The following is a 68,753-nucleotide window of genomic DNA, read 5'->3' on the forward strand; positions in this document are numbered from 1 at the left end:
GATGGGGCCAATAATGAACATGAAGTTGCTGCACCGCAGGCAGAACAAGAGATAAATGAGCTTGATGCAGAACAAATTGCCAATGAAGCTCACGATATTGGAGAGTTGGATCATGATGTTGGAATGGATGAACCAATTGTTGAACCAGTGGGTAATGAAATGGTTATGTTTGTAGGTGATGAATCAAATGTTCATAAGGCAGTTGATGAACCAGCAGCAGATGTTGAAGAACTAGTTGAAGAACCTGCAGTAGGTTCTGGTGAAATGGCAACTGTACACATAGATGATACAGTTCCCTCATCCCCTGCCACAACTGAACCAATCTATTCAAGACCTGAACCCATTCAAGACACTCCATTTCCAACACCACAAATCTCACCAATACAAGATCCAATCATATCCTCACCACCAGATCCATCTACCCAAGAAACATATGTTCCTACACCACCAGCTTCACCTTTACATGAACATCTTCAATATGAACTTGAACCCATTCTTACATCACAAGTCATTCAAGATACAACTACACCTTACACTGTGCCCTCACCTGAATCATATCTGAACCTGACCTTCAACCTACTCAAAAAACCCCACCTTCAAACCCAAATGTCTTTACCCTCATCAGCGAAAATGTTGAGTTGGAATTTGAAAATAGAATGCTGAAGGAGAAGAATGCTTTTCTGTAAAAGAAGAACATGGCCCTAGAGCATTCTCTGCAACAGGCCTTAATCAGGATTCAAACCCTGGAGTTGGCTGAGGTTGAGAAGACCTCAGATGCACCAAAACAGGGGGAGAATATTATTGAAGAAGCAGATGCTCTAAAGCGTATTAATGAATATTATGATAAGGCCAGTGAGGAAGAGGCTGGAGTGGTAACATCAAATGCCATACACATGATAAATGAAGAATATGAAGAAGAGGTAGTAGCAGGGGATGCTGGTGAAGAGGGGGAGACAGTTGATATAGAAGAGACCCCCGAGCAGATAGAGAAGAGAAAACAAAAGGGTAAAGGGGTTGCTATTTCTAAAGAAGATTTACAGCCAAGAGCTGCTCAGAGGATAATCTCTGAAGATGATATACTTGAAAGAAATGAGGTCAATGACCCTGATGTAGCTAAGGTTGAATCTGTCCAGATAGTGATAAAAATGATAAATAAAGATAGGGAGAGAATGACTATTGTTGTTGAAGAGGAAGAGTTTGATCAAGAAGTGTTAGAGACCCTGTTTCAAATGAAGAAGAAGAAGAAGAAGAAGAAGAGAGATTGAGAAATATGGCTGATGAGGCTATAGGGGCGGCCATGGAGGAGATAAAAAGAAAACAAGCTGAATAGATTCAATCTGAAGAACCAACTCCAATGGCACAGACTGAAGATGAGCCAGAATCTGCACAGCCTGAGTCTGAGAATGCACAAACAGATCATGATGAGTGTGCATTGGGTCCAACTATTCCGGTACAAAGTCAAAGACAATCTGGAGGACTATCTTTTGGAATGCTTGTAAACTTGGTTGTTTTGAAGATGTAAATGATATTTTGAAAAACCAGAAAGGCATGATCCAGAAGTTGTGGCTTCTGCCAGAAAGGCTTTGAAAGAAATGCAGTAGAGAAGCAATAAACCACAACCTGAAGTTATATCTAAACCAATTATTGAAGAAATTTTTTATGAAGAACCAGTTGTAAAAGCTGCTAATCCAATGGTAACTGAACCAGTTGAGATTGAGAGGCCAGAGCCTGAGGCTAGGGAGTCGGTGAAAAGAAAGGAAACATCAAAAATTGAGATCCCAAAAACCAAAAGGCAGAAATCTGTGAGAAAGGTGTATACAAGAAAAACAAAACTGACCAAGGTTGTAGAGGAACCTCAAACAATTCAAACAAAAGAACCTATGATAGGGGCCCTACATAACCTTGAGAATACCATTGAAATAAAGGAAGAAGCAGACGAAAAGGAGGACATTGCCTATTTGTTAAGTCTTGAATTTGAACAGAGACATATTGATTTCAGAGGCTGCACAGGGATGGAGGAGCATGGAAACAAGAAGAGCCTTCTTGCCGCCCGGACATTCTGCTTCTTATCTAAATAGACAAACCTTTGATACAATTGAAAAGATGTACAAAAATGCACTGGTTGATGATACTGCCAATTTTGTAGAGAAGGTGAGGAAGGAGAAGGCAGAAAGGGACAAAAGGGAATATGAAGAGATGAAGCGAAAACGAAAAGATGTAAGCTTCCTGCAGCTACATGGCTTTGATTTCAACTCTGTCATAGACCTACCTGTGGAGGAGATAAAAAGAAAGGTGAAAATGGTCAAGGACTCCTACAAAGATGCCAAGTGTACTGCAGACTGTATAAGGGAGAGGAAATTGAAGATGCAAATGCAAAAAGAGAGGGAAGAGGCTGAAAAAGAGAAAGGCAGAAGTGGTGGAATGTTTTAATGATCTCAGAAGAGTGTAGACATTGAAAGATATTGTAATGGGAAAAGGGATGACTAAAGCTGAGTTTTGATAGCATGCCTTATGATCAATTACTTGACATATATCATAGAGAGCAAATGCTATTTTTGGAAGCAGAAAGAGAAGTATTAGCTGCAAAGTTGAGAAAACAAGAAGAAAAAAAGGGCCGAAATGATAATCATTTTGCACAAACGAGGTGTAAACATGCTAAAATTGGTGGTACAAACTGATGAAACAATAAGAGAATGGTTTGAAGAGTCTGAGAGAGAAAATGAAAAGAAAAATCCTCCTACAAGGTCTGGTAGACTTGTAGTCAGATCAGAGATTGTGAGGCCTGTAGTTCCACCAAGAAACTTAAATTTCCCCACATGTCTCTATTTTGATAAACGATCAAAGACTCTGAGAGTTGTGAGTGAAGATGCTCAAGAGACACAAATCATATTCAGAAAAGACTTCAGAAACTTCTCCAGGGAACAACTTGAAAGAATGGCTCAACTTGATCCGTATGACAATCAACAAAGAAATATTATGGCTGGCCAACAAAGGAATGATCTCTCAAGATTCTTAAAGGAACAATCTGAAAAGGGATTTCCATTCCTGAATCAAAAACAAAGAGAGGCTCATTCTAAAGCAGAGAAGGAGAAATGAAGGAAAAGGATCAGTGAAGTAAGAATATCTGAACTTTCTCTCTGGGAATCCAAGAGGAAAGATACACAAAAGGCAAGCAGTTCCAGCACAAAAAGAAAAACTTTAAAAGAATGCTTGGCAATGAGTAGGGAAATGAATAAGCCAAACTCACAAGTTAACAAAATGGAAAAATTGCCCATCTCACCTACAACAGAAAGAATGACTCTGTATCCTTGAGAAACTCATCAGGGGGAACTATTGTTGTGGTGGAGTATGACGGAGACTTACAATTCATACACATCAAAGATCTACAAGACATTATCAATGCAGAATTTCCTCTTGATTCTGATGATGGTGTGGAGCTTGAAATGTTTAAACAAAGGGCTGCTGCAGTCAAGCTAAGAAAGTAAAAGGAGGATGAGAGGAGGCATGGAAGGAGATAGCAAAGATGGAAGCTAAAGGACTATTCATTCACATCTTACTTATCTTTTGTATTTGTTTTGTTGATTGTATTTTTGGTTTTTGACATATAATCTGAATTTGATGTGTAATGCCCAAGTGGCAGAATTCCCTTATGTAATGTAGTGACTTTTGCTTAAATTGACTACTTGTGAAATTGATACATTTGTAACTATATGCAGGTATGTTTTGATGCATCTGAGCTTGTTCCAATCTAAGGGAGATTGTTGAGTCGGATATTCGTAAAGGAAGATTGGAATCTTCTCAACCTCCTCAAGAAATCGGCTAAGTATGGACTATGAGCAAGCTTGGATCATCGAGCATGGTTTACTACCTCAAGCATGGTCTTCCAGAGCTATTTCAGTGAATTCTTCAAAGTGTTGAAGGCTTCAAGCAAGCTACAGTTCTCCGAGCAAGAGTGTTCTTCTATTGGGAGTACGGATTGCCAATCGAGCAAACGACTTGATCATTCAGGTTTTAGCCAAGTGATCTTGAGCACAGGTGATCCGAGCACATTGGTGTCGATAATGGATGCAATAAGAAGATGTCATATGTTCTAAGTATAGAATTTGAGCATGGTTCAGTCCCGAGCAAGCTTTACATCCGAGCATGCTGAAGATTGTTCAATAAGTCACAAGGCTGGATTGAAGAAATTGAGAAGAATATGCTTGCTCAATGGACAAATTCGATCAAAGCAAGGATTGGTCAAGAAGAATGAAGCGTGCTAGAATCAGAAAATATTCTAAGTAAGTGTGCTTGAAGACTCTCATCGAGCATACAGTGCATATCAAGTCTGCTCGAGCAAAATATATCATGCTCGAAGACTCTGAGACTTGTACTTATTTTGTCACTTATTATGTGATGATTAGGGGATTCTAGAAGGAATGTCAGGGCCTATAAATAGGGTCCTAGGTTACCATTTAGGGTAAGCGTGGCAAATGAGTGGATAGGCACAAAATACGAGAGCACAAACATTCCAACGAATATTCTCTTTGTCTCCTCATACCGCCGCTGCCTTCACGAAACCCTAGACATTCATTTCACTGTTACATTAAATGATATATTCAATGCGGTGAATCTTTGTCTTTGATATTGTTCTTACTGATTATCGATTGTTGTTTCGTTTATATATTTATCTCACATCTTTGCTCCCACCCGTTGAGTATCTTGATTTCGCCGGGATATTCAATAGGCCTTTGGGTTATTAGATCAGTGTGTTCTTGTAAACCTACTAAGGTTTGCACCAGATCTACGATCCAGACAAAATTCGTTTCTTAAAAGGTAAAAACCTATTAACCTGTTAGTAACATGTAAGAAAGGGAAAATTCCCAAAATAGCCCTTTTTAGATAAAGAGTCCCCAAAATAGCCCTTTTTTCTTCAAAATCATATAAAATTTGGACTGGCAAGACGCTTTGGGAAAAGATAAAAATAAAGAGGGAGCAGGCCAAATTTCGAAAGAAAGTCAGGTAGGAGACGAGATTTCGGGAAATAATGAAGGTAAAGTCCAAATTATTTTGTAATCTTTGAGGAAAAGTTCAAATTTTCCAAATCTTTTTTATTCAAAAAACCATCTTGAGAGACTGTTTTTTTATGTTTCCTACATTTCCCGTCCATATTTTCAAATTCTTGGAAAAATAGATTTTGAAATCTCGTCTTGAGAGACGCATTTAGGATGAATTTGTTCTTAACAGACGAGATTCTTTTCTTTCTTCCAACCTTCATTTACACACACACACTTATACATACATACACACACCCACACACACACACACACACATATATATATATATATATATATATATATATATATATATATGTATATAAAATCCATATATATATGTATGTATGTGTGTGTGTATATATATATATATATATAATTCCGTATATATGTGTGTGTGTCTATATATATATATATAATGTATGTATGTATGTATGTATTCATATATACACACACATACATATATATACGAAATTTATATATACATATATGTGTGTGTGTATATATATATGTTTATATATATATATATATATATATATATATATGTATGTATATGTATGTGTGAGTGTAGCTTGAAGGTTGGAAGAAAGAAAAGAATCTCGTCTCGTAAGAACAAATTCATCCGAAATGCGTCTCTCAAGACGAGATTTGAAAATCTCTTTTTCCAAGAATTTGAAAATATGACGGGAAAGGTAGGAAACATAAAAAAACAGTCTCTCAAGACGGTTTTTTGAATAAAAAAAATTTGGAAAAATTTGAACTTTTCCTCCAAGATTACAAAATAATTTGGACTTTACCTTCATTATTTCCCGAAATCTCGTCTTCTACCTGACTTTCTTTCGAAATTTGGACCGCTCCCTCTTTATTTTTATCTTTTCCCAAAGCGTCTTGCCAATCCAAATTCTAAAAGATTTTGAAGAAAAAAAGGGCTATTTTGGGGACTCTCTCTCTAAAAAGGGCTATTTTGGGAATTTTTCTTTAGATTTTTATCAAAAAACTTAATATGTACTCCTAAAGTCCTAAACCTAAAGTTCACACTTTCATACGACATTCACATGTGCCCGCAAAATCTGATATTATATTTTTATTGGGTGTTATGATTTGCTTTTATGGCTTTTTGTTTCAAATATGTTATGGATTTGTGGTTTTTTTGTTTCAAATTATATGTTACGAATTATGTAGTAATTAAGACTTTTATATGCTCGTTTTGAAACCTTTTGTTTTATTACACATGTATTAATCATTGTGTCTTTAAACATGTCCCTTAGCATGTCTTAACGTGTTAACATGTTATTAAGAAGGTTTCTGTTCGTGTTTAGTACAGCATGTCATCGTATCTTATTGTGTTGTGTCTAGCATGCTATCACAGCCCTAATGACAAGGCTTTCAACAACAAGATGGTACTCGTTTTCAAAATAATATAGAGACATGAAAGTGAATGGTTTTTGTTTAATAAAATCAGATAAAAGTTTCACAATTAAGATGGTTTAATTCGTGTAAATTTAATCTCTTCGATGCACAATTGTAACAATTTATATTGTATGTTGTCCCTTTTAAAAAAGTTGTTCAAAAAAGGGTTAATGTAACAACCAATGTTTTTAAAATCCGCACTACCAGTCGGTTGAACAGGTTATACCGGATTATTTAGAACCCGGTATTTTTTGGACGGTTTGCTAGAATATCATACATACCCGGGGTTTTTTTAAATATCGGTTTAAACCCAAGAGATTTTTTCTTTTTTTTAAGACCCCTATTTTTTTTAAATGACTTTTAATCTGGTGAATAAATTTGAAATGAGTAAACACAGTAAACAATGATTCGTTAATCAATCAATTTTGATCATGCAATTCCAAGGTTGGTTTATTTACATCTTTTGTAATTGATTAATTTCGGATGCAAAATATTAACTTTCTATTTGACTCGACTGTTGTTCATGTGTAATATTTGTATCATTTGTGACGTTTATTAATGTGTCTTTTGGGTTATTTTTTGAGTTGAAGCTGTATATATATGAAATTACAAGATAAAACTATTCAACCCAGTTGAACCATCCGGTATATCCCGGTTCAACCGGTTACCCAATTTTTAACAAATCCGATATGAGTAAAAAAGGTTTTAAACATTTATCACAACTATTGCTTGTTAGTATTCTGTTTCAACAAAACATTACATTTTCATTCTAATAAATAAGTTTGTTATTGAAAAAAAACGTGAAAGAAATATAATTAATGTGCTATCAAGTGGTCTAATAATAACAATGATAATTAGGGCTGACGTATCGTGTATACCCGTACACAATAAGACACAAACATGAAATGTGTATACCTGTACACGATCCGAAAACTTATTGTGTACATGTATCCCAAACACGAACACGAACCTGTTACTACCTGGTATACACGATAAAACACAATAATACACGATAAGATATGTTTAGAAACACATTTTTGATAACCTGTTTAGTGAAGCAAAAGTCGTCGAAAGGTCATAAAAGTCTTAAAATAAAGCATAAATCTATGATCCTTAACAAATTTAAGAAAAAAAAATCCATAGAATTCTAATCAAAACATCTATTGAAAACAATATCAAGTTCCAAGCTGTGACAACCGGAGGAAGCACCGGCGGCTACGGGGCCGGAGTTCAAAGGCGACGTTGATGGTTGGAGTACAAAGGAGGAGTTGATGGTCGGAGAAGGAATGTCGTGAGTAGTGACGACTGAGAATCTGAGAGTGAGAATGCTCTAGGAATTTAGAGTTTAGGATAACTTTTATATATATATATATAAATCAAACCAGGTACTTAACATGTACTTAACAGGTAAACATGTATTTTACCTGTTTAAACACGAAAATTAACATGTAAATTCGTGTCTACTTGTTTAGTACACGAAACATGATAAGACCTTACATGTTACCTGTTAAAGTTGTGTAAGTACGTACCGTTTATTCGTGTCTCGTGTATAAATTGACAGCCTAATGTAGGGTTGTCAGTTCGTGTCTTAACGTGTTAAGCATTTCAGGGATGACGCGATTAATACAAGTATCAAACATGAAAACGACTCTTTTAATAATTGTCTTTAGTGGTTTGAGCACGACAGTTATGCGTTTTATGTACCAAGAAAAGAGAAATAATGTAGTCGAGCGTCTTAATTTCAACTATTTTTAAAAATGTATAAAATTACATAACGCACTTTTTTGCTAAACAGGTCTTATCATTACCACGGCCCTAGCCTAATGATGATAACAATATACACATGATAAATGTTTTTTTTTTTGAGAAAATTCTCAAAATAGCCCCTTTTAGAGAGAGGATTCCCAAAATAGCCCTTTTTTTCTCAAAATTATTTAAGATTTGGACTACCAAGACGCATCGGGAAAAGATAAAAATAATGAGGGAGCAGTCCAAATTTTGAAAGAAAGTCAGGTAGGAGACGGGATTTGGCAATGAAGGTAAGTTCAAATTTTTTTGTAATCTTGGAGTAAGTTCATATTTTTTCCAAAACTTTTTTTTTCAAAAAACCGTCTTTGGAGATTATTTTTTTATGTTTCCTACCTTTCTCGTCCATATTTTCAATTTCTTGGAAAAAGAGATTTTGAAATCTCGTCTTGAGAGACGCATTTTGGATGAATTTGTTCTTAACAGACGAGATTTCTTACTTTCCTACCTTTCACGTCCAAATTATATAATTTAATATGGGTTTTCTTTCTTATCAATCATTAACATTTCTTCATCAGTCTTCTTCATCAGATATCTTGTAGCCGACCAAATGACGAGGTTTAAGAGGGGAGATCATGTGGAAGTTAAGGATTTGGGTTCCAGGTTTATTGGTTCCTACTACGACGGCAACATAATCTCAAAGTTCCGTAATGAGTATATCGTTCAGTTCCGTACCTTGCTCGAAAATTATCATCGAGAGTTTGTGAAGGCCGAAAAAGTTCGGCCAAAACCCGCATTTGTTGAGGTGAGCAGCTTTCGTTTGGGTGAGACGGTGGATGTCTATGCTAATGACGGTTCGAGGACGGGAAGGATTATTAGCAAATTTAGCGAGAGTGAATATGTTGTTCATTTTGATAGCACCAACCAAGACATCACCTACCCTTTTCCCAACATCCGGGTTCATCAGGAATGGGATGCAGCAAATGAAGTTTGGGTTTATGCCCGTAACTGACGAAATTTGGCTCTATTTCAAGTGGTTGAAATCTGTGTTTAGTTGTTTAATATGCCCTCTTGGTTGATGATGTTTTGTTTTTACAGTTTGTTGTTATCCTTCTCTGATTCGGTTGTGTTGTATTATTATGTTATTACGTTTTAGTAATGTATCTGTTTTATGTTGTGTGTTTCTGTACCAAATGATATTATTATTGTTCTAGTTAGATGTTTGTTCTTGTTTTTTCATAGTTAATCAAGTCAAAATATACAGAAAACAGAACGAACTAAAGTTCAATAAAAGGGTTTGATGAAGAAATGTTAATGATTGATAAGAAAGAAAACCCATATTAAATTATATAATTTGGATGTGAAAGGTAGGAAAGTAAGAAATCTCGTCTATTAAGAACAAATTCATCCTAAATGCGTCTCTCAAGACGAGGTTTCAAAATCTCTTTTTCCAAGAAATTGAAAATATGGACGGGAAAGGTAGGAAACATAAAAAAACGGTCTCCCAATACGATTTTTTGAAAGAAAAAAAAAAGTTTTGGAAAAATATGAACTTTTACTCCAAAATTATAAAAAAATTTGGACTTTACCTTCATTGTTTCCCCAAATCCCGTCTCCTACCTGACTTTCCTTCAAAATTTGGACTACTCCCTTATTACTTTTATCTTTTTCAAATGTTTCTTGGAAGTCCAAATCTTAAATAATTTTGAGGAAAAAAATACTATATTTTGGGAATTCTTCTATTTTAGGAATTTTCCTTTTTTTTTTTTTCAATATGGAAAAAGGCAAAAAGGAGTGATGGAGTGTGCACACAAATCACAATTATTATTGTTGTTTTCCATCTCACGTTGATCTGATTCTGAGCCCCCAAAAGTCAGCTCCTTGAGAGAGAGAGAAACATAACCTCAAACTCAAACCCGAATCATCCTTCAAATCCCCGACCAAGATGTCAACAGGTTGTGCTCTGCTGTTGGAAATCCTCTTCGCCTTTCTGTTCCCACCTCTCGGAGTCTGCCTCCGATACGGCTGCTGCACCGTAAGTCCCATTTTCCCATTATGCACACCAACTGTTTGCCAAAATGCCTGACTGACATCACATATATCTTTTTAGGTGGAATTCTTTATATGTTTGCTGTTAACTTTACTGGGTTTTCTTCCTGGAATAATCTATGCCCTGTACGCCATCGTTTTAGTCAATCCGGATCGTGACGATTACCGCGGTCGGTATTATACGCTTGCGTGATGAGAATCGGGTGTGTTTGGCCTGGATCTGTGTTTATATTATTCTGTGAGGTTCTATTATCTATTGGTTGAAGATTTATCTTTGCTTGTATACTTTGATACTTGTTGATGTGTTTAGTTTTTAATTTATTGATGTTCTGTTTGTGTTTGGATGGTGAAAATTGAAATAGTCACTGGATAGTCGAAAATAGGGTTAGTGATAGTATTAAAGTGTAGAGTTTTAACATGTTTCATTGGCTTTTGGTGATTACAAAACCTAGATGATGCCAAAGTGATCTTGGTTTTCTACTTTCTTGATCATTAGAGAAGTTGTATTGGTGATTTGTTGGCAGGGATGAGTCTTCCCGCGTCTGCTAGAACATCATATGATCCCCTAGAGCACTATAGTTTTAGTCTCCCCTTTTGTTCATCATACAAGTTCTCCTTGTGCTAATTCTTTGAAAAGGATCATTAAGGTTGGGATTTAACATGTGAATTCTATTCTGTATCTATTGTGCATTATGATGTCACTATTATGATTTTTGTGAAAACTTTGGGGCAAACTTCTGCTATGGTTTTGGGAAATGACAGACCAAACTAGTCTACTAGGCACTTTTGACGATCCGAGCGGACTTTTCCATATATTTTTCTTCAAATCATTAGTTTGTATTAAGAACATAAAAGTGATAAAGATGATTCGTGTCCCAAAATGAAAAATATGTAATAATAGAGGTTAAACAGCCGGTTTGGTTTACCCGGGGTGTTCTCAGTTCCAACCAAAACATTAAACCGACTTAACTTGAGCGTGAACTGAACCGTTTGGATCTCAAACTTACTAACTTGTTTTAGTTTGTATGGTTCAATCTGCTTTGAATAGTTTGTGAATGTCCTTATTGATAAGACAATATGTTCCACAAACACCATCTCCCCTCAGGTGAACATGTCCATATGTTTGCATCCTACTTATCTAAATTTAGTTGTAAATTCATTAACAATATTATCTTTAGATAATCACAGTTAGGTTGAGCTGAAAAAACGGAAAAATGAGACGAAATAACTAAACTAAAATCGTCATCGAAACCAACTTTTATATTTTACTTTTTATAAATAATGTATTATATGTTGGAAAAGATTTGTAATAACATTTTGCAAGTGGTACATTACTTGTTCCCTCATTCTCGTTTAGAAATTAACATGGTTTTCCATTTGGGCCCAAACTTGAAATAGGATAGAATTGATGGTTAACCGAACCACCTTTTCCAGTAACTTAAATAACTAAAATCGTTAAATTATGAAAATATAAAACTGAGACATCGAATTTACACCAGAACTGAGCCATTCTAATCAGAGTCACCAAAGAAACGTGTTAAATATTTGTGATGTGGAATCCCAATAGCAAATGCAGAAAACCAGGGTGAGTAAGGTAAGCATACCATTCCATTTGGGGACACAAAATGGGTTCCGGAGTAGGCGAGGCAGGATGGAGCGGTGGTGAGGTGGATCACTGGATTGGGATCTACCGCGGGAAAATGAGTGGGAGCGAGTAGTGGGAATCAGGGCCGGCTTAACGAATGTGGAGGCCTAAATCGAAACAATATTTTATAGCCTTTTCATCACAATTGTTAAGAAAAAGTTTTTTTGCTTATTACAAGTTTTGAACTCATAACCTATGCTTTAATAACAACCAAGCCTACCATCACACCTATACATTACTTTGAGTGTGAGCCTATGTGACGTTTGAGCCAAAACAAGGTACACCTCGGCATGTATTTACAGATTAAACAAATAAACGCCTTTTGCATAACAAACGAACGATTAACCGAACGGGTTGGGTTATGACCCAGATATCTCGGGGGGGGGGGGGCATCTATAAGTGATATACGATCTATACAAGCTAAAATATTAGAAATATGGTCTTAGTTTGATAGCAAACAAGTTAAACGAAAATATGCTCGTTTAACTACCCGCTATAGATTTAAACTCAAAAGATAGTTACAAACCAAGCATTGTATCATCCGTTAAGCCGAAAAAGACTTACCAAACACTTATTTGAAATGTTTTAAGCGATCCGTGAAAATATTTTTGATTTTTACAAACATATAGTATGCTTTTATAATTTTACACAAAACTAGCCAAAAAACACTCGTTTTCGCGCTGTTTAACGCACCCGATAAGTTTTTCGCGCCAAAAACCGAACCCGAACTAAATTTGGACCGGGCTTTTCGTATTTGGGCTGGAGAAACCAGATCATTGGGCCAAAACAGCCCAAAGGGGGCCCATAAGGAATCCCGGCCGCAGCCGCCACCCCCCCCCCCCCTTTTATTATTTCACATTTAAACTAGATCCAAGACATATCCAACATTATTTCTTGAAAACTCTGGATACAAACTCTGCTCCAGCCAGAAAACCTTCAAACCCTAAGGTAAGGGGCTTAAATAAGTAGCTTTTATGCTTGTTTAAACTTGTTTAATACCATAAAAACATGTCTTGGTTACTAAAAATCATTCCTAACCGTGTAAAAATCCTAAAAATAGTCCATAAACATTTTTTGATCATAAACACGGTAAAGAAACCTGTTTTAATAGTTTTTTTTGCCATAAACACGGATTAAAGGGTTGAAACGACGTTTTTACGGTTCAAAAGTTCGTTTTCGTGCACTAGCCGAAACCCTAACTTAAGGGATGTTATGTTGATGAAATATTGCTTGGTTTGTGATATAGGACTTGTACCTAGCTTGCGTAGAAGCACAAGAACCTAAAAACTTGATTAAAAGGTCGGAAACGAGCCAAACCCGCTAAGGTAATGCCGAAACACTCGCTTACGGGCTATTTAGGTTAAGGTTGTGATGTGCATATTTTTAGGACTTGAAATTTTTCCGGGACATCAGGGACCATGTCAATGAGTCCCTGTTCAAATTTGGTAATTTTTCGATCATCCGAGAATATTTGGCGAATTTATTACCGAATTGGGACGTTTATTTGGGAAAAATAGCTAAAATACTTCAAAAATTATGAAAATTTTCTGGGAACTCAGATTTGATGTATTTTGATCAAATATGAGTTTTGGGATCATTTGGAGAAGTATAAAGGTGTTTTGTTTATTTGCGTTCGTGTGAATTTTTACAGCCGAATTTGGGCCGAAAAGAATATTGCACGAGCTTTTTACATTCTGGAATTGATACAGGTTGTTTTGGGACATGATTTGAGTATTCGGAAATTTTTGTAGAATTTTTGGAAATTGTTTGGGGTAAACGGACGATTTTCAAGCGAAATATAGCTGATAAAATGAATTTTTATAAATTAATAAATTAGTAAATAAATTCCAAAAATATTTTTATAAAAATCTACATATTTTAATTGATAAGTGGTTAAGTTTTCATAATTTAATAATTAACGGTTAATTAATTATGCTAATCTGAATATTAAACAAATTCAGTTTTTATAAAAACCGGCAAATTCGCGACTAGTGAATCTGCGGGAATATCAAAACACCAAGAGTGATCAAAAATCATGTTTTTGGACTAATTAAGTAAAAAATGAACTTTTCTATAAGAAACCTGGACAATCCGGGTGGATTGTGCGCGTTTCTTCTTAAATCAAACTGAATAAACGGAAACGGGCCCCGTGGCTAATCCGGGACCCTAATAGGTGACTCTTCTTTATAACTTAATCATGTTATTAACCAATACATTTACCCAAGCTTATTTTCCCATAACTGCTTTCTGAACGCGTAAACGAGCAACTTGGCCCAGCTGGGAAAACGGGAGTTTGAGCCAAGTTCGGTTTTAAGTATTAGACATTGAACAACATCACAACCTAAGCCTATTGCCACTTTCTGGGCGTTCCAGCTACACCCAGATTAGTTATACAGCCCAGTTTAGTATTGAGATTATAATAATATTAAAATATTAATATTATTATAATATTGATTATAGGAACTACTGATAACGGACTGAACAAACCACGAGTTGATACAGTACTGAATATCTACTAAACCGTGAGTCTCATGACCCCACTTTTAAACTGTTTTACGAACTTTTGGGGTGAAAAGCATGTTTGATTACATATACATACCTGAAACATGTACTGATGTGAATTATCCAAGTGCTAACACACGAAAGTCCTCACGATCAAAGTGATTAACTTCGAGCCGGTGGCTTGTGAATAGTACTATTGGTTTGACAAACCCAAACGGAATCGGCCTGGTTGCCGTGTCACATAGCGCCGTTTGCACATGACCATATTTATACAAACAGGCTATGTAGTGTTAGACATAGCTACCGGGGCATGTTGTGGGCGGAAGGGGAGCCACAGTGGTTGATTGAGCGTGGGAAATGGATGCACGCAGCACATACAGTCAAGGCTTCACTGTAGCTTAGCATAATTACATCATTTACATACATACATACTTATTTCATGATTACAAGTGTTAACTTGTGAATACTCATTACTGTTTTCTTGAAACTCGTGAAATTCACCAACTCTAGTAGCTGACCCGTTTTAAACTGCTTTTCAGGTATACCTAAATTGGAGTAATTTGGTGATCTGTTACTTGCCTGAAGTGTGTGGTCGATGCTAGTGAATAGAAGCAAGGGTGTTAGTAGTAAGAACGTTTAGTTAACGAATTAGTTTTGTTTGTACCACCTAGACTGTAAAACAATGATAGAACAAAGAAATGTAATATATTGTAAATTAGTTTGTAATGTTTCTTTATAAACAATGTGTTGATACCAGAGGTGTCTGTTACATTCCCGTTTTACGCTTCCGCATTGTGCTAGTCGAGGTGTGACAGCCTAAAGCCCTAATTTGTTTTCGCTGTCCCACGAGCCACCCCTGGTGGGAAGGGAAAGACGGGAGTGGGAAAGAGCGTGGCCCCTTCAAATACCATCTTATTATTCTGGCATAAGCGTTCCTTGAAGCTCCTTCACAAAAGAATCATAACTTCGCTGCTATTCTGGTCTGGAACGTAATGATCACATTATCGAATATCTATTAACAATTTAAAAATGTACAATCAAACATTCAGATGTCAATCTTTGCAAAAAAAAAATGTTCTCTTTTCTTTTAATTTCTAAGATAAATACACCACAACCTACACCATACCGGATTTGAACGCACACACCACTTGCAAAACCACAAAGTTTTGGGACACGACCTTCTGGCCGATCAAAATTTCCATAACATGGTATTTACTGTAGTTTTTTGTCCCTTGAATGCGGACATGTAACCTATAAGCATCTAACATTCTAACCATTTTAACTATCCAATCATAATTCTCAAATTTGACTTGACTGATTTACGTTATCTATCACAAGTCTCCAAACGTTTCTTACCACAACGGAACCACAAGATTTCAAGGAACCGTGACACTCTGGTAGACCAAAATTTCCGTTAATTAATATGATATTTACCGTATTCATGTGCGATCTTCTAAATGAAAAGTTTTGGTTTCATTGCTGACAATCACTTAACCTTCTTGATCACTTTACTGGTTGAAGGGACTGTAAAATAAAAATAAACCAAACGTCCAAACCCATAATAATTTATCTACATATATATTTTCAAACATAGCCGGCCTCCTTCATTGTGAATAAAAAAGAGAAGTTAGTATTTTATTAATTAAATGAGGGAACATTTGTCAACAGAAAAAAGCTATCCAGAAGAAGCACATGGCAAGAATCGAAGATTCTTGTGACAAGTAAACATCATTCGTGTGTCAATTTCCTCTACATTTAACCATTACAAAAGTATTTATTAAAAAATATATATAAATTAAGTCTGTTCATATATGATTTCAGTGTTGGAACACATTGATCTTGGTCTTTAAAATGCTTTAAGTCCCATCATTTTTAAACAAGTCATAAGAGTAGTGAGGTAGAAAATACCATGGACTTCCCCAAAGTTGCAAGTCTTTGCCTTGTAATGTTGAGTCTTGCCATTTGTAGTAGCACTAGTGCTATGTATTCTTCTTATGGCCCAAACAAAGGAGGTTATTGGCCTTCATGGTCCATAGATTTTCCACCATCGGCTATCGACACCACTTTATTCACTCATGTTTATTATGCGTTTCTTTCTCCTAGTAACGTCACATTTAAGTTTGAAATCGATTACCCAACCGCGCTGTCACTCAAGAATTTCACCACCACTCTTCATAAAAAGAAACCATCTATCAAGACGTTGTTATCTATAGGAGGCACGGCGGAAGGGCCCAAAATATTTTCTCGAATGGCCTTAGGCTACGACTCGAGGAAAAGTTTCATCCTTTGCACTATAGAAGTGGCACGGAAGTTTGACTTTGACGGGGTTGACCTTGATTGGGAATTCCCTCAAACCCCAATTGACATGGTCAACTTTCGTCACTTGCTTCTAGAATGGCGTGTGGCAGTCAAAAAAGAAGCCAAGTCAACCGGTAAGCAACAACTTCTTCTTTCAGCCGCCACATATTATAAGCCAGAAGTAACATTGGACAATGTTTATCGAAAATACCCGGTGAAATCCATAAATAAAAACTTGGATTGGATAAATGCAATGTGCTATGATTATCACGGGGCATGGGATCTCACTGCAACTGGAGCCCAAGCTGCCTTATACGATCCGAACAGCAATGTGAGCACAAGTTACGGGTTACAAGCATGGATCAAGGCTAAGATCCAAAGAGAAAAGTTGGTGATGGGGTTGCCATTATATGGCCGAACGTGGCAACTAAAGGATCCATCCATATATGGTATCGGAGCTCCAGCTGTGGATGTCGGGCCAGGGGTTCAAGGACAATTGGGTTGTGCGGATGTTGAAAAGTTCAATGCCCAAAATAATGCCAAGGTGGTGTTTGACTTGTCAACTGTGTCTGTTTACTCTGTTGCAGGAACCACTTGGATCGGATATGACGATGCTAGGTCGGTGAAAATAAAGGTGGAATATGCAAAAACACTTAAAATAGAAGGGTATTTCTTTTGGGCAGTGAATACTGATCAAGAATGGAAAATTTCCCGAAAAGGTATTCACTGAGTTTTTTTTTAATAAAAAAACAGTTAAACAAATAATATTCATGTAATGGTTTGTATCTATGCAGCTTCGGAGACGTGGATTGTTTGAAAATCAGCCAGTGGTAAAGTTGACTTTCAAGTGAACCTGGGTAGCGACATTGTATTTGTTTGGATGAAGAATTATATTTGTAAAATTGTGTTCAATACTTCTATGAAAGAACATTAGTAATTTGTATGTCATTTAAAATATTGATTTAACACACTTCATGTTATTGGTTACATACCTAATTTTTTTCGTAGAAACAAAAATAAAAATGCCATATCAGTTTTTCTACATAGGCTTAGCAAGGTTGATCATTGTGTATCCACTGTGGTATCTTTGGATAAAATTTTTTAATTGCTTTACTCGATCTTTTGACATTCCTTAAAAACTGCTAACATCACTTTTTTAAAACAATTTATTTTGGATTTATATTTTTTTAAGGACAACAAGAAATAATATTAAAGATTTTGTAAGAAGCTAGAATGAACAAGGAAAACTACAAATAGTTTGAAGAATAGCAACACCAATCATGTTAAGAAATATGAACTTATGAAGTAACAATATTAACAAGCATGCGAGTGGAATCTCACTCGTAGCAAGTTATAGGTAGGGTTTGGGAAAGGTGGGATATAGGGCTGTAGGCACATGATAACTCTATTCTAAAGAACATAAATGTTGCGTCCAAGCAGACCCACACTCCAAAAATCATATCTGTGCCTGGATGAAAATACTAGAAACATAGTTTGCCAATAGCATAAATCAGACGCAAAAATATAAAGGAAGAGATAAACTATCATTGAAAAGCGACAACAAGCAAATAGGAACATGCAAAAAGCGACCGAAAGTAAAGGAGAAGCTAACTACTTAAGATAAAGCTAAGTCAAAAACCACACCAATCCTTAAAACTCTTATAAAGCTAAGTCAAACACAATTCTCTCCTACCAAATCAGTTTCAGCCTACATCTGCTCATCCCCCTCTCCACTGTGAGGGTTTCCACGACCTAACCAGCTTGTCGTGTCTCTCATCTTCACATGCCAAATCATCTCAAACTACTATTCCTTTTCTAATCTGACATACTAGTCACCCCTAATATTTCAAAAAGAACCCAAATTCTTATTCGGTCCAACCTTGTGTGTCCATACATCCACGTCAGCATCCTCATCTATGCTAACTCTAGCTGACGTCCATGAGTCTTCTTGATGACCCATTAATCTGTATCGTATAACATTGTTGGTCAAATTGCAATCCTATAAAATTTCCACTTTGATTTAGCTGGGAACCTTCTGTCGTACAAAACCCTTTTGGTTGCTCTTCACATACACCAGCCTACCTAAACGCAATGGGCTATGTTATTATCTATGCTCTCATCGCTCTATACAAACGTACCTAGATATTTGAACTTGGTTGACTAGGGAACCACGTGATCGTCAAAGGTGATTTGAGCATCCTCTTCATAGTTTGTCCACTAAAGTCACAATGAAGGTGCTTAGTTGAACTACTAATCCTTAAACCCTTCATATCTAACCTTATCTCCACTCCTCTAACCTCTCTCATTCAGGCTTTGTTTACTCTCTTTGACTAACATAATATCATTAGGGAGCATGCACCATGAAATTGCCTTTTGAATTGACGTTAACAATCGCCCATGACAACTGCAAACAAAAATGAGCTCAATGTGGACCCTTGGTGGAGGCCTGCCTCCACAAAAAGAAGTCAGTATCCCCCACATTCGTTCGAACGCTTGTATTAGACCTAGCATACATATCCTTAACTATATCCATATATTTTGTATGGACCCTTATATCCTCAAAACTCTCCCAAATCACATAACGTGGCACATTTGTTGCATGTTGCATGCTTTTCTTAGGGTCAATAAATAACATATGCAGATCTCGCTTCTTATCCCTATACTTTTGCATTAGTCTTCTTTGGATGTGTATCATCTCCGTAGTGGACCGCTCTTTTGAGAAACCAAATGACTCATTAGTCATTATAACTTAGTTTTCTAGTCTAATTATAGTTTCTATTACTCTCTCCCGTAATTGAATAGAGTGAATTAGTCGCTTAATTCCATATAGTTCCCAAGAGGCCATGACATTGGAAGTCTCTACTGTTCTTATAAAGGAAATTGCGACACTAGTCCACTAATCCAACATTTTTCCGATATTGAAGATAACATTGATTAGGGTAGTTAATCACTGAACTCCTCATCTCCCAGACCTCAATGGGTATAGGTGTGTTTTCTAGCCAACTACTTAACTCTTCCCATCTTGTTAACCATCACCCTCACCTCTTCGTGTGATATACTACAACAACAAAGTTTATTCCATTGTCGTTGTTGAAAAGAAACATACAGTGACTTTTTTTTTCGAATTACGAACTTTTATAAACACCAACACCCAAAAAAGAAGCACCGAAACACGCCATGCCTCCACAAGCCGGAGCGCAAAGCAACACCAAAAAACAAGTTACATGAATTTAAATTTACACTAATTCAACCACTCTATCGATCTATGTTTTGATCTATATTTAAACCAAAGAAATCCGTACGATTTAATACAACCTATTATTTCTTCCACCTTGACATCCTTGCCTTCAAACACCTTTTCATTTCTTGCATTCCAGATACTCCAACAAGTGATAATGATGATCCCATGCAACGCCTCTTTCTCTATCTCCCCAATCTCTATGGTCTTGTGAATCTCTAATAAATCTCTGATTGAAACCCCAAAAATAGGTGGCATTTTACACCATCAACTAATATGATCCCACACTTCCGCTGCCACTAAACAACCTTTAGTGAGATGATCAGCCGATTCCCGACCCATCTCACAAAAAACACAACTACTATCTGGAACCCTTATATTCCTTCTTTCAAGCGCCTCCCGAGTTGGTATTCTATTTATCTTGGCCCTCCAAACATGAATGTTGCACTTCGCGGGGACCCATTTACTCCACTTCCAAACAAAATTATTCCTTACATATATATTTTTAATCATCAGGTCTCTTACTGAGCTTACCGAAAACACTCCATTGTTGTCTCCAATCCACGTCCAAGTATCCGACCTAACCTTCCAATCTGCTCAAACCATAAGTGTCATACAATTCTCTCATTCTTTCATTTTGTGGGCTGAGTTTGGAGGCCTAATCCAGTTCCAAGCCCAACTGATTCTCCACTCCAATCTCCAGAACCGATCCTTAGCCTTGCATAACTTATTTTTTTCCAATTTAAACAGGTTGGGGCAGAATCTCTTTTAAATTTTGAATTCCCATCCATTGTCTGTCCAGAATCTCAGCTTCTAACCATCTCCAAGGTTACCTTTTTTTTTATCAAATCAACCACCTTACTACCAACCCCCCCCCCCCCCCCCAAATCTTAGCATATTAATTGTCTTATAATATTTAACCAAACACCAGTATTTCCTTTCTTACTAGGAACTACTTCTCGATCATTTATTTGATTGTGTATACAGTCAATCACTCTTTTCCAAACCCAGTTTTCTTGGGTTTTGTATCTCCAATCCCACATAACCAAAAGAGCATTATTGACGTACCTAAGTTTCGAAATTCCTTAATCACCTGTTTCTTTTGGTAGAGCCACCTTATCCCACGCCACCCAATAGACTTTGTGACTGTTACTCGACCCACCCCATAAAAATCTTTTCATAATTTTTCAAGATTTTCACTACCTTGCTCAGCACTTTGAAAATTGAAAAATAGTAACCGGGTAGGCTTTCGAGAACCCATTTTGTTAAAACAAATCCACATGTAGTGACTTAAGTACTTAACTCTAAAACAAATACAATTTAACGACATAGTCATTACTCATTAGATTTATTAACACCATTTCTTATAAGGCCAAGCCCAAGCATAATATGGGCTGGGAATGGCGAAAACCTAGCTACATAAACCACTTTTCTCTTCGGCAGTTGTAAGTTGTAACATTCACTGGACAACGCCGGCTGCTGCTCTCATTTGACGAACGCCATGGTAACTTATCTTTCTCTCATCTTTGTTAGATCTGTCATCTATTAATAAATTAATTGTGTCTAGCACATCATCTCTTTGAAGTTTTCTATTTTCTTTTTCTGGATATCGAAATGAAGTTATATCATATATGTTTAGGTTTTAGTTCAATTTATACTCGTTCCTGCATTTGGTATTTTAGGGATTTCACATATTAAGTGACTAATTTTGGTTTTAATTGATCTAGGGTTTCTAGTGGTTTTCAGATAATGATGAGATGTAGATATAGCATATGGTAACTTTATAGTTAGCTGATAATTTTAAATTACTTGTCTGATAATAAAATTTCATCCCAAAATGTTCTTGTTACAGACCTACAAACAAGTTTGCATCTTTTTTTTTCTTAACATAAATTCGGTTTTAAGATCATCTGATCATTTGTTTTGTGTTTTTAATTATTTATTTTTTTTCCAATAGTCTTCATTATGCCTGCAGTTTAGTATTCTTGCATTTCTACATAAACCACTATTTTCTCATTTTAGCTATGCTTGGGTATGTATAATCAGTGTTTTAGAAATTGTTAGGTGCTAGTCGAGTGGTGGGGGTTGGGACTAGCGGTTAATAGGGATTAACTGGATTGGAATTTATATGTAATTCTTCAATTATACATATACATATATATACACCAATTTTTATATATAAAATTTTCAATTTTAACCGATTTGGACCAAATAGCAATTGATTGCGACTATTCGGTTCGGTTATTTGGGGATTAATTGGCGTCTAGACGGGATTTTTAAAACCATGGATGCAATTGAAAACGTACGAATTTGACATTGCCGCCATAGTTGTTTTTCGGTTATTTATTGCAGCATTTTTATGTTTGTGTTTTATTTGCAGCCATCACACAAGACTTTTATGATCAAGAAGAAGCTTGCAAAGAAGCAGAGGCAGAACAGGCCTATTCCTCACTGGATTCGCATGAGGACCGACAATACCATAAGGTAAAACACCAACTTTTAAACATAGATAACTGAAGTTACATTGGTTTCACTCAATTAATTGTTTTTCATGTTTCTTGTTGGTTGATTCAGGTATAACGCCAAGCGCAGGCATTGGCGTAGAACCAAGCTTGGATTCTAAGGTGGTTTTTGCAGTTAGTCAAATCAAACCAAGAATCAGATTGTTAGTTTTGTTTGTTTTAAATTATGAGACTCTTGTTGGCCAACTATGGCTTTCCTACTAGTGATGCAATTGATGCTTGACCTTTGAAACCTGGATGATTGTTGTGTATGCTTTTGATGTACCGATTAAAAGATGATTCTGGTTTTTTTATTATCTTTTGGGAAATTTTGGTGTTGCAATTAAAAGAATCCGTTGCAACGGTTAGGAGCCATCACTTGACTACAATTATTCCATGTTTTTAATCTAGCCTAGTACTAACCCTGAAGATTTTGTGGCAACATTTGTTATTCATAAGGCAACAACAAAGCATTCTTAATCTTTGTGTTTGAAAACTGCTTTGTAAAAAACCTAATTTTTGTAATGACAAATAACAAGTTTTTACATACTTTTTCAGTTTATCCTGTGGTTATTAGATTAATTCCTTAGTATGTGTTTTCTATGATAAAAATAAGACTGAACTCTTCATGTTTGATATGGGGGCTTGTGACTGAAACAGCGAGCCATAGTGAAAGTTTTACATTTGTTGTAACAATATTTAGAACTGTGTTTATAAGTAAAGCCAAAGTAGGGCATCGGGTTAGGGGCCTTACATGGGGATTATGAAAGGTGAGAAATGGGAAGATCTTCGAAGGAAAAACTGTTAAGATTGAATTGGGGATATAAAGGTGTCTGGCTTTCTTTGGTGCAGGAATATGTCAAAAAATAGGAGCATAAATCGGTCTAAATGGTGTAACTTTATGTTCATGTAATTTCTTTTTTCAGCTGATGGGTGGCTTCTCTCCGTTCGTGGAGGTTGCTCTTTGGTCGTTGATGTTTTATTTATAAAAACTATTGTTCGGAGAAAAAAAATACTCCAATTTAAAAACTTTGATTTGGAATTTGCCATCAAACTTTTTATCTCTCTTTTACTCCGTCAATTTTAGTTTCACATTCTTACTTTTTGATTCAACTTTAATAATAAAACTTTTCCTCTAATATTTTTAGCCAATACAACTTTGACCATTAAATTTTTAGCCTTTTAACTTTGACCATAAAATATTATATTTTAAACTTTTAGAATGCTAACTTTCACCATAGAACTTTTAACATTACAAACCGGTGACTTCCCGCGTCAACAAATGTTTGATTTTAAAAATGTAATGCAAGTAATCCGCCTTATATAATCATCAATTGGGGAAAAAAGAAAAGGATAATTATATTATATATTAAAGGAAAACTAAGTGCTACAGTGATTGTTCAAGCAGCCACTAAGTTTCTTTTTTTTAATATTTCGAAATCTGTTTCACTATTTATTCCTTTGAAAGTAGTAAAGGTAACAAAAAAGTAAGTTGGTGTGGTGGTGTTGCTGGATGGCTGGAGTTTGAACCTTACCTAAGCCTTTTTTTTTTTGTGTTTTTCTTCTGTTTTTTGTTTTAAATAGATTTCATACAAAATCAAGCAACGAAAAAGTAAGGTGGTGTTATGTTTCGTTTTTAATTTGTTTTAAATACGTTATTTTGAGGAACTATTTTTTAGATTTAGTTTTAATACTATAAATAACGCAGCTGATACCAATCAAATTCACGCTAACTTACAGAAACAATGCCCGACCAACAGAACAGTCCGACTCAACGCGTAGGGTAACAACCTAGTTGAACCGAAATGAATTGAGCACACGTATTTAGACTTTTCTTTCTGTCGTTACTTTGACCGCCTTTTCTTTTCTTTTCTTTTCTTTTCTTGTCTGATCGATCTCTACTCGCTCGTAGTAGGTGCTGCTGGGGTTTATAGAACCAACCTCTCTCTCTAACTCTTTCATGGCAACCAATAATTCTTCGCAACAATCAGGTTCCATGCTTTTCTTTATTTTAATTTGCTTTTCATATAATCGATCCATACATCCTGCTAGGGTTTTCAATTGCTTGGTTTCCAATTTGGGGATTTAGAGCTTCAAACTTTTGATATCTTTCTTTGTTGATTCATTGGGTGGGTTGTAAGGCCTACCAACAATTCATATTTTTAAATTATTAATTAACAAACATAAGTATAAATGAATAATAGACTAAAGAGACAGTTGAAGTCAATAATTCTTTAGACTGTACCTTCACCCTCTGCAGTTTCGTTTTAATAACTATGGATTTCTATTTGATTAGCGTTAGAAGGCTGGTGGCGTGAGTTTACTAGTATCGGTTGCCCCTCTTCTTTCTAATCAGCCGCCACACCTAGCATATCTTTGTTTATATTCAACTATCATCGGGAGTTTACTAGTTACAGTTTGCTAAACCAAATGTTTTTCTCTTTGTATCCACCACCCCATTCTATAGCGTCCATCTGAATTCTAACCTTCGATAGGATATTTGTATAAAGATATTTACTTACCAGAATTATATACACGGGTTGAGTATTCGAGTTAGCAGAAAAACTAAACAACTACAATATTCTGTTATTATACCAGTACAGCACTACCATATCAGCTGTTGTTTCTATTCTTTTTGTAACATATGCATAAATACACATAACACAATCTTACATATTACATCATTAACATAAATATATTTTCCTTTCCAATTCAGGCAGTGGTCCACCTCCCAAACCATGGGAACGAGCTGGCGGGACATCTTCTGGTCCCGCTCCTTTTAAACCACCATCTGCAGGGAGCACAAGTGATGTTGTTGAGGCCTCGGGTACCGCAAGACCAGGTGAAATTGTTAATACAAATGATACAACTTCAGCAATTAATAGAAGTACACTTGGGAGACCTGTACCCTCTAGGCCGTGGGAACAACAACAGACTTACGGAGGTAACTACCATTTCATCTTTAACGGGCTAAGTGCCTAACTAACAAAATTACGAAAGCTTGGTCGATTTTCTATTTTTGATAATTAATTATTTAGCCCAGAAAAACCATCGAAGTTTTGATTTAATATAACGAACTTTCTAAGTTCACAAGATATATCATCTCTCCATACCTAACTTTAACTTTAAGCATTTTTTTTTTTTTTTTGAACTCTAAACAATTTCTTTGACAATTAAAAAGCAACCAAATGATTTACAATGAAGTGGCAGGTAAGCGGGCAACAAGCTGCGCCGCAACCCCCTTTTGGATAGCAAATCCAATTCTACTAAAAACAAAGTTTTGGCTCTTATGGGCCAATAAATTACTATGCTCGACTTTCTGAACTCTGTTCAGAAGGTCCACGGCATCCGGAGCTAAGAAACCAAATGTGTCAAGCATGGTTCAATCCTACCTTTACAGTTTATGCTTGACTGGACCATTTGTTTATCTTATGTATCAGGTGCGGGTTATGGTTCCACTTTGGGTTACAACTCTGGTTATGGGACTGGAGGTTATGGTTCTTATGGTGGAATGGGATCTTATAATAGTGGTTTATATGGAAACAGCATGTATAGAGGAGGTTACGGTGGCATGTATGGTGCAGGTTATGGTGGTATGTATGGTGGGGGAATGTATAATAATAGTTATGGAATGGGTGGTATGGGCATGGGCGGCCCATATGGTGATGGGGATCCCAATAATCCATTTGGCGCGCCGTCACGGCCTCCAGGATTTTGGATTTCTTTGATGCGCATGGTAAGTAAAATAACATTGTTATGGTATATTCTAGAATATTAAAGTTTGAATGAAGCTAGTATAAGTTCAGATGTGAATATTGTAGCTTATCTCTTGATGTGCTCAGATGCAAGGAGTTGTAACAGTCTTTGGGCGAGTAGCAATGCTGATTGACCAAAATGCACAGGCGTTTCACATGTTCATGTCGGCCCTTCTTCAGGTATAATCCAAATTTTGAATAAAATGATGTGTACTTTAAAATAAACCGTAACTCGATTGGCCCATTCACAATAAATACTATTTGCAGTTGTTTGATCGGTCGGGATTATTGTATGGAGAGTTAGCTAGATTTGTATTCCGAATCTTGGGTGTTAAAACAAGGCGTATCAAGCCTGGACCGAATGGACCCAATGGTCCTCAAACTCAAATCGAGGGACCAAAAGGTGCCCCTGCTGGTGGCTGGGATGGTGTATGGGGAAACAATTGATGTTGCAAACAAAAGAGGTGCAGACTAAAAGTGGTGTTGATAAGGTATTTGGAGATGATGAGATAATATTTTTTTTACCCTGCATGAGTAGTGATCCGTAATATGTAAAAGAAAGAGTTTTGATGAAATTGGAATGAAAGTATTTGATGAAATTGGAATTTGAATTCTATAACCTTTAACCACTAATTCCTTTGAAATCTTAGCTTTTTTAAAGCTTTTTATATAACTCCCTATAAAAGCAAAACTATAATGTGGACCATTTTTGAGAAACCACTTTTTTTTTTAACAAAAAAATTCTTTTAATCATTGTGGATTGTGGGAATTGAACCCAAGATCTTTCACTTCCAAACTTATGATGTTTAAAGGTTTTGTCTTTATCAATGAACCACCTGCTCATTGGAATGACCATCTTTTTTAGAGGAAAATCTGCTAAATAGATATTTGGATCTGCCAAGTTTGACAAATAAGTATTGGGAAAAATCACCAAAATAACTATGGACCATTTACCATAAACCGAAATAACTCTCCAAAACTTGGGTATGATTGGTATGATGTAAGGGAATGGATGAGAGAATGGAATGATTATGGGAATGGAATGGACAAATATATAAAATAGACCATTACTATTTTATTGTATTGTCTGGTTACCGATCATATAGGAATGGAATGGTCATCCCTTTATTATTATTATTATTATTATTATTATTATTATTATTATAAATAATATTAATAATATGAATATTTGTATTAACTTATTTTTAAGACCTGCGGGCTTGAACGAGATCACTAAAGCGAACGAAAATAATCAAAAAAATATTGAATCACACATGCGTTTTATAAAGCGTTGACTCGTCAAATAATTTTAATAATATTGATAATACGATAATAACTCTAATATAATAATTGTTATATTATAATATAAAAAATAATAATAATAATATAATAAAATTGATCACAATAATATAATAATCTGATAATATAATAATAATCATAAGGGTTAGGTTATAATAGCAAGTATAGTTTTTTAGGAATGATAAGAAGTAATATTGTCCATTGGTTTTGAACATGGAGTATTGAGATTAGTTTAGGGGGAAATCATATGTGAAAATAAGGGGAAGAGTATAAAAGGAATAACACATTTGTTGGCTTTCTCTCTCCACATGTAAGACACATGCCAAATCCCCCATCATTTTTAAACGTCAATAACTTTTTTTTATGACGTTTTTATTGAAAAGCAAATTCACCATAATAACGAGTATCATTTTATCTTTTATATGAGTACCATATTCTAATGTAAAAATTAAAAAATAATCATGGGTTTTTTACAAATTGTGTTTTACAAAATTGTGATACAATAATATTTTTCATTGTGTTTTTTCCATTGTGTCATACAATTGTTTTTTTTTATTGTGTTTTTAACATTGTGTTTTTTTTTTCATAGTGTTTTTTTCCATTGTGATTTTTACATTGTGTTTTTCATTGTGTTTTTTCGGACTTTTCCGGCAAGGTGGTGGCAGTGGATGACGGTTGTGGTGGCGGTGGGCGGTGGAGTGGTGGTGGTTGTAGGAGATGAGTGAAGATGTAATTGGGTTTTATGTAAGTGGGTTTTTGAAATTAATGTAAGTAGGTTTTGAGATTAAAATAAGTGGGTTTTGATATTAATGTGTTAAACTAAAATACCCTCCTTCCTAGCCTTCTTAGGAAAATCAAACTTCTTATTTGAACCTAACCCATAATCATAATACTTCATTATTATTATTATTGGTGGTGGTGTTGTTGATTCCATTCCTTGAAGGAATGAAAAAAGAAAAAAAAAACACATACTCCTTAAAGAATAAAAATTCTATATTTGGAAGAATTTCATTCATTATGAAATGGTTCATTCCATTACTACATAACAACCAAACATGGTTTTTTTCATTTCTTTGGAATGACTCATTCTATTTCATCTCTTATTCCCTTCTACCAAACACTACCTTGTTGTTATGCTAGTTGTAGTATTTCATATTATCGCAAGGAATTGTCATATTTATATTATATGTATTCAAAAACCGTGATTACTTGCTCAACTTTATGTTGACAAACTATGTATTTTCCCGCATGACGCAGGTCATGTGAAAAAGTAGTTGGACCTTAGGATACATGATGAGGGTTTCGTGATAATTTAGGATTTTAGTCCTCACTAGGCAGAGGTAGATTGTTTGGGCTTTAGGGGCCAACGGACCGCTTATTTTTCGTACGAGAGTGTCTAAAAATAGTATAAAGTGTCTAAAAATTGTATTGGAGTGTCTAAAAATTGTGTTGAAGTGTAAAAATCATGTGAAAGAGTCTTAAAGACGTACGTAAGAATCTATAAATCATATATATTGTTAATGTTTTCTCTGAAATATGTATGTTATCAAATAAGTGGACCGTTTGTAAGTCTGGCTATCAAATAAAGCCCTTAAAACCCAGACATGATTTTAAGAAGCAAGATCGTAACAATTCACAGTTTTTACATATATTTCTAGATTCAGGTTTGTATAGAGTCCGTTGTTGCGATTCTTCCCATTCCGCCTTTCACCCAAATAGGTTGACTTTGAGCGGCACCCACCCGCACCATTCCATAACAAAGGCCGATTGAGGACTGGAGTTAAGTTGGCACTGCAGTCGGCAAGATTTAACAGTGAATCTTCCGTCGTCTAGGCACCATCTCCATCGGTCTTCTCAGTCCTCTAGGATCATTCCAGGCAACACCTCCAAACAAGGCCAAAGTTCCTGTATACTTCAACCAAAGTGGATGGTTCATTCATCCATGTATACTTCCAACCTTCCATCAACGAGTCCCTGTCGGTTTTATCAATCCATAAGCCAATCCAAAACATCTTATGCCTTCCATTCCCAACAACACCCTTGATATGCTTTTTAAGATTACCTGCCGATAAGCCTAAAATCCATGTTCCTTAACGAACCCAAGCTGAGGCCCCTTGTTTTTCCTCCGCCATCACCCCATTTAGCCAGTAAGACTAAATTCATATTCCTTAAGAACCCAAACCAAGGCCCCCTTGTTTTTTCTCCGCCATCACCCGATTCCAACTTACCCAATGCATTTTCCTTTTTTTAAAGGAACTCCCCCCCCCCCCCCCCCCACACACACACACACAAAGGAAATTCCTTCCAGCCATTCAATAAGTTGAGTCGATGTATATATCTATAAAGGTTGGTTACCACTATATAGAGTAGGAAATGATAAACATAAGCAGATAGTAGTGCGCCTGAACAACATAGGGATGTATGCAGAGTTCGAGCTTTAACTCGATTCATTTCGAGCTCTCTGTCTAAAACTCAAACTCATTGTTTATTAAACAATTAATCATTTAACTTATATACGTATATAATTATTTTATATAAATTTATAATTATAATTTTGTATATGACAAAATATATATTATTTAGTTTGTTTTTCATAATTTCGTGTAATTGTATACTATATTTATATTTATACTAAATAAAGGTTGGTTTAGACTTGCAATACTAGTCAAGTAAATGTGTGAGGCTCAGGCTCGAGCTCTTAAAGCTTGGCTCAATTTGAGCTTTTAGTGAGTTGATCTCAAGTAATTCACGAGCGGCTCAACTCGTTTACATCCTTAGAACAACTTTATATGATAACAAAATAGTCTGTTGAAGTAACCCTGCAACAACATATTGAAAAAGTGACTGTAGCAGATAAGAAGACTGAAGATTAGAGATATGTTATCTAGTGTTTTGGCACACCAGTGGTAACAGTAAAATGTATGGTAATGGCAACTATTACTCTACCTTCTTTGCCTAAGCTGAAGAACTACCAAACTATTAAACCATTTAAAAATTCCGATCTGTTTACACAAGAACAGGTCGGGTTATGTTATGTCACTAATAAGTTGAGCTAAAAAGAAAATGAGTCAAGTGGACTGAACATCTCAGATGTACTCAAATGCATAAAACCCTCCTAACATGCTCTGGTACAAAAAAGTAAGATGAATATTCAATAACACAGGTTTTTTTAAATCATATTTAACTCATTAAATATCTGTAACTGATTTAAGAAAAATGTTTAGGGTTGTTACAAACCTACCTCACATGTTTCAACTTTCAAGCAGTACCAAAGAATCAGTTGTAACAAAGAGGCTTGTACAACAGTGTGGACGCAATCACGTAAAGTGGATTTGTTCTATCCCTTTGCTTTACATCACACATCAAACATTTAGCAGTCAAGCAAAATCTTGATACATATTTTCATAAACTCAAAAGAGTGAACTGCGATTTTTGTCCCTGTGGTTTGTTCAAATTTGCCATTTCAATTCAAAAGTTTAAAATTTGCTATTTTCGTCCCTAAGGTTTCATTTCCATTGCAATTTTCGGCCTTTTCGTTAACATATTTTGGACTGAAATAGCAGATTTTAGCAAACCACAGGGACGAAAATCACAATGAAAACGAAACCTTACGGACGACAATTGCAACGTAAATGAATCCTTAAGGACGAAAATAGCAAATTTGAACAAACCACGGGGACAGAAACCGCAGTTCTCTCAACTCAAGAAGATACCTATTTTCCTAGGATAGCAGTGCTTCTCTCTATTTGGGCACTTTCAAGCTAATGCTACTAATAACGTTGATCATTAACCATACACATATAAGAAATTATAACTCAATTTGATGTGTTTTTGTTGAGTTTATCAAGCAAATGTTGCCTATTTAAAGTCATAGATTAAAATTCTCCATATAATAAAGTACAAAAAGAAGGAACAAAAAACTAACCAATATTAAAAGGAAAAAGATGGAAGCTTTACATAAAGTATATTCATATGAACAGAAGATTAGAAAGTAGATTAAAAAAACATAGACTCATACATAATTTGGATTAACAATCCTTTAGTAGAAATCTATATATGTCTGCTATGAATCATGAACAATATCTCAATTAAGTACATATTCTTTAGAAAAAATGGTTCACTCTTAATATCAAGCATGCCCATAATTACATATTAATCTCCTAAAGAAAAAAAATATATCTACTGGTATGAGAAAGATGCCTGCAGCATTCCATATCACCTGCTTACATGTCTAAGATGTTGATGATAAGATCACTCGAATTGACAGCTGGCAATTAAGAAGAGAAGTCAAACCTTTGATGGCGTTATACGACGTGAAGGCAAGATAATCATGTGTTGCACATTAACATCGAAATAACGCAATGAAACTTCTCGACTACAACAAGATTCTAGCAAGTCATTTTAAACCTTTTTATATAATTTCACTCTCAGATTCACCACCATTAATATTAACACACCATTAACTGATTAAAATCTATATGTGACTCGAATGCACAAAGAAACGATATTCTGTTAACAAAAAATATGAATTTAAAAATCAATTAAAAAGAGATTCAAGATTTATTACCTTAATCAGAAATAAGTGATTTGAACGTTGTCCAGGTCGTTGTCGGTCGATTTACCAAGTGACCCATTTTTAGCGATTCATTCCATGCACCACTATCTTCCACCGCTAAAACCATGTCAGCATCTTCAGGCAAGCACACACCTTCTATTTAAGGCATTGCTTAAATGTATCTGAGTGTCCTCTGAAATCTTTCTGTACACTTCGCCATGAAAAACTGGTTTCTAGCAGAGCCTGAGGTGAATCGGTCAATGATTTTGCAGGGAGTTTCACAGATATGTGGCAAGACATGAGGGTTACAACGGTGATTCCTCCACTAACGGCAGCACCTTTACATATGTGTGCTGATGTCGGTAATGATGTTCATAGAACGCGTGTACATGAATGTTGTGGTCATTTTGGTGAAGATTATGGGAAAGAAGAGGTGCACATGTTTATTTTCATATCTGTTCTATGCATATATTTCATAATTAACATAATTAGAGAATTCAATGAATATCTAGAAATCCCATATAAATCACCACAAAAAGGTACTCTTATGTACAGCTAATGTTTTGTGCTTGTGAAATATACTCAGGTCTACAAACTCTCTATTGGATCTGTGGGTTCACTTGCATGGCCATTGGACCGTCTCATTGTGCAAGTTCTTAATGACTCCACCAATCAGTACCTAAGGGTAATACACCCACCCACACACACACACACACTTAAAAACTCAAAAGATAAATGATCTATTTACTAAGTAAATCAGTAATTATATGCAGAAAATGGTAGAATCAGATTGCAAAAAGTGGATAGAGAGTGGAGTGAATGTGAAATATGAAACCAGAAACAACGTAAACGGATACAAAGCTAGTGGTTTAAAAAAGGATTATGTGAATTTGTAGTCATGTATGATGCAGATTTCCAACCGGATGAAGACTTTCTTTGGAGAATCGTGCCTTATCTTCTTGAAAATCCAGAACTGGCTTTGGTACAGGCAAGATGGAAATTTGGTAAAGCTTACTCATTTCTCTCATATTTACTATTTTACCGCTACCCAGAAGTTTAGCTTTCGGATTAAACTATAACTAACACATGTTTTGTTTAGTAAATGCTAATGAATGCAACATGACTCGGTTCTAAGAGATGTCGCTCGCCTATCGTTTTGCTGTCGAGCAAGAAGTGGGATCTTCAACTTGTCAATTTTTCGGTTTCAACGGTAAGAAAAGTAGAAAGTTTATTCACATACAAGGGTGTAAATGAGCCACGCGGCTTGTGAATTACTCGAGATTGGCTAGCTAAAAGCTCAAATCAAGACGGGTTTAAACGAGCTCGAGCCTAAATTTAAGCTTGTTTAATAACAAGTCCAAGCTTCGCTTATCGGGCTCGAGCTTGCTCGCGAACCTAAACGTCTCTTTCATATAGCATATATATCGAATAGATAAAATAAATATGTACACAATAATTTATACACTAATAATAATTATATAAAATTATGATAAAATATAACTAAATAATATAGTTATAATAAATCTAAAAACACTAACTATAAATATACACGAAAATAAAAATTTATATATATTAATTACCAAATAAATACGAGCCAAGCTCGAGCTTGAAAACTACAGCTTGAGATTTAGACATAGAGCTTGAAACGACTTGAGCTCGAGTTTAAACAAGCTTAGGCTTGGCTCGGCTTGTTTATACCTAACACCCCTACTGGCCTACACACATTGATTCTAAAAAATTTTCTTATCGAGCTCGAGCCTATATGATAAATGAGTTCAAGCTTCACTTATCAAGCTAGAGCTGGCTCGTGAACCTAAACAAGCCTTTTTACATATACATTTTATTTAGCATAAATTTATATGATAATAATTATTATATAAAAAACTATGATAAAAATAATTAAATAAAATATTATGTTATATATAAAAAAAATTCATTTATAAATATAAATGCGTATAAATTAACTAATAAATAAATATGAGCCAAGCTCGAGCTTGAAAACAACTCACGAGTCGAGCATTCTTCTTTGTACGGAAGATAATAGGACACTGGGTCACCTATTTCTTCTATTGTGTGACTATCCCAAAAAGCATCATGGTCCCAGAAGTGAAACTTCCAAAACCAGTAGCCATATATATCCTGGCAACAATCACCATTCTGAACTCGGCATGCACTCGCAGCATAAGGTCATTGCATCTTATTGTCCCGTGGATCCTGTTTGAAAACGTGATGTCGATTCATCGATCGAAAGCAACAGTAGCAAGACTCCTTGGCGCCAACAGAGTCAATGAATCTGAAAAGCTTGGGAATTCAACTAAACCACAAAGCTTGGGATTGTGCCTGGTGTATTAATATGAGATGGTGTTTGGGAAAGATAATATGTTTATATATCTGTTACTGCAGTCATGTGTTTTCTTTGTTGTTGGTGTAGGATATGTCGGTGTATCCGCCCCCAACTAATTAGTGTTTTTGCTAATAATATGATATCATAGTTTAATTTGGTTGTATAAATATGTTTGAAATTGGGGAAAGCGAAAGAGAGAAACTAAATTAACAATTGAGCCCTAACCTAAAAGAAGGATTAATTAGAAATTAGAGTAGTAAGGTATGAATAATCAAATTGTGAATTAAAGTAACATCATATCATATGAATGGCGATTGAGATAATCGGTGATTGTTCTGATTCACCAAAATAACCACAGGTGAATGAACATCATATCATAATTATAGGCATCATCACACATATGTATGTATAGTGCAGCCATAAACGGTGGGATCACCATTGAAAGCCTCCGTCATATCCGGCAAAAGATTATTGATTTTGATTTGAGAAACAAGGCATCGAGGCTATGACTTAAATAGGAGGAGAGGTACAAGATAGATGCTGACATGGCTCTAGCGGTGCGGTGAGAAAGAAAGGATGGTTTGCAAGCTTTTTGATGAGTCAACTTGTTGTTACCTATAGTTACAGAACAATAAAATACCCAACGCTTGACGTAGACAAGAATGTTAAAATCTATTCTCTCTCATTCATTTATATGAATTGTGATCACGACTTGAGTGGGGTGTGCTTTTTCAACAATACCCAAACTCTTGTTAGACATAAAACCTGTTTTTCCGCTCTTTCCCTCTCTCTTTTGCGACAACCTTCGGAATACCACCCAATGTGACCCAAACCCCAATTACACTAAACCCGAAAGACCCAACCCAAACCTGAACTTAGCCGATTGGGTCTATGATTTGGTTGAATTCTCCATATTCAAGTTAAGCCGAATAATTGGTAAATTTGAATTTGGAAATCACGGCATTTAATAGGTTGTTTCCAAGACAATTTTCCGATCGGCGTATGATCATATATTTGGTTTATGCTATATGTGGTAAGGTTTTTTTTAATGTGTTCCTAATCATTTGATAAAGCTAAGATCACTTTTGTAAGTTAATATAGAATACCTGAACCTTTAAGAAATCAAACTACCAATACAAAGGAATTTTCTGGTGATGCTAAATCAGTTACAACTGTTTATCTAATGACTATTTTTACAACATTAATAAAGGGTGTGCATGGTTCGGTTTGGTTCGGCTATTAGCCTCAACCAAATTAACCAATTGATTTTTGGTTAATTGGTTCGGTTTATTCGGTTAAATTTTCAGTTTTTGGTTCAACTAATTTTGGTTAAAATTAAATTAAGGCTATAATTTTTATTTAGAAATACATATATAAATACATGAAATGCTGGTGAAAAACATAAAATACATTAAATGAAGGTATAAAAGCTAGAAATATACGAAAATACGTACGGTTCGGTTAACCGAGAGTAAAAAAAATAGTTGTAACCGGTTTTCGGTTAATTTCAGTTCGGTTATTAGCCCATCCCTAGCATTAATAATTAAACAATTTAGGGCAACTGTTTCAACAGATAGTAAGTCCGGTTGCATCACCATCACCGTCGCTTTCATTGTCACGACATCATCCCATGGCTACTAGTAGTACCAGTCACCACAAAATCTATACCGGGTGAATCCATCTTAATATTGTTTTTTAGAATGACACATTTAAACCCAAAATCAATCAGAATAAAACCCGTTTGAACCCGACAAAATTAGTACCTTTTAAAAAGGCCATCATGATTCATGACTTGTTTCCCAACTGAAGAGGTAGGTCCCAGCAGGGCTCAGTTGGTCCCGCATGACTCACCTTGAACAGGGATGTCTGCGCAAAGACCATCTACTCCCGCAGGACCCACCATGCTCAGAGAAGCCTACGCGCAGTATGCAAGCTGCATACGCAGGGAAAAGCCTCCCAATGGTAAAGTAACCCGCCTGTTCCCGCAGTTGCGGATACAAGCCATCAGGGAAGGCTACCCGCACAGCATAGCTACACGCATAAGGCTTAACACTTACAAATATTCAGTGTCACCTGAAAGAATGAGCAGAGGCGGGAGGGGGAAAACTCCCGCCAAAATGGGCCAGTCTGTATGATGGAGGATCTTTTGCGTGATACCTGACGAGGTAAAGACAAAAGATCTGACCAAGAATGCGACAGCTCACTGACAGCAGCGTGGCAGACAGCACGCCACAGCACTGTGACCAATAGCCGCCGCCTGCCCACCAACTCCTGCCAGACCACGTGCCTAGCCTGCAGTTGGTAGAAGACGAAGAGTGCACGGCACGCCTGCTCTGTGTCAGCCGCTACCTATCCACCACTCACAGGTAGGGCACGTGCATAGGTTACAGTTGGTAGCGTGTTGGGCCGGCTAAACCCCTTGGAAACCCACCTTCGGCTATAAAAGACAGCAAATGGTATTATCATTTCATCATCTACTATCTCGTATAACTTACTTGATAATTGCTCTAATAGTATTCATATACTTTTATATTTAAAGAGCAATATAGACTGATTCTCACGCCGGAGGGTGGTCACAAGGAGGAACCCCCCCCTTCACAGTGACGAGCTTACGGTGTCTGTTTTGCAGGTTCCTTGAAGTACAACTTACTCTGCTGGACCTAACCTTCGTGGGAAACATTACTTAGCCCCCAGATTACCCATAATCTGCCAGGGGCCACTTAGTGTTTCTTCATTGGCGCCATCCGTGCATAAAGCTAGAACTACATCTTTCTCCAGTTTTTCAAAACTTCCAAGATGACTAGAGAAACTCCGGTAACCACAACCCCAGCCACTGGGGTAAACACCGGCAACACAATGTTTACAAACACTACCCCAGCCACCCAAGCTGGGGCAAGTGAAGTACATTTTACGAACACTACCCCAGTCACTCATGTAGGGGCAAGTGGAGTAAATATTCCACTGGGATTCACTGATGCCCAGCTGGAAAAACGAACTCGAGCCCCTCGCCAAACACTTGATCAAGTGAAGGCATGGGCCGAGGCACGTCAAAGAGAATTTCAGGCTGAGCTGGACGAACGCTTGCGTTCAGTCCAACAAGCTGAGGAATTCGGTAGTACTCGCCAGCACCTCAACATGAGTAGTGAGTACGAGTACTCAGACGCCGAGAGGGAAGACTCCGACACCGACGCGAACCCTCGCCATAGGGCGAAAGGGAAGCGTAAGGAAACGGATCCCCAGCCAAAAAGGAATTTTGGGGAAGCATTCCAACCAGTCACGGAAAAAAGCTCGCGTGACTTCTCCAAGGCCTTTAGACCTACTGCCACAAACGCAGGAAGGTCAAAATTTGCAAGGGACATTGCAGAAGCAATCGCCCCGAGGAGTGCCAAACAAATGTCCAATATTGGCACATACGATGGTATATCCGACCCAGATGACCATCTGAACAGGTTCATTGCGGGGGCAACCGTCAGTAACTGGACGGAACCCACGTGGTGCTACATGTTCCAGATGACTCTGGTAGGAGCAGCCAGAGCATGGTTCGACCGTTTACCGGTCCACCACATTTATGACTGGGCAGACTTCCAGAACAAGTTCAGTCAACAGTTTAGTCAACAGAGGAAGCACACTGAGGAGCAGTGGACGATCCTCAACTGTGTGAGAGAAGAGGATGAATCCTTACTGGACTTCATCACCCGCTTCAACTCCAAGAAGCTGAGTCTGGGCAACATCAGTGAAGACCTCGTTCGCGCCGCTTTCATTCAGGGCGCTGAATACCCAGAACTCATCCGCACTCTGACGGGTAAAGACGGCATGCCATCCACGTGGGATGCCATAATGACGGCAGCCAAACGCTTTGCCGAAACGGAGAAACAGCTGGGAAGAGATCTCCCCCAGAATACAAACCTCTACACGCAGAGGACAAGGGAGAACAATGTGAGAACCGCCCGGCTAAACAAAAAGAGGCGGCAAGGTATTTGGCAGTCAAGGATAAACTTTGACACCCCCTCAAGCTCTCGCCCTCTGGTTGGCGGAAGGGACAACACGCACCCTTCGAACCGGAAAAACCGTTGGACGCCACTCACCAAGAGCGTCACGGAGATATTTGCCACGGAAAAACTGCCATGGCCAAAAGCCCCAGCGATCCGACAGAAACCCAATGCGGATCAAAGCAAGTCTTGCGACTTCCATGGGACAAAGGGCCATAGCACTGAGGAGTGCACATCCTTGAGGGACATCGTCGAGACATTCGTCAAGGATGGGAGGCTCGCACACCTCGTGGCATCTATCAAGAAGGGAGGAAGGAACGACAACAGGTACAGGGGTAACGGACGAAAGCCCGTCGACATTAGCATCAACATGGTCCAGGGTAAGGTCAGAGGAAGAAAGAGACCGATAACCGAACCATGCGCATGGAAGGAAGCAGAAGTGCGCTTCCCGCGAGTGCCGGGAGGCCCAAACAAAGAAGGCCCCATTGTCATTAAAAGCCAGCTGGGGCACTACATCACCTCCCGCACCCTCGTTGACAATGGCGCATCGTCGACAGTGATGTACAGGCAGTTCTTCGACAAGCTCGACGATGAAGACAAGGAACGCCTGGAGACGGTCTACGCTTCAATGGAAGGGTTTGACGGCAGCATGAACACTCCCTTGGGCATCCTATCTTTCCCCGTCACTCTCACCGATGGGAATTATTCACGCACGGAGGATGTGGATTTTGTTGTAATGAAAAAACCACATCATACGTATGACATCCTATTCGGGAGAGACGGGATGGCAAGATTCAACGCCGTGGTATCCTCAGTCCACGGCATGATGGGATGGCCAACAACTGAAGGCGTAGCGATGATCACGGGCATTCCCCAGGTATGCATCGCATCTGTCTCCTCTAAACCCAAACCGAAGATGGCCAAACAAACCATCACTGAACCTGAACAGTGGGCATTCAATGGGAAATATCCCGATCAGGCCGTTACCATTGGCCCGACAATTGTTGATCCAACACGCACCTTACTCAAGCGCTTACTGCAGCGAAACGCAGACATCTTCGCGTGGACACCAGCCGACATGACTGGTGTACCCCGGGGTAAGGCAGAGCATAAGCTCAAATGCGATCCGGCCGTTACGCCGATCGTACAAAAGCGCAGAGTAATGGGGCCCGAGCAAACCAACGCGTGCAGAACCCAAGTCAAGGAACTCCTTGATGCGGGCATCGTGCGCGTTAGCAAATATCAAACGTGGGTTGCAAATCCCGTAATGGTACCGAAGAATAACAAACAATGGCGCATGTGCATAGATTTCAAAGATTTGAATAAAGCATGCCCCAAAGATTGTTATCCGTTGCCAGAAATTGATCTCAAGGTGGATTCGGTGGCACCATTTCGCCTTAAATGCTTCTTGGATGCGTATAAGGGGTACCATCAAATCCACATGGCTGTAGATGACCAGGACAAAACCGCCTTTCGGACGCCCGATGGCACATTTTGTTATAAAATGATGCCATTCGGACTTAAGAACGCGGGATCCACGTACCAACGACTAATGGACAAAGAGTTTCACGCCCAAATTGGGAGAAACTTGGAAGTCTATATGGATGATTTGGTCATCAAAAGCCCCGAGCCAGAGGCGATGTTGAAAGACATTGAGGAAACTTTCAACACACTTAGAAAGATAAACATGAAGCTCAACCCGAGCAAGTGTTCATTTGGGGTGGAAGAAGGGAAGTTCTTGGGAGTCATTATTACTAAAGATGGCTTCAGAGCGAACCCTGAAAAGGTCGAAGCCATTGTCAAAATGGAATCACCTACCACCATAAAACAGGCTCAAACACTGAATGGACGACTAGTCGCGCTTAACCGCTTTTTGGCAAACCATGCGGATAGGTCGTTCCCATTTGTGTCAACGCTAAGAAATTGTTTAAAGAAAACGCACTTCCGCTGGACACCAGAAGCGGAAGCAGCTTTTCAGGAGATTCGATCACGCCTGATCGAACTCCCAACACTCACAGCACCACAAGCGGGGGAGGAGTTAATCCTATACCTCTCCGCAACAGATAGAGCAACCGGGGCAGTCCTGCTTGTAGAACGAAAAGGCATCCAGATGCCAATCTATTATGTTAGCCGCGTGCTGGCAGATGCGGAAACCCGGTACTCTACCCTGGAAAAACTGGTCTTGGCACTTATTCACGCTTCACGCAGGTTGAGACAATATTTCCAGGGTCACCCAATCACTATTCTCACCAACTTCAAACTCTCAAATGTTCTAGGCAAACCCGAGTTATCGGGACGTCTAGCCAAGTGGGCAATTGAATTGGGAGAATATGCGATTCAATACAAGCCGAGACCAGCCATTAAAGGCCAGGTCCTGGCTGATTTTATTGCAGAAGTCCCCGCTTCACGGGAGAAAGAGTGCCAGGAGGAGGTTCAACCCTCCCCAGCACACGAAATCAATGAGGTCTGGCGACTCTACACTGATGGAGCAGCTAGTAACGAGGGTTCAGGCGCAGGGTTAAAATTAACAAATCCAGCAGGCCAGGAATATACTTATGCTATTCGGCTGGATTTTCCAAGTACGAATAACGAGGCTGAATATGAAGCATTCCTGGCCGGATTGAGGATTGCGCGTAAAATGGGTGTAAAAAATTTGGAAGCCCATGTAGATTCCATGCTAGTGGCAAACCAAATAAACGGGACGTACACGGCTGTGAACGACACAATGGCCCTGTACCTTGCCCAGGCCAAAGCCATCATGCGCGATTTTAATGATTGTAAAGTGATACACGTCAAGCGCAGCGAAAACAAATCTGCGGATGCGTTAAGCAAGCTTGCATCACTGGCCTTCACCCACTTGGGAAAGGACATCCGCGTGGAACTCCTCGAAACACCATCAGTCCCGCACAAGGAAATCTGTGTCATCCAAACCGGTACAGAAACATGGATGACCCCAATAATAAAATACCTTGAAGCAGGAACGTTACCAGAGTCGAAGTCACAGGCAAGAAAACTACGCTGTAAAGCACTGAATTATCAGCTGGTCAATGACATCCTTTACAGACGTAACTTTCTTGGCCCATTGTTAAGATGCGTGGACAACCAAGATGCCGACTACCTCCTAAGGGAGGTTCACGAAGGCATCTGTGGAGTACACGCAGGCCCCCGCGCTGTGGTAGCCAAGCTAAACAACGCGGGATACTTCTGGCCGGGGATGCATATGGACGCGTTGGCATACATCAGAAAATGCAGATCTTGCCAGCTTTACGCACCCAACACGCATCGCCCGAAAAATGAACTTGTTCCTGTCACTTCCTCGTGGCCATTTCAGAAGTGGGCCATTGACGTGACAGGCCCATTTCCTACAGCAGCTGGGAATGTTCAGTTCCTAGTGGTAGCCATTGACTACTTCACCAAATGGATAGAAGCGAAACCTTTAGCCCAAACAACCGCAAAGCATATCAAAAAATTTATTTGGGAATTTATTATTTGTCGTTTTGGACTTCCACAGAATTTGGTAAGCGATAATGGCACCAACTTTGCTGACAAGAAGCTACAGCAGTGGCTGAAAGAACTTCAAATCACCCACACCTTTACCTCAGTGGCACACCCGCAAGGTAACGGTGAGGTGGAAAGAGCAAATAAGAGCATCGTCGAAGGCATAAAGAGAAGACTCTTGGAACATAGATCCGGTTGGGTGGACGAGCTTCCACACGTCCTTTGGGCAAACAGAACGCTGAAGAAGACCAGTACGGGAGAAACCCCGTTCAGTCTCACTTATGGCACTGAAGCCATGATCCCAGTCGAAATCGGTTTACCCTCACCAAGGGTCTTAATCCAACCAGAAGACAATGATGCGGAAAGACGGTTAGACCTTATGCTAACCGAAGAGCGCAGAGACTTAGCCGCCGTGCGTGAAGAAAACTACAAACGACAAATGCAAAAATACTACAACACGCGGGTAAAACTCTGCAATTTCAATAAAGGAGACTACATACTGCGTAACAACGAGGCTTCGAACCAACAACGCCCAGGAAAGTTGGCCCCGATTTGGGAAGGGCCATACGTTATCAAAGAAGTTCTGGGAAAGGGCGCATACCGGCTCGAAAGGCTCGATGGCACTCCCATCCCTAGAACATGGAATGGAGCTCAATTACGCAAATGTTATATGTAGATCAATTCCAACTTGTAAAGAAAAGGCCTAGAGCCACTTCTAATGGAAATGATTCTCCTTTCATGATGTATTGATAGCTTGTAACCTATGAACTTCCCTTACGGGAAGAAGTAGTTGCGTGTGGAAGGCGGCAATACCCGCATAAACACAACGCCAAAATGTTAAAAAGTTCTAAGGAAAACCTACACGCAGGTCAGATGTAGGTAAAGATTAGCCATCCTTGTAAGTGCAAGTGACGGTCTTACCCGCACAATCACAAACAAGGAAGCCAAACTTAACTTACCATCTACCACGTTAAAAGGTTAACTTATGAACACTTAAAAAAGGATAAGAAAAACCTACACGCAGGTCAGATATAGGTCTAAAGTTAAAGCCATCCTACTAAGTGCAAGTGACGGTTGCACCCGCACAATCACGAAAGAGGAAGCGAAAACTTTAGTCCATTATCAACCACGTTCAAAGGTTTAACTTAATGCCTTAGAAATTTCGAAAAGGAAAACCTACACGCAGGTCAGATAGAGGGTAAAGATTAGCCATCCTACCAAGTGCAAGTGACGGTTTTACCCGCACAATCACGAAGGAGGAGGCAAAACTTTAACCCATCATCAACCACGTTCAAAGGTCCTTATTCTAAAACACTTGGAAAATTGCTAATTCAAACTAAGTATGCAAGTCATAAGTTTATAAAGCAAGGAAACCAAGGAAGGAAATAACAATCTTATACGCAAAAAGATTAATATTTCACAATCTATTACAAGAATGGCTGGGTAACTACCCGCCTAAAAGAAATCTATACAAAGCCAAGTCTATCCTAGCAGTGGGAAAAGATCTTCAGGATCAGGCTTCAGGGCCACCTCCGCTTGGACCAGCACCGTCAGAGCGCGGCTGCCCAAGGAAAGCCTTAAGGATGTTTAGCCCATCATCAGCAGCAGCAGCTTCATTCACCTTTTCCACCACTGGATGCGGGAAGGAAGCGTACTGGTTCACAGCTTGGTCATAAGCAGCTTCAGTATTAACATTGAATAAAGGGAAGTTGGAGGGCGGAAAGCCTCTCTCAGCAAACCCTAGACCAAGCAGGAAGCCAGTCTTCTCCCCATCCTCATGAGAAGCGTTGAGGGCTGCGCTCATCGCATCGTCATAAGAGGTCTCTGAAAGGACCCGACGCACAACCTACAAAAGAATACAAGTTAGAACATTTTCTAATTACGAGCGGAAAGCGTAAAGAAAAAGATAAAGATACCTGAGGCAACGCTTCTCGAAGCAGCCATTGGAGGGTAGCTTGACTTTCTTTGTAAGCACGTTCGGCTCCGCTTTTATCAAGGTTGGCAAGTTGAACTTCCTTGGCGGCAGCCTCTTCGACGCTTTTGAGTTTCCTTTCAGTACGGTCAAGCACCCCCCTCTGGTCAAGGATCTCCTGCAGCTTCTTGGCATCTTCCATTGCCAAGGCGTCATGAGCATGCTGAAGAGCCTTTAATTTGCATTTAAGCTGCTCATTCTCTTCGCGAAGCGGCTCAGCAACAGCTTCAGCCTTGGCAGCCCTCTCAGTTGAGTTTCGCACAGTCTCCTTAGCCAGCCGAAGCTGTTCATTCACAGCTTGGGCAGCCTTGGAGCGGGCCTCGAGTCGCGCCTGGACCTCAACCTCGAGGGCCTTGAATGCCTTCTCCTTCTCGGCTGCGGCAGCGGCCAACTGCCGGTTCTCCTCCCGAAGAGCCCGCGCTTCAGATACATCTTTGGCGCGAGCTGCTTTTAACTTGTCGTTTTCACGACAAAGCAGCTCGACGCGGGGCTGCGTCCGGGCCTGGAGAACCCGAAGCTCATTGGTTAGCCTACCCTCTTGGTAGCTAGCCATGGCTTCCCCCAACGCACCATGAGGAGCAGCGTGGCGAGCCCAGTCCACGCACTCCACAGGGGTACGAAGGGTTGTTCCTCGGCGTATGTTCCATCTTGGAACATACACTTCATTGGAATCCGACACTGCAAAAGAAACAAAGGCAGTTAGGAAAAGATGATAAAAATATACAAAGGAAAAAGAACCCTACGTACCTGTAGGGTCAATAACAGGCCGATAGCCGCCAAACCCATCACCTGAACCTAAAGGAAATCCATCCAACAGGTCAGGTAGACGGGAAGGTGGCATAGATCGGCGGGAAGCCCGGCGCGTACCTGATGGTCCGGCCATCGGTGCCGGTGGCGCAGGTATAGTGGCAGCCGCTGTGGTAGCCATTGTTGGCGCCACCTCCTCAGCAACAGTAACCGCCGGCTCCGTGAAAGATGCTGTAAAAATTGCACTCACGGCCGGCGGAGACAACTTCTCAGCTGGAACAGCCTCAGGAAGGCTGGAACCAGCGGAAGCAGGCACAGACGCCTGGGTCGACGCCTCGGGAAGGCTGACCGAGCCTTCCCTCATTGGCGGGGGAATACTTGCTCCAACTCCACCCTGGAATGCGTCAACATCCACACCTGCACAAGCAAAAGTGTTAGAAAAATTTATTTGAAACAACAAATCTAGACAAGAATTATGGGGGCACTTACGGGGTTTCTTGAGCTTGAACGTACGGACGAGCGGGGGCGAACCCGATGGAGCCGGCCTCTTGACACCGGTAACCGTCGTCGTCGCTGCCTCCCCGGAGGTAACAGCTACAGCCTCCGGAGCGGTGGTCTCCTCACCACCGGGCTCCCCCGCCACCTCTGCACTATCTGACTCCGAGTCAGATAGGACTACCGGGTCGGCCGTAGAGGCCACCTTCTCCTTGCCTTTCCCGACGGCAGCCTTTTTCTTCCGCACCAGTGGAGGACCTTCTGCGGATTCCTCAGAAGAAGAAATGTCAACTCCAGCAGCAGGCACAGCATTGAGAGGTTCAGGGTAGAAGATAGGCTTACCTGGCCGTCGGTGGCTCAGGATCTCTTGGCCTGGCGGGTAAACCTCCACGAACCGACCCGCGGTCTGCTCTAAGATGGGCAACTCGTTCTCGTCCAGAGCACGAGTACCCATCCGCGCGGGACCATCTTCCTCCCGCGGGTTCAGGAGCGACTGAAGATCGTTCCCCTCTGAAATCATCAAGAAAGTTAGAAAAAATCGAAGTCAGCAAAATGAAACAAGACGTACCATAAGGGACAGAGTTCGAACCATATTCAAGGACGATCGGAACCTTATCCGCATTCGCCGCCTTCCACACCCGGCTCATCCCCAGCATCACCATCGCCGACTCCGGAAAACGGAAAACCGGGGACTGGACCCGGGATATCTTCGAGAACCATTCCGCCTCCTCGTAGTTGAGGGCGGGAAGGTTCGGAAGCGCCTGACCATTCTTGAACTTCATGGCGATGGGGATGGCGCGAGCAGATATGAAGAAGAACTCTCTTCTCCACGAGCGAAGACTCCGCTCGGTGGTACAAATCTTTAAACCCTTGATACGGGTTGTAAGAGTGTACCACCCCTGGATGCACCTCCAAGTGTAGAAGGTCATCAAACGGTCAACGAGGGGCTCAAGGCCCAGTATCCGGCACACCCACTCAAAGTGCCGGACCTTGGCAATGGCCATAGGGTGCACCTCTGTCAGGTGCACACCGTGCCTCTCCAGAACACGGTACACAAACTTTGTCAACGGAAACCTAAGGTTTCCGTAGACAAAGAATGCAGCATAAACCCCGATCTTGCCACTAGGGGCATCGTACACAGTATGGTGGGGTTCAGGAAACTCAGGCTCGAGAGACTCGAGCATGAACTTCCTGACAATATACTGGTACAGATCGACAGGAAGAGAGCACTGGCATTCGCCAGCAGTCTTCTGGTCATCAGCATCATGAGAAGGCATGGTGGAAGAAAGAAGAGATTTCAGAGTAATGCTTTACTGAAAAGAGAAATTCGCCGGAAATTACTGGAGAAGAAGAGATGAAAGTGGAAAGTGTGAATTGCAAATAACCCTCTCCCCCTTTATATAGTAATCGCAATTAATGCGATGAAATTAATACGGAAGAGAGAGAAGTCAAAGGTGCAATGAAACTATGACACGTGGCAAAGGCAAGCTGGCAACAGCTGTCAAAAGGACGTGTGCCAGAGATTTCGCGGCTACGCGCCCGGAATCCCGTGCCCACGCGCCTGAAAAAACAACTGGAATGACCACATAATGTCATGTCGCCATAACTTCTGGCACGTCCTGACACAGTCAGAAGAAACCGTCGCACGACGTTTGAGGTATTGGGTTGTTATCCATCCACCAACTCTTCAAATTTCAAAATTTAAAAAAATTTTTGAAGACTAAGGTTCAAAACAGTAAGCGGGAAAATACCCCTTACCTTGGCAAACAAGTAACCATAAGCCGGGTGTGGGTACAGTGTAAAGGCAAAACCCTTCACATACCTAACACCCGCAGGGAATTGAAGCCAAAATATTTGGCAACCAAGTAACCATAAGACGAGTGCGGGTACAGTGTAAAGGCAAAACCCTTCACATACCTAGCACCCGCAGGGAATGGACGCCAGGAATACCTTGGAAGTAAAGTAACCATAAGACGGATGCAGGTACAGTGTAAAGGCAAAACCCTTCACATACCTAGCACCCGCTGAGAATTGAAACCAGGAAGGATCTTCTGGGCAATGCTTGTGAAAACGGAAATAATATCCCCGCGTAGCGGGAACATCGAGTACTACGTTGTTTGAGGCTCCAAGATGGAATTGGTGGTTTAAACATAATTGATCACTATGTTCAAAAAACTACCAGAACCACAGGGAGAATCCGCACAACTAAAACTCAATGCTCCTGACTTGCGAGGAGGTTACAGACCTACCCGCATCATACCCAAAGACCAAGCAGGAAACTCGGGAATTTCTGCAAGTGACAAGGACTTCCGCGGGAAGAACCCCCATGGAAAACCTTACAAAAACCCCTTTTCAAAACCCTTTGCTTATAAGTCCAAAAGTTCACCTCACTTTATTAGACATTCGTGAAAAGAACATTGGACTGGGGGGACTTGAAGAGGTAGGTCCCAGCAGGGCTCAGTTGGTCCCGCATGACTCACCTTGAACAGGGATGTCTGCGCAAAGACCATCTACTCCCGCAGGACCCACCATGCTCAGAGAAGCCTACGCGCAGTATGCAAGCTGCATACGCAGGGAAAAGCCTCCCAATGGTAAAGTAACCCGCCTGTTCCCGCAGTTGCGGATACAAGCCATCAGGGAAGGCTACCCGCACAGCATAGCTACACGCATAAGGCTTAACACTTACAAATATTCAGTGTCACCTGAAAGAATGAGCAGAGGCGGGAGGGGGAAAACTCCCGCCAAAATGGGCCAGTCTGTATGATGGAGGATCTTTTGCGTGATACCTGACGAGGTAAAGACAAAAGATCTGACCAAGAATGCGACAGCTCACTGACAGCAGCGTGGCAGACAGCACGCCACAGCACTGTGACCAATAGCCGCCGCCTGCCCACCAACTCCTGCCAGACCACGTGCCTAGCCTGCAGTTGGTAGAAGACGAAGAGTGCACGGCACGCCTGCTCTGTGTCAGCCGCTACCTATCCACCACTCACAGGTAGGGCACGTGCATAGGTTACAGTTGGTAGCGTGTTGGGCCGGCTAAACCCCTTGGAAACCCACCTTCGGCTATAAAAGACAGCAAATGGTATTATCATTTCATCATCTACTATCTCGTATAACTTACTTGATAATTGCTCTAATAGTATTCATATACTTTTATATTTAAAGAGCAATATAGACTGATTCTCACGCCGGAGGGTGGTCACAAGGAGGAACCCCCCCTTCACAGTGACGAGCTTACGGTGTCTGTTTTGCAGGTTCCTTGAAGTACAACTTACTCTGCTGGACCTAACCTTCGTGGGAAACATTACTTAGCCCCCAGATTACCCATAATCTGCCAGGGGCCACTTAGTGTTTCTTCACCAACCCAACCCACCCGTTCAGTTTGTTTGAAAAGGCTTTAGAAGTATGCACATATTAACCAAATTTTCACTGTAATATTAATAACTGACTCATCAAGTTCTACATAAACTAGATAAACCCCTGTGATTTTAACCAATTACACTTCAAAATAACTTCCATCTAAAACAATCTTTTAACAAATTACCATCAAAAGAAATGTTTAGGCATAATACACATAACTTCTTCAGGTTTCATTTCAACATCCCATCTTGCCATCTTGAACATCGTTATCGCCAGCGAACTCACATTTTGACATCTCGTAATATAAATAACCGAGAGACGTTTACACCCGTTCCTTAAAGCCAACAACCCTCGATCACAAAAACCCCGACACCCATTCACATGAACCTGCTCTAAATTATCACAATATTTGCCAATCGACTCCCAACCCGAAACCCCAATCTCAGAACACAAAGACAAATTCCACTCTTTCAACAACGGACACCCTTTCGATATCTCCATTACTGTTTCATCACCAACCGTTCTACATAACCGAAAGTTCAAAATTTTAATATTTTTACCAAGCCCGTTACTAATCGCTCTTAAACCGTCCCCACGAATGCACCAACTAAGAGAAGAAACATTCAGATACTCGAGCCCGCCTCCACTCAAAATACCCAAGATGCCCTCGGGTTCAAGCTTGCAAGAATCAGCTTCCAAACAGGCCAAAGTTTCAGAACACCTGTCAAACCCAACTCCTTTGACTTTCTCACAATGAGAAATCTTGATCGCTCGAATCTCACGGCAATTCTTTGTAATAAAAGAGATTCCTGTGTCGGTTATACGAGAACACCACTCAAGATTCAAGTCTTTTAAAAACCTGCATGATTTAGCTAAAAGTTTTAACCCGCTATCGCTTATATCGCAGCGATAAAGACTAATAAACGAAAGATTTGGACAACCGATAGCCACTGAAGAAAGAACCATGTCGGTAACTTTGAAACAGCAATCAAGATAAAGCGACTTCAGCTTTGACCCGTGATTTGCAGTTGACTTAAACCCGAATCTTGAAGATTTACACACCCGGATAAAGATAAGAGCTCTAATCGCGTAAAACGTTTAATTAGCTTATCAAGAATGATTGAATCAATGTCGGTAATACTTTTAGACAACGAGTCTCGGTTAAACCGAAAGAACGAGCATCCAAATTCCAACGACTTGCGTGTTATATTTTGTATATGAAGCATGCGGTGACAGGTTAGACCTAAAGATAATCGGTCAACACTCGAGTCAAACTTTTCAAAGATGAAAAACAAACAATCATCAGGAAGATGCATTATAGAAGAATAATTTTCTTGATCAACTCCCTTCATTTGTAAGCTGGTCATTGGTATCTAACGGTTGTAAAGCTCGGATTTTTATTACAATTTGCTTATAATGTGATTCGATATCATGCATGGTATGTGTGTCACCATAACTGTATCCTACTTGGACACCACATTGGCGACATAATAACTTTGTTTTTGAACTGTGATTGTTTAAACAAATTGGAAAACAAGATGGCTCGTCTAATTGAGTGAATCGACTAAGATCGATGGATTCAAAAGATATAGAACCTTTTTTTATGGATTTGCGATACTTAGAGCCGATTTCGGATGTTATTCGGTTTGAGGATGCTAGATTCAGAGGATATCCACATGAACCACAACTGCTTCAAAGAAACCGAAACAAAGATTAGTACAAAGCATTTTCACTTTTACATCCGTTTTAATGACAGGGTAGCTTATTTAAAGAAGATGAAACTAAATGTCTAGAGACACCGAATCAAGATAAATCAATTTAAGTGTTTCATGTGAGAAAATCAAAATTAAAAGATTAAGATTTGTTTGGTTCTTGTAAAAATTTAGTGTCCTGAAATGATCTTCTCCGTGTACACGCACGCACACACAAGGCAAGGTTAATTACATAACAAAAAGAAAGAACCTAGACCGTTGAATTTTTTTATCAATGAAGAGGTATGCACCCGCCTTAACATCGAGCGGGGCGGGTCAACCCACAAGATATAGACAAGAGGCTTGAAATCAAGATGTCATGAAGGCACAAAGCCAAAACCTATGCGCATGGCGCATATCACATATGCTCACGCATATCACATATGCTCACGCATCACATATGCTCACGCATATCACATATGCTCACGCATCACATGCTCACGCACCATATGTGCTCACGCATATCACATCTGCGCGTGGCGCATCTGCGCGTGGCGCATATCACATATGCTCACGCATATCACATCTGCGCGTGGCGCATATCACATATGCTCACGCATATTACATATGCTTGCGCATGAAACATCTGCGCGTGAGAATAAAGAGAAGACCTCGCGCATCCTCAGGATAGGCCCACATGCACATAATCAACCTCGTCCTTATCCAAATCAGGATAAGGACAACCCTGATTGTGCTCATCAGACAACCTTCCAGAAGGTATCCTTTAAGGAATAAAGAATATGCTGATGTTGACAGCTGCCAATGAAAGGTGGACAACTCAGCAAAACCCATGTGCTACCACGTGATTGCACATGGGTCAGGTGAAATACCTTGGTCAGAGAATAATCAATGAAAAAGCACCAGGTGTCCTAAGGACACGTGGCGCGAAGCAATAGGAGGAGGCCAAAAAGGCCCTAATGGGATCTGAGCCCAATCATTGGAAACCCTAACACTATAAATACCACACCACCTCCACAAGGGGAGGTAAGCAAGAAAATACACTCTAAATCCTTACTCACTCTCAGATTATTATTATCTTCTCCTACAATCTCTTATTCTCACACCGGAGGGTTACCCCAAAGAGGACCCCTCTGTCCCTTTCTGAGGGGTAAGTTTACGGTGCTGCTCGTTTTGTAGGTGGAAGAATTCATACTTCGGAAAACCATCGGTGATCTAGCATACTCATACCCGAGGAAAGTTGATCGTCTACCAGTGAGCCGATCCACGTTTCTTCATTGGCGCCATCACCTATTAAAACGGCAACAAAATCACTATCTCATCAGTTCTCTCTGAAAAACTTCACCATGGTTTCCGGTGTTCGAAACAGCGATCAAGTTCTGGAGGATAATGAGCTTGAGGATGTTAATGAGGGACAGCAGTTTCTGAGGGCGCCGCGTGATACTGCGCGCACCACCAGTAACCATCCCTTCATCACAACACCTCATAGCCAGACTGAAACTCCTCCAGACGGGATCTCACGTTCCAGAATCTGACTGGTGCAAAACAAAAAGGACCAATGGGTCCGGAAGTTGAAACCAATGACCCTAAAGAATGGCTCATAAACGAGCAACGGCGTTTAATGGACAAATACAATGAGCTGGTCAAACACAAAAAGTTAGCTGACTTAACACAAAGGCTCGCATTTGACAAACAAACCATTCAGGGACAACAAAAAGGGCCCGCGCGCCGGAAGATGGTCACTTTGTTCACACCGAACATGCTGATTTTAGTGATGAAGAAGTGCACAGCATGAGGAAGACGCGAGATACTCATGCAGGAGGCTCACAGCTCCGCGCGCACATGAACATAGCGCCTGGAGCCAAAGCCGATATGGATCTATACACACCGTACAACCCACCAGCGAGAGGGCAAGTGGACGTAACCACACCATATAGGCCAGCCATCTTGGTGAAGCATTCAAAATTCACTGAGCGCATCGCGAAGGCTCCCATTCACCACAAAACCAAGATGCCAAGCGGTTTGGGCAAGTACGACGGCACAACAGATCCAGACGATTTCTTACAAGGTTTCTACAACACTGGAAACCTAGAAAGCTGGACGATGCCAACATGGTGTCACATGTTTGCTCGCTGCCTCACGGGCGCAGCGCGTGTTTGGTTTGAAAGCTTGCCGACTGGACAAATCGATGGGTTCGAAGAGCTATTGGAGAAGTTCCAGGCTCACTTTGTACAGCAGCGCAGACACACGCGCGACCCCGATGACATTATGCACTGCGTGCGCAGGAATGATGAAACCATTGAAGACTACATAACCCGTTTCAATCAGGAATCTCTTGCAATTGGAGGTATCACTGAGCAACTCTTGCGCGTGACCTTTATACAAGGTGCGCGCAGTGATCAACTCCGCAGAGCTCTCGTGAGCAGAGATGGCATGCCAACCACTTGGGCTAAGCTAATGGAAGCATCGGCAGTCTTCGCGAGAAATGAAAAACAAATTGCCCAAGATAGAGCAAGAGACAGAGGGCATCAAACAGAAGCACCACGCAACAATGAAAGGAGGGGCAAACAAAACTCCGTATGGTCCAGGTTGCAACAAACCAGCTATTCTCCCGCAGAAAAGCAAGCGCAACCAAGTTCACCCCAGCCCCAAAAAGACATTCGTAATCGCGGAGAAGGTGACAAGAGGGAAGGCGGCAGAGAGCCTAACAGACCTCTACCAAGAATATGGACTCCCCTCACCAAAACGCCTTCGCAAGTGTTAAGCACAGAGAATGTTCAGTTTAAAAGCCCCAAGCCATTACTCCATAAGGGACCACCAAACAGTGGCAAGTATTGTGAGTTTCACAAGTCCACAGGGCACAACACCGATGCATGCCACCATTTGAAGGATGCGATTGAAAGAGATGTGAAATCAGGCAAGTTGGCTCACCTGGTGAAAAACCCAAGACAAGAGAATGAACAGCCAGATGGAGCTCCAGCCAGTAAAAAATTCAAAAGAATCAGTGTAGCCGAGGGAGGAAGGCAAGGGCAAAGATCGAGAAAGAGAAGCGCGCAAGTCCAAGGAGATTGGCGCGAGCAACAAGTAATCTTCCCAAGAATCAGAGGAGGCCCGTCTATCAGCAGTCCTCTAGTCATCACTACACACATTGCTCATTATGGGGTGTCAAAAGTCCTGGTGGACACCGGCAGTGAATCAGACATCATGTATGAGCAGTGTTTCAGGAAGTTGGATCCAGCAGACCAAGCAAGGCTCGAAATTGTGAATGCACCAATCTCGGGTGTCTCAAATGAAATTATTCACCCCCTAGGTCAGATACAATTCGAACTAACTATGGGGGATGAGAAACACAAGCGAGCTGAAATTGTCAACTTCTTGGTCTTGCCCACCACTTCATGCCATAATATGATCTTGGGTAGAGGAACGATTGCCCAATTCAACGCCATACCGTCACCAGCGCACGGCGCGTTGGGGTTCCCAACACCAACAGGTGTAACATTTGTATACCGAGATCATTTGTGCGCAGTGACAAGTATACCGCGAGAGGGAAGAATGAGACTTCCAATGGCAAACAACGCACCGGAGGAATGGATTCTCAACCCAAAATTCCCAGAGCAAACAATCACAATTGGAGCTACGATATCAGACGACACAAGGTTGAGAATGAAAAGATTGCTCACAACGTATATGTCGGTCTTCGCGTGGCAACATTCTGATATGACTGGGGTTCCGCGAGACCTGGCGCAACATTCTCTCAACACGTTCAAGTCTGTAGAGCCAATTGCTCAAAAGAAGAGAGTCATGGGGGATGAGAAGGCAAAGGCCATGAATGAGCAAGTAGAAGATCTACTGCGCGCAAATATCATCCGCCCAATACGATACCAGACATGGGTAGCCAATCCTGTGATGGTAAAGAAGAGCAACGGGTCATGGAGGATGTGCATTGATTTCAAGGACCTCAACAAAGCATGTCCAAAAGATTGTTACCCCCTCCCAAACATTGACGCGAAGGTGGACTCTGTGGCGCCATTTAAGCTCAAATGTTTCCTGGACGCCTATAAGGGCTATCACCAAATTCAAATGGCACCACAAGATGAGGACAAGACTGCCTTCAGAACTGACAAGGGTGTTTTCTGTTACACAAAAATGCCCTTTGGTTTGAAGAATGCAGGAGCCACTTACCAAATACTCATGGATGCGGTTTTCAACGAGCAAATTGGAAGAAACTTAGAAGTCTACGTGGATGATTTGGTGATTAAAAGCAGGGAGGAAAAACAAATGCTCAAAGACATCGAAGAAACCCTTTGGCGCCTAAAGAAAGTAAACATGAAGCTCAACCCGAGCAAATGCACATTCGGCGTAAAAGAAGGGAAATTTCTAGGTGTAATGGTCCCCAAGGATGGTTTCAAGGTGAACCCAGAGAAGGTGGAGGCTATCCTTGACATGCCCTCACCATCCACCATGAAGGAAGTTCAAAATTTGAATGGTAGATTGGTATCAATTAACAGGTTCCTAGCGAACCATGCAAGCAAATCTACCCCATTCGTTAACACATTGAGAAATTGCTTAAAGAAAAGCCAATTCAAGTGGACGCCTGAGGCCGGGCAAGCTTTCAATGAGATAAAAGAATGTCTGATAAATCTGCCTGTGCTCACAGCTCCACTACCTGGCGAAACTCTAACGTTGTACCTGTCAGCAGGAGAGCGCGCCATCGGCGCAGTGTTGTTGGTGGATCGCAAGGGAATCCAAACACCAATCTATTATGTAAGTCGGGTGCTGACAGATCTTGAGACGCGCTACTCCATCATGGAAAAGTTAGTTTTATCACTAACGCATGCATCACGCAAGTTTCACAGATATTTCAATGGTCATCCTATTGAAGTCCTGACTGGTTACAACATCCAGCAAGTCTTGCGGCGTCCCGCGCTCTCAGGAAGGCTGACAAAATGGGCGCTGGAATTAGGAGAGCACACGATCGCCTATAAGCCCCGTCCAGCAATAAAGGGACAAGTCTTAGCTGATTTCATCGCAGAAATCCCCGAAGGAAAAATTGAAGAGGCTCAGCGCGAGGTAGACCCTCCGCAAGCCAATAATGAAGAAAATGTTTGGAGATTATTCACTGATGGAGCTTCAAACAACGAAGGGTCCGGCGCAGGCCTCAAACTGGTGGATCCAGAAAGTCATGAGTATACTTACGCAATCAGGTTGGATTTCAAGAGCACCAACAATGAAGCTGAGTATGAAGCCCTGCTGGCTGGTCTGCGCATCGCGCACAAGTTCGGAGTTAAAAAGCTAGAGGCTCATGTCGATTCATACTTGGTAGCAGCACAGGTCAATGGCCTTTATGATGCCAAGGAGAACACTATGCCTCTGTATTTAGAGCAGGCGAAGAAACTCACCGAGCAATTTGACTTCTTCAGAATCATACATATTCCGCGCAGTGAAAACAAGTCTGCCGACGCGCTGAGCAAGATGGCATCAACCAGCTTCGATCACTTTGGCAAAGATGTCAGGGTGGAAGTAATGAGCAATTCGTCGGTGGGAGCGAAGTCTGTCCTTGTAATTCATACAACACCTTCATCATGGATAACTCCATTAATGGAATTCTTGAAGGAGGGAAAGGTACCGGACGATCGCGCACAGGCGAGGAAGATAAGACACAAGTCGCAGAACTACGAACTGCTTGATGGTACGTTATATCGACGCTCTTATCTTGGACCGCTCATGAAATGCCTGGATGCCGAGGAAGCAAGCTATGTGATCAGAGAGATACACGAAGGAATCTGTGGAATACATGCTGGCCCGCGCATGGTGGTTGCCAAGGCAATGAACGCAGGTTACTATTGGCCAGGCATGTACTTGGACGCGTTAAAAGAGATCCAAAAATGCAAAGCGTGTCAGAGCTATGCGCCAAACACCATGCGGCCAAAGAACAACCTGATTCCAGTGACCTCCGCATGGCCTTTCCACAAATGGGCAATCGATATTGTGGGTCCCTTACCACAAGCGCAAGGGCGAGTAAAGTTTTTGGTAGTGGCAGTAGACTATTTCACAAAATGGGTTGAAGCCAAGCCACTAGCAAAGATCACAGCCGAGGCAATGAAGCAATTTATTTGGAGCCACATCATATGCCGTTTTGGCCTGCCAATGGAAATTGTAAGCGACAATGGCAAACAATTCACTGACAGGAAGATATCCAGTTGGCTCAAGGAATTGCGCATCAACCAAGTCTTCACTTCAGTATACCACCCTCAAGGGAATGGCCAAGTGGAGCGCGCGAACCAAAGCTTGCTGAATGGGCTGAAGAAAAGGTTGGAGGGAGAATCCCATTCATGGGTCGAGGAGCTACCTAATGTCCTGTGGGCGCACAGGACATTAAGCAAAACCAGCAATGGCGAATCCCCGTTCAGCCTAACCTATGGAACGGAGGCTATGATTCCAGCAGAAATTGGATGCCCATCCCATAAAGTGCTCATGATGAGTAAGATGGATAACGAGCGCGAAAGGAGGTTGGATCTCAACTTACTTGAAGGGCGCAGAGAGGCGGCTATCATCAGTGAAGCCAAATACAAGAAAAAACTAGAAAAATATTACAATCAGCGCGTGAAAGAATGCCACTTCAAGAAGAATGATTTCGTCCTTCGGAACAATGAAGCTAGTCGCGCGATACCCCCGGGAAAGATGTCCCCCAACTGGGAGGGACCTTATCAAGTCTCGGAAGAATTGGGAAAAGGCGCATACGCTTTAAAAGATTTGAATGGAAAGAAGATCCCGCGCAGATGGAACGCAGCGCAGCTTAGAAAATGTTTCATGTAAAAATTGTCAAGTTTGTAATCAAGGCTTTTTAAGCCATTATGAATAACGATACGCGCTATTTTCTCTTAATGTGTGTTCTATTACCTTTTGCATACATGTTTCATACTTCCCTTTATTAATTTTGAGCAATATGACAACATTGTATTGACATCAAAACTAAAAATAAAACGAAGTAAAACATACATGCGCGAGCTTCAAGCTCAAACGCGTTAACGAGTTTTAACTCTAAAACATCAGGGCCTTAGCCCAATAATATGAGCCTTAGCTCAGGGCCTTAGCCCAATAATACGAGCCTTAGCTCAAATTACTCACAACATCCATCCTACATGCTGCGCAGCTAGACCATTAAAATACCTAAGCACAGCTAAGGCAAAGCACATGCCAAAACATAGTTGTTAAGGTCTCAGGTCGAGGTCGCGCATGGGATTGTAATGGATATCAGAGTAACACATACTGACACGTAAAGGCTAAAAAACTCAGTCATAATTCCCTATAATAAATGCGCGATAATGTCGCGCAAAAGAGGAATAATGAAATGCCAAGGCACGTGTCAGCATATTCAGAATATTGCAAAATAACTTGAAATATGACAAGGATTAAGTAAAATAATTTCCTTACAACCTTGTTCAAGTTTCAACGTGCAAGCATATCTTATATTCAACAAGTAAACACATGCAATATAAAGAGATGAATTGGGAATGCGTAAGATGCGAATAAGGGGAAAACAAAATTTCATTCCAAAACACAGAAGTTTACAAATTTACAAAATGATGAGATAAAAACTACAAACAAAAAAAAAAAAAAAAAAAAAAAAAACATGAAGGGCTTCTCAGGTCTCTATATCAACATCAGCCTCTTCACCGTCCTCATCATTGCCCCCTCCCTCAGCATCTGGCGCAGCCCGCTCCTCGTCATCTCCAAACTTACCATAATCAAGCTGTTCGGAGTCGTCTTCTATCACGATAGTGTCAGGAGTAGGTCCTTTGGCCACGCTAGAGCCGCTAGCAGAGGCAGCATTGCCCGCGCCATCATCGCTGCCACCAGTCCCTTCACACTCGTCAAGTAATTTCTTTAGCGCGCCGAGATCGGGCTGGTCAGCAAGCGCGGCAATCTGCAAGTCACAAGGAAAAGTATGAGTACAAAAGACTAGGAAAATAAGTCAAGGTAAACTCATTAAGGTTAAAATACCTGCTCAAGGATGGGAATGGGAGTATTCAAATACTTCTCCCCCACCTCGGCCATATCAGCGCAGACAACGTCGAGCTGATAAGGGTAGTCGGATGGGTTCTTCTTCAGCATGCTATATTCACAGCCATCCTTAAACCCTTCAGCTCGACCCACCAAGCGCGACGCAGCGTTGCAATCCATCACAAGGGTCTGAAACTCGTCTGGGTATTTCATCGCATAAGCGCAACGAGTCATACCCTGTGAAACTAGCCATTGGCGATCCTGCGCGAGGGAAGAAACAGACGTCTCAAGAGCAGGAATCTGAGAGTTTAACAACTCAACAGTTTCCTTGGTCTGTTTTAGCTCTTCTCTGTCGGACACTGCTACCGCCAAGGCCTCACTCCTTTCCGCTCGCGCAACATCGAGCTCTTCTTGGCCAGACGCTGCTGCCGCCAGGGCTTCATCCTTTTCTGCCCGCGCAGCTTCGAGCTCTTTCTTCAGGCGCGCAACATCACTCTCTAATAAAGATTTGTCAGTGATAGCCTGCACAAGAGTTTGATCACGCGCCTCTGTCTCTAACTCCAAATCACGCGCTCGCCGCGCGTACCTGGCCGCATCCGCCTCTGCCGCCTGCAGCTTCTCCCGCGCAGCCTGCAGCTCATGCCCGCGCTTCACAAAGGCAGCGTTGGCACTTGCTCGGTTCTCGCTAAGTTCTGCTTGGAGTTTCTCAGCTCTCTCTCTCGAGCGTCAGAAAGATTCCAAGCAGAAACCTTAGCCTCTTGCTAAGTTCTGCTTGGAGTTTCTCAGCTCTCTCTCGAGCGTCAGAAAGATTCCAAGCAGAAACCTTAGCCTCTTGCTTGGCCTCCACAAGAGCATCACGCACTTTTATATAATCATTGCGAAGCTCTTGGGAGGCAGCAAAGAACGCAGACCCAGCAAAAAGATGGTCGTTGAGCAAGTCCACGCGGGCGCGGTCCTCCTGAAACCTCCTTTCAGCCGGAGGCACAGAGTGAGCCCAGAAGTCTTCACACACGCCCATGGATTGAAATGAGCTATCCTCAGTAATATTCCATCTCGGGCGGTATATGTGATCGGCTTCCTGCAAACACAAAGCAACGCAAAAGCAACGTTTTAGTCATCTAAACACTAATATGGAAGTCCGCACAGCAGAGCAAAACAAACTTATACCTGCGGAGAGCCAGCAGAAAAGTCAGCACCAGCAGAAGGCTGCGCCACGAAATCTCGTGGCGCTACAGGGCTTGCGCGGCCGCCATCGGAATCTTCAAAATGGACCTCCTCATCATCCTCTGTAACAGGTCTTTTCTCCTGCGACTTGGAAAAATCAAAAACAGTCTCGCGAGGAGGGCTGCGCGCAGGAGGAGGTGAGGGAGGTCTCGACGCCGTTAGATCAGCGCGTAAAATGGTCTCCTGCTCCTTAGTAATCCCAATGAGAGGAGATTCAGTACTTGTAGGAGCAGGAGCAGAACTAACGGCGCCGGCGCCGGCGCCAGCAGTGCCACCAGCAGCTTGTGTGCCAGCTATAATTCCTATAAAAAAACTAAAGAGAAATGATTCATGACTTGATCTAAAGGAAAAAGTCAGAAAATCAAAGCGCAATATATACCTTGGCGCACCGCCGTCCGCGAGTTGAGCATCGCCATGAAATCCATTCTCCCCCTTTTCGAGGGTAAAACAGGGGACTTCAAAACAACCTTCGGCGCAGCCTCGGTACCTTGCTGCGCCTGAGGTTGATCCACCAAGGTCGCCGGCTCTACAAACATTTGAGTGAGCAAAGATTCATTAATAACTCTATCGGAATCACGCTCATAAAACCACAAAATATAAACAAAGTATACCTGTGGGAGAAGATGAAACAGCAGGCGCAACGCCGCTTCCCTTGTCCGCCGCGCGAAGAGATGAGGTGGCGGCACCATACCTCGTGTGGACAGGAGGACTGCCCACACCTCGAGGCAAAGAAGACGAGGAAAACTTGGAGGTAAACCCCTTGGTTTTCTCAAGTGCCTTCGCTTGAGTAGGAGGATCTTGAGCAACAGGGGCATCATTTTTCTTATGTTTTTTACTGGCCCCTACGCCAGTTTTCCCTTTAGCTTTGCGCTTGAGTTGTGGCGCCTCAGCTTCTTCCTCCACCTCTTCTTCCGCGAGCTCCAGCTCATAGTTCTCGAGCGCATCTACAATACGTGTAACAGAAATGTTAACCAAATTTAGTATTCTAAAGGCATAAGCATAAGTACAAAGGCTTACCAGGCGCATCGCTGTCAAAGCAAAATCCCAAATCAACAGGGATGAACATATCATCGAAGCGATCGGGGAAAGCAACTTCCCCAGCGCCCAGCGCGACAGAGCCACCCTCCATATGCTCATCATAGGCGGCGTGGACGTATTCCTTGCTTACTGCATAATACAAGACAAATGATATCAGCAAAACGAATTATATTCGCGCAGAAATAATGCAATGAGCTAATAACTCACCTAAGCCATCAACTTGAATGACAGGCTCAGTCGCGTTGTCGGTCCACCTCTTGCTCATACCAACCCCCACCAGCGCCTCCTCGCAAATATTCTTGGCGGGGGATGGTTCAGCAATTAACTTGTTAACCCACGTGCCCGTGGGGTTCTTAAGAACATTCTCATCCGCGGGCGCAGAAGTGATCGCGCGCATGGTCATACGGATGGGAATCACACCAGCCTTAATATAAAAAAATTTCTCAGACCAGTCATGAAGGCTTTTGATGGAAACAGTGCATCACTTAACCTTCTGACTGCGAGGTATGAATGAGAACCAAGAATCTTGGATTTTTGTCTTGTAAAAATATTGAAAGCGCCGAGGGGTGGGCTCCTCGCGCTGAGCTTTGCACATGAACTCAAAATGAGTCATGCGCACTAGTCCACAATGATGGACTTGGGATATGTGAATCCCATAAAACTAAAGCAGTGCACCCATGAACCTTGTCATCGGGAGACGAAGGTTACAGTGAGTGAAAAAATGACAGTATAAGGAGATATAGCCAGTGGGCGGATCTGCCGCCGTTTGCCCGGCCGCCGGGAGCAGACAGCCGTACTCAGGGAGAAAACCCTGAGAGGCGATGAGACTGTCGAAATCAGACTGTTTCAGTTTGCAGGGAATCTCATCCCATCTCTTCACTGTTTTGCCCTTCCCCACCTCCTCCGACGAGGCCTCGGAAGCCCGTTTTCCCTTACCGGTCTTCTTCAAAGTGGACATGACTAATGATTTTACACGGCGTTTGCTGGGGGAGATTGTGGTGTCTGGGTTATCAGACATACAACTGTGAATCAAACAGCGGTTACTTCAAGAACGGAAAATGGAAGGAAAGAAAAAGCTCTGAAATAACAATGAAGATGAAGAGTAACAACTCAAAAGGCTTGCTTTTATAGGCCCAGGAGAGAGAAAGAAACAGGTACTGATCAGAGTTCACGCGCCCCCACTCGCAGGTGCAGGCCAACACGAGCGCGACACGTGTTCCTGACACTGTATGAGGAGACATGAAAGGCAACTGTAGCACCTCGAGCACACGAAAAGTCTGACACATGTCTCTATCTCTGACGCATGTCAGCACCAACCAACCTCGTACATGGACGATTCATTTCAACCAAAAGGATAGAATTTCGCGCAACGATGAGAAATAAAAAAGAAAAGACAAACCCTATTAAAAAAGCAAACTATTAAGTCTAATATCTATCTTACCTCGCTCGCGCGAGACAAGACACACATTAGACTGAGGGGGCTTGAAGAGGTATGCACCCGCCTTAACATCGAGCGGGGCGGGTCAACCCACAAGATATAGACAAGAGGCTTGAAATCAAGATGTCATGAAGGCACAAAGCCAAAACCTATGCGCATGGCGTATATCACATATGCTCACGCACATCACATATGTTCACGCATATCACATATGCTCACGCATCACATATGCTCACGCGTATCACATGCTCACGCACCATATGTGCTCACGCATATCACATCTGCGCGTGGCGCATCTGCGCGTGGCGCATATCACATATGCTCACGCATCATATATGCTCACGCATATCACATCTGCGCGTGGCGCATATCACATATGCTCACGCATATTACATATGCTTGCGCATGAAACATCTGCGCATGAAACATCTGCGCGTGAGAATAAAGAGAAGACCTCGCGCATCCTCAGGATAGGCGCATATCACACATGCACATAATCAACCTCGTCCTTATCCAAATCAGGATAAGGACAACCCTGATTGTGCTCATCAGACAACCTTCCAGAAGGTATCCTTTAAGGAATAAAGAATATGCTGATGTTGACAGCTGCCAATGAAAGGTGGAAAACTCAGCAAAACCCATGTGCTACCACGTGATTGCACATGGGTCAGGTGAAATACCTTGGTCAAAGAATAATCAATGAAAAAGCACCAGGTGTCCTAAGGACACGTGGCGCGAAGCAATAGGAGGAGGCCAAAAAGGCCCTAATGGGATCTGAGCCCAATCATTGGAAACCCTAACACTATAAATACCACACCACCTCCACAAGGGGAGGTAAGCAAGAAAATACACTCTAAATCCTTACTCACTCTCAGATTATTATTATCTTCTCCTACAATCTCTTATTCTCACACCGGAGGGTTACCCCAAAGAGGACCCCTCTGTCCCTTTCTGAGGGGTAAGTTCACGGTGCTGCTCATTTTGTAGGTGGAAGAATTCATACTCCGGAAAACCATCGGTGATCTAGCATACTCATACCCAAGGAAAGTTGATCGTCTACCAGTGAGCCGATCCACGTTTCTTCAATCAATAATTTATATTTTTTAAAATTTTTACCTTGTATGTTATGCATATAAAAAGCCATTAACTAATTTGTTCATATGTTACCAACATGTGTAAGTTGTATAAATACACGAACTTTGATAATTTTTCTCTAAATTTCAAGAGAGATGAATAAGCATTGCGTTTCGATCATTTTCTTAAACTTTAAGATTGAAAAAATGATTTTTTTTTTGTTCTCACAACAAACTAAGTTCTGACTAGAACTCTCCTTTATACTTATGTGTGTGTGTATGAATATGTATGTTTCAACAATAGATACTTTGTTAAAAAGGTCTTTTACAAGGCTATAGCAAAGGAAGCAAAAGAGATGTTATGTTAACTACTAAAACTGTGCTCATATAACAGCAACTGTAATACCTGATCTTAAAATGTAGAAAAAATATAATAGCATATCATTTACCAGAAGACAAAATTCTTATATTTGTGTTGGTGCCCTAATTTTTTTATAAATCTATACGGTTGATCAAAATATACGATACGAATGAATGGATTGATTGAAATGGGTAGGCAGGTAAAGTATGATGGAATGAAAAGGGAAAGAAAGCTACCTGTATGAGACATCGGTGGATTGGGACATAATAATAATAATAATAATAATAATAATAATAATAATAATAATAATAATAATAATAATAATAAAAGGGCGATTGGATGACTCTTCTTCATGCGATCAATCTGGACATACTAATTTAGAGCAGTTAGGGTTGTGATTCTTGACAAGGTCCAAGAGGTAAGAGATTGGTATGAACGCCTTCAGATTTAGTCAAAGTCAACGGTGGGGGAACTGCAATCAATAACGTCTTTCTTTCTTGTCCGAAGACAAAAGCAAGGTTGTGAATAACTACTTCAATAATCGCTACTTCCTTGTTCAACGCTGTTCTTGTTGGTGTTCTTTTACGTGTCATATGACATTTGGTCTCGCAAAATATGCTTTTTTTTTTCTTCTCTCCTGTATTTCCTATTCACAAACGTATTATTGGAGCATTTTTCATCAATAATCTTATCATAGTATCTCTCCTTCACATCATAGCATCCCACATCCATGTCTCCTATTTTTTTTTAAAACACTCAAAGAATCCCTTATTGTGGATGCTCTTATGGACTAACGATTTCCAGAGCACTAATTTAAAGCACTCCGAAAAAGGTAATATATATAAATAGTGAAGGATTATTCTTTTGCTCGTAAATGAGTAAGGCTGGGCGGTACGAAAAACAGTCATCGTCCAAGGTGATGAGATGGCTACCATGATGGGGTTTTGTGAGGAGGGATGAATGGTTATGATTGGAGATCTCATGTTGCGATTGTCACACTCTAATCTAAGACGGAAATGTCGGGGTGTGAGCAAATTGTTCACAGCTTAAATGTACTATCATAAATAAAAATATGACAATATCTATTGAATTAATTATTTTAAATTAAAGTGCAATAGTATTCAAAACATGTCAATATCAATACCAAACAAAACATTTAAATATTCTTCATTTTATTTTTTCTAATGTCTTTTTATGCGTTCTTCACCTTAGCTTTGAATCAATTGTTAACCAGCATATGCGTAGAAAATAAAGAGATTTGTCAACAATACATATTGAGTGAGATGATCACCAGTTTTCATGTACAATAATAATATATAGATAATATATAATAAATGATGAATGCACAAACAAAAATATGTGAGTAATAGTCAATCAAACCATAAACAAATAATGTGTCAATTGGCCGTTACCTAGCGAATCAGGCATTGGCTACTGTGACTAACATACAAAAGTGATTGTCGGTTGACCATGCTTCACGAACACGGGCTATGGCTACTAAGGCGGCTAATAAGCAAATAGCAATTAACATTTGATTGAAATACACACAATACATATTGTTTGCGAGTTTGTGTGTGTGTGTGTATATATATATATGTGATATAAAATATGAAAAGATACGCATATGTTCCCAAAACGTTTTAAAATAGTAAAATAAGGTGAATGATCAAACTCACCCTATTGCTTAGGCGAGTGTGCGAGAAACAGACAAAAAACACAATTAAACGAACGGACCGTCCTTTAACGTGTTGACTGAAATAAACTGAACAGACCTGAAACTTAGAGATAATAAAATATGATTAAAACCGAGAACATAGCCGCTGGAATCGATCCAAACGGATCTCTAGAACTCCGGTTATGAGATATTTAACGAATAAGCGAGCTGGTACTTACCATAAACCAAACCGTTCGCTATGGTTTAGAATTTGCGAAACCGACGGAGTAAAATGTTATAAATACTAATAGGGGCATATTGAGTTTTGCAATTTCTTTTTCTGCCCGGCCAAATCATAATTTTAATAATTTCAGCCCCATAATGTAGTTATTATCAGTTTGTAAGTTAGAGCTATGGATTGTAGTTGGATTGATTTATATTCAAAGTAATTTTAATTTTCTTTCTATTTTTCGGTTTTGATGGATTCTTGTTGAGCTAAATTTTTATAGTTTCGGATAAAATTTGTGGGATTTTAGTACAAGATTATATTGTACACATACTAGATGGCTAAACGGTGAGAAACTTAATAATTTTAAGCTGTCTTTGCAGCCATAGTATCTCTCATTTCCTGGCTTCTCACTTTCAACTAATTTGTTGGTTATTGAGATTTGCATTTGCTAAATCTACTTATAATTTTTTTGTTGTAATATGCTTGATTGTGATTAAATGGTGGTTTTTTATTAGTTTGTGCTGACTGTCATTTCTTGGCTACTCACTTTCAATATCTTGTCCTGTTCAAAATAAAACGAAAGCACAAATCAAGTTAAAAAAATTGAAAAAGGGCCCGATATTTACGTTGCTTTGACCCCTAAAATGGTTTGCTAGTCCCGCCCTAAATAAAATGCTAAATATTAAATTAAACAGGTCTAATGGCAAGTAAAGGACAGCTGAATGATTATGAGAAACTTAAATTATTGAGGGTTCAAGAAAACAAAGAAATGCTACGAGCTATGGGAATTAAAAACATGTCAAACTCTATGAAAAGTTTAGTAGAAAGTAAAAAAAAAACAAAGAAAAAGAAAAAGAAGGTGAACCCAACATTTTCTAGTACGAGAGATGAAGACTGGCTCCTGAAATGGGTGAGGATAGCGGCGAAGATTATACAGAGGTTGCTACAAGTGCTAAAGCAGCAAAAAAGTTAATACTATTATCTGTTACTTTTAACTCCATATATTTATGTTTCCAATGAAAATGGCATTTCTTATAGAAACATCTTCCACAATATATTTCACCAATGTCCATGAAGAAAGTTGCTAATTTAGCAAAGCAAGGTCGAGTTATCGCTCCAAAGGTCTTGGATTCAAATACATTAAATAAGAATCAATCTAAAGCAACACTTAACATGGGTGAGTTAATTTCAAGTAATAAAGGGACAAGGCAAAGGGAGGTGCTTAAACAAAATTTGGCAAAGCCTGCTTGTGTTAAACCCGGATCAAAGAAACGTTTTGTTCTTGCTGACGATGATGTCGTCGTTGATGATGAAGTATTTCAAGGTATCCTTTTTTTGGTCTTAAGGTTCAATTAATTATTGAGCAATAACAAAGTCAGCCATATAGCTCATATTAAGTTACTTTTGTATGCTTTTAGATGTTCATGAAGTAGATATTGAACCAACATATTTGGAGGGTGCTGGTGATGAAGGGCATATTGTGAGATCTCAAGGTACTTATACTATATAACTTTCACATTCCATCTCTGTATGTTACACTTAAATACTATTATGTTGTACAAGAACACATGAGAATAATAAGCATGTCTCCAAGTTGCAAATTTTATGTTTATACTGTTAGCTTGTTATCATTTTCTCATGGTACAGAGAAAGGCGGGTTCTTTCAGTATACTTGTGTAATGGAATTTATAAGAGTGGGCTACTCTATATTGTACGTGGTTCTTCGCATTTAGTTATTTGTTAATTAAATTAGCTGGTTAGTTGGCTTAACTTTTCAGGGGTTAAATGTTTTATATCTAACATAAAATTCCTTGGAGTTATTCATTAGAATGAAAAATAAATCATCTATATAATCAGAACAACAAGTATAGTGTGCTTAACCATGTTGGTTTCTTTTTTTTTTTATTATATTTATATGAAGGAACAGTGGATTATTTGTTAGGTAGATTATGTTTTATTTCATAAATACACATGATATGAAAGTTTGAATAGAATATAGATGTCATGGTCATATACTGTGATTATAAGTTGAACACTCTTAGAATCGGCTCAAGCAAACCCATTTCAGTAAACCCATCAAAAGCTAGACATTCCAGCAGGATCAAAAAACTAGTTCGTTTTTTCTATTGTGTTTTTTGTAATATATATTTATTGATAATGTTGTATTTAACGACAAGATTGTGTTGATCAAGGTAACAAATATGACATGGACCTTATTGCATCTGCATATGATGATGAAGAGATACAAGGGGATGATAGCCATAATGATTTGGAAGATGAGGACATTGCACTCGTTCAAGATCAATTACACCACCCTGAATATGAAAAAGGAATAGGTTTGGTTACCTACTTATACCTTGTTTTTTGCTTCTTATTTAATATATATATATATATACGCTAGTTGAAAGCCTGCGTGATGCGGCGGCGGTAGCAATTTAAAATTCAATAGTCGGTTTCTGTTGGTCGGTATTCGTTCGGTTCATTATGCTATTGCATTTGTTCATATATTTACGCTGTAGTTTTCCTGTCATACTCGTATACAGGGATGAGCAAATTCGGTACCGATACCGAAATCGGTACCAATACTGAAATCGGTACCAAAGTTTTGAGTTTCGGTATCGGTACCGGTACGGTACATTACGGTACCGGTATTTCCTGAATTTTACATTAAATACGGGTACCAGTGTCGGTACCGAACCGAAAATTTCGGTACCGTTACCAAGAATTTGCATTTTCCGGGATCGGGATTTTCGGTATAGGTACGGTACCGATCTCATCCCTACTCGTATAAACTCTTGATACTTGCAATAGGTTTTTCTAGAGGATTAGCAATAATCTTTTCTATCATTGCGTAAAAGTTAATAGTCTAAACTTCTGCCTTATGAGACAACGTTTTCCTCTTCGGGAAACTTTAAATGAGTTCTCACTAACGGTATTAACAAGCTAGATTAAATATATAAACATCAGTAAATAAACAAAAAGCACTTATTTACAAGGAGGTGAATGCTTCAAATTGGTACTCTAGTTGTAGTTGTCAATTGTAGTATGCTATTTAATGACATGGAGTTTCAATTTTAGTATTCCATAAAAACTGTTGCTAGTTTCTTTTGCATTTTATTGCAGAAATTGTTTCATCTAGTTTCATGTGTGGTTCACTTTTATTTGGTTTTTATTGTACTTCATTGTATATTATATGTGTGTGTATATATAATATTTTCTTATTATCTTTCCTAGGAAAAAATGAAGAACCACACACCTACAAAAGATGGAAGTGCTTTGGTTGATCCTTTTACGGTTGTAATGAACAAGGAACATGATGGCTACCTTCGACTTTATGGCAAAGGTGTTACTAAAAAAAATGGTGAAAGAAATGAATGATGGTGAGGAACCAAATACGAATCCGGGGGAGCTTATGGAATCATTAAAAGCAAATGTTGAAGTTGATAAAACACAATTGCTTGATATGCGAAAAGAAATGGAAGAGGACCATCAAAGGAAAAAAGATGAGCTATAAGCTATGCGGAAAGACCTTGACCTCCAACGAGCAAACTTGGAAGCTATGATGCAAAACATTATGGAAAGAC

General features: G+C 40.1%; 4 protein-coding genes and 1 pseudogene across 4 annotated transcripts; 4 read left to right on the forward strand and 1 right to left on the reverse strand.

Moving 5' to 3' along the window:
• The first annotated feature begins 8,799 nt into the window (after positions 1 to 8,799).
• Positions 8,800 to 9,201, forward strand: LOC143533671 (protein AGENET DOMAIN (AGD)-CONTAINING P1-like). Its single transcript, XM_077028375.1, has one exon. The coding sequence runs from the start codon at positions 8,800 to 8,802 to the stop codon at positions 9,199 to 9,201; it is 402 nt and encodes a 133-aa protein (XP_076884490.1).
• A 7,015-nt stretch (positions 9,202 to 16,216) lies between these two features.
• Positions 16,217 to 17,540, forward strand: LOC143534287 (class V chitinase CHIT5a-like). The gene is made up of 2 exons (XM_077028806.1): positions 16,217 to 17,402; positions 17,478 to 17,540. Exons 1-2 carry the CDS (start codon positions 16,295 to 16,297, stop codon positions 17,498 to 17,500), a joined length of 1,131 nt encoding a protein of 376 aa, XP_076884921.1. The 5' UTR covers positions 16,217 to 16,294; the 3' UTR covers positions 17,501 to 17,540.
• Positions 17,541 to 21,397: 3,857 nt separating this feature from the next.
• On the forward strand, positions 21,398 to 22,734 carry LOC143534295 (large ribosomal subunit protein eL39x-like). The gene is made up of 3 exons (XM_077028814.1): positions 21,398 to 21,425; positions 22,302 to 22,405; positions 22,496 to 22,734. Exons 1-3 carry the CDS (start codon positions 21,423 to 21,425, stop codon positions 22,542 to 22,544), a joined length of 156 nt encoding a protein of 51 aa, XP_076884929.1. The 5' UTR covers positions 21,398 to 21,422; the 3' UTR covers positions 22,545 to 22,734.
• A 1,648-nt stretch (positions 22,735 to 24,382) lies between these two features.
• LOC143535076 (peroxisomal membrane protein 13-like) lies at positions 24,383 to 26,624 on the forward strand. The gene is made up of 5 exons (XM_077029414.1): positions 24,383 to 24,413; positions 25,139 to 25,366; positions 25,863 to 26,158; positions 26,265 to 26,357; positions 26,445 to 26,624. Exons 1-5 carry the CDS (start codon positions 24,383 to 24,385, stop codon positions 26,622 to 26,624), a joined length of 828 nt encoding a protein of 275 aa, XP_076885529.1.
• A 21,903-nt stretch (positions 26,625 to 48,527) lies between these two features.
• On the reverse strand, positions 48,528 to 49,952 carry LOC143535066 (F-box/LRR-repeat protein 12 pseudogene; annotated as a pseudogene).
• Between the last annotated feature and the right edge of the window lie 18,801 nt (positions 49,953 to 68,753).

The sequence above is a fragment of the Bidens hawaiensis genome, unplaced genomic scaffold (genome assembly GCF_021521415.1).
Source record: "Bidens hawaiensis isolate Kalapana, Puna unplaced genomic scaffold, B.hawaiensis_p1.1 tig00000760_1, whole genome shotgun sequence".
Classification (NCBI taxonomy): Eukaryota; Viridiplantae; Streptophyta; class Magnoliopsida; order Asterales; family Asteraceae; genus Bidens; species Bidens hawaiensis.

What these genes read in the sequence shown, in the direction of transcription:
- LOC143533671 (XM_077028375.1), top strand. Translation starts at nt 8,800, where the DNA reads ATGACGAGGTTTAAGAGGGGAGATCATGTGGAAGTTAAGGATTTGGGT.
- LOC143534295 (XM_077028814.1), top strand. An exon ending in AGGACCGACAATACCATAAG is followed by an intron (nt 22,406 to 22,495) that starts GTAAAACACCAA and finishes TGGTTGATTCAG; the next exon opens with GTATAACGCCAAGCGCAGGC.
- LOC143534287 (XM_077028806.1), top strand. Translation starts at nt 16,295, where the DNA reads ATGGACTTCCCCAAAGTTGCAAGTCTTTGCCTTGTAATGTTGAGTCTT. An exon ending in ATGGAAAATTTCCCGAAAAG is followed by an intron (nt 17,403 to 17,477) that starts GTATTCACTGAG and finishes GTATCTATGCAG; the next exon opens with CTTCGGAGACGTGGATTGTT.
- LOC143535076 (XM_077029414.1), top strand. Translation starts at nt 24,383, where the DNA reads ATGGCAACCAATAATTCTTCGCAACAATCAG. An exon ending in TAATTCTTCGCAACAATCAG is followed by an intron (nt 24,414 to 25,138) that starts GTTCCATGCTTT and finishes TTTCCAATTCAG; the next exon opens with GCAGTGGTCCACCTCCCAAA. An exon ending in GGATTTCTTTGATGCGCATG is followed by an intron (nt 26,159 to 26,264) that starts GTAAGTAAAATA and finishes TGATGTGCTCAG; the next exon opens with ATGCAAGGAGTTGTAACAGT.